This window comes from Schistocerca americana, chromosome 7 (genome assembly GCF_021461395.2).
Source record: "Schistocerca americana isolate TAMUIC-IGC-003095 chromosome 7, iqSchAmer2.1, whole genome shotgun sequence".
In the NCBI taxonomy this organism is placed as follows: Eukaryota; Metazoa; Arthropoda; class Insecta; order Orthoptera; family Acrididae; genus Schistocerca; species Schistocerca americana.
In genome coordinates this window covers 233,365,322-233,437,410 of record NC_060125.1, presented here as the reverse complement: position 1 = coordinate 233,437,410, position 72,089 = coordinate 233,365,322, and the positions used below count along the sequence as shown (strand labels likewise).

Below are 72,089 nucleotides of genomic sequence, written 5' to 3'. Positions count from 1 at the left end.
CAGATGACACTTTTGACATGAGCAGAGAATTTTTTTTGGGTTTTGAAATTATTGGAGGAAGCTACGACGATTTTGAGAGTTGATTGAGGTGTTATGATATTATTACGATGACTATGTGTGTTATGCTGTTGCGGTATGTTTATGACCAATAAGCTGATGCTATATGAGTTATTTGAGTATGCTACGTATATGTTATGATGAAATATTGAAGAAGTGTCGTCGAATAAGGTAAGGAATAATGAGTAGTTGTTAGGGACTCTGACTTGTGAAAAAGGATGTTGGAAACCAAGAATCGTACTTTAAGAGTTATGAAATGTATGTAAATGCGTGAATGTATTACTATGCCGACGAAAATTTTTTGGACACTGTTATATCAATAGGATTTTGTTTCTACAGATTTGTAACGCAAATTCTAGACCTGTGAAATTTTTTATATGAGACTGTCACTGTATTGCAAACTGGTGTTGTAAATATTTCGGTAAGAAAGCCAAGTGACCTCGACGTAATGCATCTTGAGCGGCCAGCTGTGTCAGACGCTTGGAGAAAAAGCCATTAGTGTATGCCTTTTCAGAGGCACAGGTAGAAAAAAAAAAGGGGGAGGCCATTATCCTCGCTATTGACATTCCTTTGCGAAAGCATCGCAAATACGACACGCTCAAACTTGAAAACGTATGATTACACTGTGGAGCTCTTAATTTATGATATTTACTAAAACGCCTAATGAAACGATGAGAAACATTTCACGGCTATTGTCTTGCTAGTTGAAAGAAATGCCATATGGCTTGCTTTATGTATTTATTTACTCATTTTGTTTAATATCTAGTTTCTAGCTGCACTGCAGCATTGGTTAAAATAGAATTTTATAGATGTACTAATATAAATATTTTATGCCTACAGATCCAGTAAATAATCACTTTATGATGTACAAACATTTCACAGGAATTGCATACAGAATTTTCTTTTCAAGTACTTGGTAATTTTTTTGTAGAATTAGTTTTTTTGGTGCACCACTTTAATTACATAGACATGAAGATGTGGACATATATTTCTCTTATCTGCATTGTTATCTTTAGTGTATAATTTTTTTCTGCTTGAGCTATGTCATGTTTAGATATAAGTTATTGCATTTGGTGCCGCTGTTTGCCAGGCATAGTGTTACTGAATTTGACTTTGTGTTACTCTGCTAAGCCAGTTTACTACAGATTTATTTTTCTTGTTTGCTGCTCATTGCCTTATATTAGTTGTAATATTGCTGCTTACTTTGCCAATTTATATATTTTTTTTTTTTTGTCATTGCTGTTTGTGTTAATTTGTTATGTGCTGTTGCATTGCCTCGTCCCTTGGTATATATATCTGAGGTCAGTAGATTTAAGTTAGCTTAAGAGGGGGTAGACGATGTAAGAAAATAACTATGATGAATCGGGAGAAATGCATTGAGAAGCTGTAAGAAAATGGTTTGGCCAAAAAGGTAGTGCACAGTGGAGAAAAACTATTTTTGAAATTTTTTTTGGCTGGAGCAAATGTTGAAATAAGAGGGACGATATATGGAATGAAGTTTTGGGTTGGACTGCAGTACCAAATGTTAAACTGAAAACTAACCCTGTCCTTTCCATTGTGTTATCCCCCTATGTGTTTGGGTACTCTTGTATATTTGTGTTTTTCCTGTCTTTATATGTTTAGCTAATAAGAGTTATGTTGTAGAATTTTTCTAATAATATGTTATTTTCTTTGTAAAGATGTTTAGACATTATTTATTCTGTTCTGTTTTAATGCTCATGTGTGAAGTTGATGTTTCGAAAGTTATTCTGATCGTTTATGTATGTACTCATGTCATAATTCCTGTAACACTGATGTATATGTTATTTCGATTCTTTTGTAAAGCTTGTACTACAAATGTTATCTGTATTGTTATGTTCTTTAATGATGTATTTAGTACCTTTGTAATTGTATTCTTATGTTACAAAATTGTAATTGACACCAGTTCATCATATTATTAACTTGTAAGTTCCATTTCAGTGCACACGTTTCTGTTGGTCATAGTATATGGACAATATGTGAGAAGTAGGGACTGTTAGTGTTTGCACGTGTGTTAATAATTCAGCAAGGGACTGGATAACAGCATTGCTGGTTCTAAGGACAATTCCAAAAACTTTGTGAGTGCACAAGTGGTGGTTATGGACTTGCTATATTATCCGCAAGACTCTTCAATGGTGATTGTGCACCTGCACAGTCACAACAGATGGCTGCTGGCCATCTCTACAAGGACTTCAGTGGGTCTGCATCTTTGATGACCCACCAATACCATTATTTCTACAAGGACTACAGTGGGTCTACACCTTTGCTGACTCACCAGTACCATTATTTCTACAAGGACTGCAGTGGGTCTGCACCTCTGGTGGCCCACCAATACCATAATCTCTACCAGGACTACAGTGGGCCTGCTCTGTGATGACCTACCTACCAATATTCTTCAAGAGTCAGCACTGTCTTTCCGTTGGAAGGACAACACTACTTCTTCAAGACAGCATGGAAATCCACTACTTCCGGGTGCATTTTCTTTTACCGCTCAGCCTTCGAGAAAAACACTGCAATTTTACTGTGATGAATGATCAGGACTGTCTTTATGGACTGTGAGAAACTTTTAGCTTTTGACTAACATTGTATCAATAAGTGTGTGCATTTGATATCTTTCTTACTGTAATTATGAAAAATTTCATCAAATCATTATTGACCACTGTCCAAAACAATTTGTAAAATTTTTTGTGGGGAGCATGGGGTCTATGTAAATAGGCTGTTTATGTTTTCTTATTGGCAACATTACGTTGCTCTGTATGAAAATCACTGTCTGTGCTGTGTGCAGTCTGTGGCTAGTTTGCATTGTTGTCTGCCATTGTAGTGTTGGGCAGCTGGATGTGTACAGCACGTAGCGTTGTGCAGTTGGAGGTGAGCCGCCAGCAGTGGTGGATGTGGGGAGAGAGATGGCGGAGTTTTGAAATTTGTAAGACTGGATGTCATGAACTGCTATATACATTATGACTTTTGAACACTATTGAGGTAAATACATTGTTTGTTCTCTATCAAAATCTTTCATTTGCTAACTATGCCTATCAGTAGTTAGTGCCTTCAGTACTCTGAATCTTTTATTTAGCTGGCAGTATTGGCGCTCACTGTATTGCAGTAGTTCGAATAACGAAGATTTTTGTGAGGTAAGTGATTTGTGAAAGGTATAGGTTAATGTTAGTCAGGGCCATTCTTTTGTAGGGATTATTGAAAGTCAGATTGCGTTGCGCTAAAAAGTATTGTGTGTCAGTTTAAACACAGTCATGTATAATTTTTGTAAGGGGCGGTTTCAGTCTGTTCCTAAAGACTGGAAAGTAGCACAGGTCACACCAATATTCAAGAAAGGAAATATGAGTAACCCATTGAATTACAGACCCGTATCACCTGGCCTCAATTTGCAGTAGGATTTTGGAGCATATATTGTACTCAAACATTATGAATCACCTTGAAGAAAATGACTTACTGATATATAACCAACACGGATTCAGAAAACATCATTCTTTTGCAACACAGCTAGCTCTTTATTCCCATGAAGTAATGAGTGCTGTCGACAAGGGGCCTCAGATCGATTCCATATTCCCAGATTTCCAGAAGGCTTTTTGATACCGTTCCTCACAAGTGACTATTGATCAAATTGCATGCATATGGAGCATCGTCTCAGTTGTGTGACTGGATTCACGATTTCCTCGCAGAGAGGTCACAGTTCATAGTGATAGACGGTAAATCATTGAGTAGAACAGAAGTGATATCTGACATTCTGCAAGATAGTGTCATAGGCCCTCTGCTGTACCTGATTTCTATAAATGATCTAGGTGATAATCTGAGCAGCCCCCTTAGATTGTTTGCAGATGACGCTGTAAATTACCGTCTAGTAAAATCACCAGACGATCAATTCCAATTACAAAATGATCTAGAGAGAATTTCTGTATGGTGCGAAAAGTGGTAATTAGCATTAAAGAAAGAAAAGTGCGGGGTCATCAACATGGGTACTAAAAAACATTCGATAAATTTTGGGTATATGATAAATTGCACAAATCTAAGTGCTGTCAATTCGACTAAATACCTAGGAATTACAATTACAAGCAACTTAAATTGGAAAGACCATATAGATAATATTGTGGGCAAGGAGAAACAAAGACTGCACTTTGTTGGCACAACACTTAGAAGATGCGACAAACCCACTAAAGAGAGAGCCTACATTACACTTGTCTGTCGTCTGCAGGAATATTGCTGCACAATGTGGGACCCTGGCCAGGTAGGATTGACGGAGGACATCGAAAAAATTCAAAGAAGGGCTGCTCGTTTCGTGTTATAGCGCAATTGGCATGGCAGTCACTGAAACAAAGGCGATTTTCTTTGCGGCGAGATCTATTTACGAAATTTCAATCACCAGAAAATGGCAAATGCAAGAAAAATTTGTCTTGTATGACCAGGAATTGTAAAGAATACAGTATCTGAAGTTAGTATAAGTAATGTTATGGGCTGTACTGGTTCAAAGCCATCAAGGCAGGTTTCAGTTCCGGTAAATTATAATGAACTACTATTGAGCCCATTCAATAATTCAACTCTTGTAGAAGATGGGTCAGAATGTTGCAGAAATCCTTAAAACCAGGTGAGAAATGAAATCAGAACTAACTTAATTACAGAAGTACGTGGTGCTACAGGAAAACTGGGGATTTTGAATGCTGGTGATGTCAATACTAGTGCCGGCAGTTGTTTGGATCGGATTTGTGGTTGTTGTGAACACGTTGCCATGTAGTGATCATGCAGCACTAGAGCAGAGCAGATTAAGCTATTACTGCGAGAGCATTTTATAAGCAGGGTGATAAGTCACTGCTGCGCAAAGGGTGTTTCAATGGGACTGCCAACTGGGATGTTATGGACACGTCTCATCTCCCCATGTGAACACAATGTGGGTGCGTAATTCTGAAGAAACTGTTTCAGATTTAAAAAAAGAAGTCTTTAGCTGACTGTAGAACAGTATGTATCCCAGAGTACATCGCAGCTGCCGGCCGGGGTGGCCGAGCGGTTCTAGGCGCTACAGTCTAGAACCACGCGACCACTACGCCTTCTGGTTCGAATCCTGCCTCAGGCATGGATGTGTGTGATGTCGTTAGGCTAGTTAGGTTTAAGTAGTTCTAAGTTCTAGGGGACTGATGACCTCAGCAGTTAAGTCCTATAGTGCTCCTAGCCATTTGAACCATTTTGAACTATCGCAGCTCTTCGAGTTTCCATTGACAGGAGTCCTTGCCACTCTGTTTGATAAACTGTATCTGTGCTAGGAATTTGGTGACAAAGTGTACAAAGGATACTGCACGAATCAAAGTTTAACCCCTATAAATTACAGACTGTGCAGCAATTAATCCACGAGACCTAGTGTTCTACAGGGAGTTCAGCAAATGAGTGTTGGCTAAAATCAACAAGGACAGCAGTTTTCTTAACAACATACAGATGTTGGACAAAGTACACTTCCACCTTAATGGATACGTTAACAAGCATAATTTCCATTACTAGGCAAAGGTAAAAAAATGGTTCAAATGGCTCTGAGCACTATGCGACTTAACTTCTCAGGTCATCAGTCGCCTAGAACTTAGAACTATTTAAACCTAACTAACCTAAGGACATCACACACATCCATGCCCAAGGCAGGATTCGAACCTGCGACCGTAGCGGTCGCCTGGTTCCAGACTGTAGTGCATAGAACCGCATGGCCACTCCGGCCAGCGCACAGGTAAAACCTTGAGATTTCTGTGAACATGTATCATCTTAGCATCGAAAAGATGTTTCCAGTAGGACTGAACACTGTCATATACTGCTCGACAATCAATGGAAGCCATTAGCCAACTGTTTCGAAGGCATGTCATTTGACTTAATGGTAACATGCCATGGCCCAGATCACTTGAACTCGGAGTATGCGATTTATTCCTGTGGAGGCATCGTAGAAACAATGTGAACTACACACATCCTGCAGCTATCATTGAAACGAAACACAACAATGAAGACGAAATCGCTTCCATTCTCCCAACTTCCTACACCGAGCATTACAATATGAACGCCAAAAGGGAGCGATTTCGACCGCGTTGGGTGCTTTGATTGCGTGGAGACATAGTTGTTTCATCAAAAATGCCAGCTTGCATTGTTTACGGGTGGCCTAATCGATCCGATCGTAAACTAAAGTTCAAAGAAATCACATTTCATTCGTAAGTGGAGCAATCGAAGCAAAATTTTCTTTTGTGTACACGAATTACTGTTGCACTGTTAACTTCTACTGCAAAGGTTTAGATTTGCCTTTCTTAGTGCCCGTTTTTTCTTTACTTTCCAACGTTTTTCAGTACCTCCCAAATCGGAGACGCCATATCAAAGGTCTCGGCCCCGCACAATACATGGCTACGAAACGGCGGCGGTTGGTGGGGCAGCATCTGATGCCCTAAATTCCAATTGCCGACAATTATTATTCATTGTTCGCGTTTTCTCCCCCTTTAAAAAAGATTCTGACCAGAACAGCGGGAGGCAGCGGCCATGTGTGCGTGAGTTTTGTGTGTATGATTGTATGAATTTGTATGTGTGCTGTGCATCCTTTCTCAAGCAGCCTTTGGCTAAAAATTTGTGTGAACACACTTTTCGTCATCCCTGCCTTGTGCTCGCCATGTGAGCAGCAATCTATCCGTTTCACAGCACTTATTTTCCCATAAAGTTTGTTGTAAATAATCCAATGCACTTCAACAGCAACCGATAGCTGATTGGTCAGCGTGGGGCCCGGGTTCGATTCCCGGGTGGGTCGGGGATTTTCTCCGCTCAGGGACTGGGTGTTGTGTTGCCTTTATCCCCATATCATCCCGATCCGGCGCGCAAATTGTCCAATGTGGCGTCGAATGTAATAAGACCTACACCAAGGCGGCCGGACCTGCCCCGTCAGGGGCCTCCCGGACAACTACGCCATAAGCTCATTTCCATTTCCAATGATGGACACAATTACAACACCAGAAGAAAAAAATGACATTCATTACGCTGCATTTTGGTTGTCTGTAGCATAAACAGCGGTTCACAATGCTGCAACAAAACGTTTTTGATCACGTACCCATTGATATAAGATGCCTGACACACAGCAAAACAAAATTTGAAACTAAACTGAAAACGTTTCTGTTTGGTAACTCCTCCCATTCTATGGAATATTATCTGTTACTGTAAAGTGTAAATGTTGATGTGTAGGAATATTGACTAACATCTGTCAGTCACTAATTACGAAAAGTGAAAACTAATATATGATCAGTGTGAAGGCATATTAAAAAAAATTGATGTCAATGTATAATGACTCGTTCCATATCTTTACAATTTATCATGCAAATGATACACCAAACATGAAACTAACAATTGTTATATCACAAAGCATGATATAATCTTATATATCCAGTACTTTGAAAGGCTGAAAATGAAATTCAGAAATAAAATCAAGATGATGATCAAAGTACACGTACATTCCAATTGCGCTATGTTTGGCTTACTGCTGAAAAATTGGCCGAGTTTCTGGCGAGAAATATTCTGGAAATAGAAGCAGATAGGCTACTGTTGGAGAGCTAGGCCTAATCTTACGCTAGTTAGGCAATCATTACTGAAAAAATTACTTACATACATGTTAAAGCAAAATATCCATTTTAAGGGGTCTTAAGTGTTTGAGACCATTCCCTCAGTCACATTTGAAGCATTCCACAATGTTGTAAATGTTAAAAAAATTATATCTTTTTTTACCCTGTAAGTTGGTACTATTGGCCACACACTGAATGATGCATCATAGGTGACATTTCGAAGTGAGAAGATGGGTAATGAGAGTATTGCACTGACAGTCTAATAAAATGAGCACCCATTTCTGCATAGAGGCCTACCGCTATGCTGCTCTGAATTATATTTCAATGATCATTCACTTTGTTAACATGCACGAGATACGATAGTATGCCATCCTTCGTTCCTCTTTGCACACGTTTCACGTTTACAGGTTAGCAAAGAACACGTAGGTACGGTTTTTTTGCAAACATGAACACTAAAAATGTTGTGCTTACGAGATGAAAGCTGAAAACGTAACAGTTGTGCCACTTAGCCTCGATTTTGTTGCCTACTGTAACAGCAGCGTACCAAGCGGGCAGTAAATTAAACTGGTGGTTTTGGTGCCACCATGAAAGTGAAAGCGAATAGCAGTTGTTTATTTTGCTTTGTACAATGGTTTTTACAAATGGGAGTGTAGCGCAATAAATTGCAGCAAAAACAAGAAGATACCATATACCTCTTTTTTTAGGTTTCCTAAGGACCCTGAAAGGTATATACCATCATGTTACTAAACTGCATCGTCAGGATTCTCTAGCAAATTACACTTCCCACTCAAACCTCCCTCATTACAAGGACCCAAGAAAGAAAAAACCATAATACATACGACAATGAAAAATGCACCACATTGTAGAGCATCTCAAAGAATTTCAGTTCCCACGTCAGAAGTGCCAAGTATCGTCGCATGGTCACATGAAGTGAAAATGGCGACTCCACAGCAGCGCGCGCAAGCAAAAGCGTGGTTTGCGAAATGAAAATTGCCGGTTACTGTGCAAATAAATTATCGTGTGCGTATGAATGTGATCCACCTGATGTGAAAACAATTGACGAATGGTACAGGAAGTTTCTGGCAGCAGGAAATGTTCTCAAACATTCTGGTGGTTGCTACGGTCGCAGGTTCGAATCCTGCCTCGGGCATGGATGTGTGTGATGTCCTTAGGTTAGTTAGGTTTAAGTAGTTCTAAGTTCTAGGGGACTGATGACCACAGATGTTAAGTCCCATAGTGCTCAGAGCCATTTGAGCCATTCTGGTGGTGCACATTACGGAGTTTCAGAAGAGACAGTGGAGGACATCAGACAAACGTTTCTCAGAAGGCCACGTAAGTCAATTCGTCAAGCATATAGGCAAGTTGATGTGCCTCGATCAACATTGCATTGCGTAGTTCACCAGCATCTTCGTATGTGTGTGTACAAAGTGCACATTCGGCAACAACTGACGCCGAACGACAGGCCACGCCGACAACAATTACTGAGGATATGCTGCAGCGTATTGATATGAATGCCAGCTTCCTGGAAAGATGTTTATTCTCTGATGAAGCGACCTTTCATCTATCAGGAACGGTTAATAGGCATAATGTCTCGATTTGGGGTTCGCAAAATCCGCACTTTGTCATTGAACATGTTCATGATAGTCCTAAACTAAATGTCTGGTGTGGGCTAATGCACAACAGGGTGGTTGGACCGTTCTTCTTTTCGGAACAGACAATAAATGGGTCAGTGTGTCTGAATATGTTGGAGCAGTTTGTGTACCCTCAAATACAAGGCTTGCAACCCAACATCATTTTTCAACAAGATGGAGCTTCATTGTATTGGTCAACGGTTGTTCGAAAAGACCTGGATACGGAATTTCCCAATCATTGGATCGGACGCTTAGGACCCATTTCCTGGCTACCACGTTCACTCGACATTACGCCATGTGATTTCTTCATATGGGGATTTGTGAAGGACCACATGTATGTGACCAAAGTGGACAATATTCTTACAATCCGACAGCATATCACTAATATTTCTGCAACGATAACAGAGGAACTGTTACAAAGAACTTGGCAAGAAATTGAATGTAGACTCGATATTCTCCATGCTACAAATGGTTCACATATAGAGGTATATTGATGATAAATAAATACATTCCTTGAGACACTCTACAATGTGATGCATTTTTCATTGTAGGATCAAGTGAAGAAGGACAAACAAATTTTGAAGACTATAGGATCCCAATATTTTTTAAAAAAAATGCCCTTGGCTTAAGCCAAGATGGAAATACAAAACTAAGCTGTTTGCTCTAAATTTATTATATTGCAGCACTCAGGCATACCGGTTTTGTCAGAATGTTTCATGTTTTCATCAGTGTGTATATTAGAGAGGTATGTGGAAGGCATACAAATAAATGTGGGATAAGTGACAATGTGTTCACCTTTTGAAGCACAAGGTACTGATAAACTAGTGCATATGTCATTGAATGAGAAGTCTCTAACTGCAGATTTAATGTATGACAGCACTTCTGACAGTGTTTTTGGCTTTGACCACTTGGGGCTTACACGCACAGTATATTTCTCCCACTATTTGCTTGTCCCGCTTAGAATAAAATAAACATGAAGGTCGTACTTGTGGCAATAGGCGACAATGACCAAAAGACAGTAGTCCTATGGGATGACAAATGGGGTGTCGATCCCTTTGGGTTGTAGAGTCTATGGTTCTTATGTGAGAATCTATGATATCTTTGATATCGTTGATATCAAAGTGGTAAGCTGCAGTTCTATCGAACGTCATAAGTGGTTCTTCACCAATGTATTATAACTTGCTACTGGATTCATGAGTTTTACCCCTACTTGCGCTTATTTTAGAATCATTTTTAGAAACATCTATGTCTTCTGATATTACGCATACTCTTGGAGGCAAAAAAAAATTCAAATACTTCATAAATCACGTAGTAAAGGGATGCAAAACAAACACTGCGCTTACGATGCATCTGAAGTTCTCCTTTCTCGCCGCTTGGAGCGCTAATATCGCTCTAGCTGTCAAACTGTAACCACTTCTATTGCAGTGAGTGCCGCAACTGTTACGTTAGACTGTGGTTCCAGCATCATTTGTTGTCAATACAAATAGAACAGTAGTGGTAACGAACGGATTGCACATCGCTTCCTCCTATACTTGGTTATTCGAAATATATCAACAAAAAGCATGTTGTATTAGTGAGGCCAAATATGTTGTATTATTTCATTTTTATTGGTCCTTTTAATCATTTGCTGTACAAGGTATACAATATGATATTAGACAACTCACTTTTATTTACAATACGCTTTTTTAAATCACACAAGAATATTTACTCTGATTTAGGCAGAGAACCTACAATCGACGGCAAAATTAATGAACTTGGTGATAAACTCACTGCCCTCTATGACAAACATGCACCTGTGCGCACAATCCGTGTAAGAAAATCTCCTGCTCCATGGCTGACAGCTGAATTACGTCAAATGATGACTAATAGGGATGCTGCCCACAGGCGTTTCAAGGTAGATCCGAAACCCGAGCGTTTCGAAGAATACAGAAAGCTACGGAACAGAGTGAAACAATGCATTCGCAACGCGAAAATCAGGCACGCTCGCTCCCTTGTATGCAGCGATCTGACGCCCACGACTCTATGGAAGAATCTCCGTAGCTTGGAGGTCGGAAAGGCAAAATCGGAAACTACTTTTCATGTGTCAGCTAACGAATTAAATGAATTCTTCTCTGCACCTCTGAATACCAGCATGGCTGATAATTACCGTCCACAAGAATCCCCAAACAGGAAAACTAACAACGATAGCTTCCATCTAAAACATGTAACAACAAATACGGCAAGAAAAGCAATAATGAGAATCTCTTCTGATGCAATAGGCAACGACAGTATCGGTATAACGATGATTAAGAATGTTGCCGATATCTTAGTACCTGTCTTAACTGACATATTTAATTTTTCCCTCGTGAACGGAATATACCCCACTGCATGGAAAAGAAGCATAATTCGACCCATCCCTAAGATCGAAAACCCGCAACTGCCTAGTGATTACCGACCAATTAGCATACTGCCTGCTGTTTCCAAAGCACTCGAATATATTGTTCATGACCAAATCACTGAACACTTGCATGAATTCAGCCTATATGACAAATTTCAATCGGGTTTCTGTAAACATCACAGCACAAACACTGCTCTAATTAAAGTAACAGATGACCTGAAATGTGACATCGACAATCGAAAGGCAACAATATTGACGCTACTGGACTTCAGCAAAGCTTTTGACACTGTTAACTTTGACATATTGCTCAGAAAAATGCAACAGCTTAATTTCTCTGATAGTGCAATGAGATGGTTTGAAAGCTACTTAAAAGACAGACAGCAATGTGTTGTCTGCGTAAATGAAAAATCTTCCTGAAAACATGTTTCCTCGGGAGTGCCACACGGATCAGTCTTAGGACCACTTTTGTTTTCTTTATATGTCAACGATATTTCGTCGGTTCTGTCCTCCTGTAAATATCATTTCTATGCCGACGACCTCCAGCTCTACCTAAGCGTCAGACCTGAAGACGTAAACACTGCAATCGCTCAGATGAATGATGATATGTCTTCAGTAGTGACATGGGCGAAAAGCCTGGGGCTTAAACTAAATGCAAAAAAGACGCAAGTAATCTTAATAGCCCATCAGAAATTAATAAGTTCAGATTTCCGCGAACGGCTACCTCCTATTCTGCTCGACGGTACTCCAATACCATATCAGAAAACAGTGAAGAACTTGGGTGTAACTTCGGATGAGCATCTCAACTGGGTGTAGAATACAGTCACAGTGTGCCGAAAGACGTCTGCTTGTCTCTATGCTCTCAAAAAGATTCGGAACATATTTCCACAGGACTTGAAACGCCAGCTCGTGCAAGCACTCGTTCTACCGAACCTCCACTATTGTGATGTGATTCAGCAAGGCACGAATAGTGAAAACAAAAGACGCCTAGAGCTAACCATGAATGCCTGTGTGCGTTACACCTGCAACATTCGCCGATATGATCATGTTAGTGCTTCATACTCCGAGCTAGGGTGGCTGCGGCCGGACAAATTGCGTGACTACCACACTCTATGTCTACTTCACAGACTCCTCGTCGCGCAAGCACCCCAGTACCTTGCTTCAGAGATTAAAAACCTGTCATGCCATCATAATCGAAACACGAGGTCACTCTTATTTGGTATCCTAACTGTGCCCACTCACAAAACAAAAACTTTTGCAAACTCCTTCTCAGTTGCCGCTGTCCGCCTCTGGAACAAACTGCCCCTTACCTTGCGCAAAATTCAATCTCCTGCTGCTTTTAAGAAGAAGTTGAAGCATTTCCTACTATCATCCTCATAAAGTTCTCCACAAAATTAATGTACCAGGCCAATCCTCTCATCTGTCAAATAGCAAAGCTAGCGTCTCCTATCTTGCTCCTGAGATGCCTTCCTCTTCATCTATCTCTATTAGCCTGGCAATCTTATTTTCCTTTATATTTCCTTAATTATGTTTCATCATGTCTATTCTTCTCCTCCCTTCACCATGAGTCTCCCTCATACTCCCTGCTGCCAGCACTCCTATCTAAAATTTTTCTCTTCAATAATGTCTAATTATAACAGTACTTATGATCTACGAATATAAACTCTATATGTATGTATTTTTCCAGGTGTACCTTTCTAATTGTTTATTTCACTTTTTGTACTAGATGTAGTTTAACATGCCTACTAAAACGAATGAATGTAAAATAAGTAGAATGCCTGGTTAGATGTAAGAGAGGGCCTGATGGCCCTAATCTTGCCAGGTTAAATAAATCAATAAATAAATAAAAAATAAATAATATTATTACAACAGAAAATTCAGCTGACTAGAGCAAATAACCATTCAAGAACAGAAAAACGTTAGAAATTAACTTCTTGACACAATGCTATTTATGTAAGCACTGTAATTTTTAGTATTAAAGCAGTTGTTGTGCGCACATGACAGAAATAGGGAACAAGAAGCAATTGTAAACAGTAGTCTGCTAATGTTTTGGGCTTCTTAAAAGAAATATGATGAATGATGTAAAGGTTATTTAACCATTGACCAATATAATGCTTTTCTAAATGAATTGATCTGCCTATTCGAAGCAGCCTTTCCTAAAAGGACTGCCAAATTCAATCGTGAATACTATTCTAGTAAAAAGTGTTTAACTTTGGGCATTAAAAGCTGCTGCAGAAGGGATAAGAATCTCTATACCTCACTCAAATCTACTGTCCACGTCTGGTAGCTGAGTGGTCAGCTTGACAGGATGTCATACCTAACGGCCCAGGTTCGATTCCCGGATGGGTCGAAGATTTTCTCCGCTCAGGGACTGGGTGTTGTGTTGTCCTTATCATCATCATTTCATCCCCATTGACACGCAAGCCACCGAAGTGGAATCAACTTGAAAGACTTGCAATAGCTGAACGGTCTACCTGATGGGAGGCCCTAGCCACATGGCATTTCCATTACTTAAATCCAGTTATAGTCTAGAAAAGAAAAACCCATTACAAACTATACTGCTCTGTCCTTAAAAAAGTTCTAAGAAGGGCAAAGAATATTTCTATAAAATCACATATTAATGTCTCTATTAATAAAATAGAAACCATATTGGACATAATAAATAGGGAAACAGGTAAAATCCCTGCTGCTGAAAACACCACATAAATTGAAACAAATGATATGATTCAGGAAAATTTTGAAATAATTACTGACCCTTTTGGGTCAGCAGCCTAAACTGCAAAAGCATGTTCTGTTAATGAAGCCATGTTATCCCTCCAAAAAGCTATTAAAAGAAGAAACAAGCAGATTAAAGTGTCCCCTGTCACAGTACATGAAATTGAGAATGTAATTAGAGAGATGAAAAGCAAGAATTGCACTGGCATTGATGGTATGTCTTCAAGATTATTGAAGGAATGTTATAAGTGAATAATCAAAATACTGTGCCACATATTCAATGAATTCATTCAGCATGGGATTGTTCCTGAGAGACTAAAGTATGCCATTGTCAAACCTCTCTCTAAGAAAGGTGATAAAACTGATATTACAACTATTAGCCTATCCCCTTTTAACAACTTTATCTAAAATTCTTGAGAGATTGGTTCACGGAAGACTTATTGACCACCTCATTCATTATAAGGTATTAAACAGTAGCCAGTTTGATTTCAACAGGGTGTATCAAAAGAACACCTATAATTTTTTTTTCAAATTTTAGTTTAGTTTCAGACATGAAATCGGATAATTTCCTTTTCATTTCAGTTTCTGTATAAACTCCTTCCCAAATTTCATGTGTTAACTGTAAGGAAAGTACTTGCAAAGCTGATGAACGGCACTCTCTTCTATTTACATGCAGTTTGGATTCTTTTTCTACACAAGCTTTTACTTTTATAATCTGACTTTGATGTTCTGACAGTCACAGATTTTTAACAAGTACATCTGTAGCTACATGGACACTGGTAGATGATGAATGTGTGGTTATTCTTGTTGCACAGCTGACTAGTGATGACATGCCAAAACCACGTAGGAACATCAGAAATGTGTTACTGGTTTCATCTGTTTTAGCTATATGGATAAGTATAAGATTGAACAAGCATCATACACTAAATTCTTGGGAGTATGGTTTGGTGAACACTTAAGATGGGAAAAGCATGTAATATCATTGAACAAAAAACGTGTTATAAACTTAGAATGCTTAAAAGCTCATGTAATATTAAAACAGTGTTATCTGTTTATTTCTCATTCATGCACAGTTTATTAAGATACGGTGTACAGTTTTGCGGAACAACAGTCTAACAAAACATTCATTTAGACTAGAAAAGAAGGCAGTTAGAATAATAAAAGGTATAGGATATAGAGACTCTTGTAGGCATGCTTTTAAAGAATTAAAAATCATGACACTACCATCCTTATACATATATGAAAGCATATGTTTCTTAAAAGAACATGAGGAATTTCCTACATTAAACAGAGAATTTCACAACTAAGAAACGAGGAATAGCAATGATTTCCACAGAGAAATTCATAAAAAGCTATGTATCACAAAAGTGTACTATACCAACTCAAAATCCTCTACGGTGCTCTCCCCAAAGAACTAAAAATAATACCAAAACTGCACATATTTAAAAGAGAATTAAAAACATGTTATTGAGCAATAGTTTTTACAGTATTGAAAAGTTTATGAATCATTGACAATAAAAGCGGAGTTAATATTTCCCTGACGTAATAAAAATGTGTAATTGCTCACATTTAAATACTTGCTGTTTCTATAAAGTGTGAAACAGTGTTAATGTAAGAATGGAAATAATCTTTGATGTGAGAATCACTAGCTTTTTTTTGTATGTTGTTATACTACTTCTATATTTTTATGTTAATGTCCTTATAGTTCTATTAAAATTGTAATGTCTAAGTGACAAGTAAATTCAATTATAAATTTTCATGTACATGTATTTTAAATTGTAATGTTTATTGACAAGTCCTATGTCATTTTGATGATGTACTACAAGGACGCTAATAAACTGAATTGAATTGAAATTTATGTTACAGTCTACACACAAAAGGATACTGTGTTTCAGATTCAATGCTAGTTTAAGGCTTTCTATAAGTTTTGAAAAGAATAACTAATTTGCCACTGGGAGAACGGTATACACATAACATAGAACGAACTTAAGTTTCTTGGGCGTATCTATAGCAGCTATCTCTATTGCTGACAGTTTAAAGTCTTTGTCTCCCCTTAACAAGATTATCTCATTTCTGATTTAAATCCAATGCCATTGTTACCATTGTTAACATAAATATATGATTCTCCTCCTTGCATTGTGTTTCTGCAGCAAGAACATGCTTGGACATACGAGAGTAAATTAATGTATAGGATTTCAATTTCTTTGCACCAGTGCTCTGTGATGCAGATAACTGAGCTGAGCTGTCTAAGAATTGTAACTCGACTTCCAACTGTTGCGCTTTCTTTTGACACACTGAATATTTTGGTGGAGTTATGTTGGACCTTTAATGTTACTTATCTTGGTGGCTTCATTTCCATCATACCTTCAGTTAAAAAGTCCTTCAGATGGGAAGGACGTAGTCTTTCCCTTCTACTTGCTGCTCTATAGATGGTTGTTTCCATGTCTGCTGCTGCTCCTACTATTGCTGGATTACTTTTGTTACTGTTATCTGTGATGCTGCGGTTGACGGAGGTGCTGTTGTTGGCATTTCTGCAACGATTATTGTGTGTACTGCTGCTTTTAGTGTTACTGTAGTTAGTTGTGTTTGTTCACCTGTGATGAGGTAGCTTCTCCGTTATGAGCTGCTACAATAATAGGCACGATGTTGTTATTTGTCCACATCGTTTCACCATCTCATTTATTCTAGAACCTATGAACTTTTTTCCATGAACATTGAATTGCATACCATGCCTGGTGAAGTGTTTTCTTTCAAGGAATTGCACATCTAGGAAGTATGTGTTCCTGCATGCTTCGGATATCGTACGAAATTACCTGTTGGCATTAACATTTTCCTGGTTTGCACAGGACGTTTCTGTTTTGTCATATCTGTGCACTATTCCAGTCACTAGGACACTTCCGTTGTTCACTGAGCCCAGAGCTTTCCTTAAGTCACGGCGGCACTTTTTAGTTCATTGCAGTAGACATAGTTTGCACCACCAATTATGACCAAAACCCGAGTTTCTTGTGTAGCGTTATCACCTTTCGTGCATAGGGGTCCCAGGTATTACATAACTGGTAGCTCTAAGTTTATGCTCGTTTTGCAGTATTTTTGCGATATCGCAACCATGACTGTGTGAATAAACAACTAACTTGGATTTCATAGGATACATATTTCTACCATTACTGCCTTTTGCGGCTATGTTATTGCTATATTGTCGTATATCGCCAGCGTCTGTTAGATGGTAATCAATATAATTAAAGTTTGCCTTTTCACCGTCTAGAAATTGTTCGGTAGTTTTTTAGGCCTAGGCCTGCTCTACACACTTTCCATTTCATAGTTTTTGTTTTCACGAGCATCCCTCAATACCTGCTTTAAATTCTCCAGAAATTCTACGTATTTTCTAGCTGCATTTATGTCACAGCAAAGCTCCTGTAACACATTTAGTTCGATTCCGGCACTGCACATTTCCGTTGCTGCATGAGTACCATTACACAGTTTACCACAGTCGCTCAAGATTGTCCCAAAATTTAATTTCAGTAAACAACTTGTGTGGTACCATTAATGTGTTAATGAACATTCTCTACTACCTTTTTCCACTTTAATGTCACATGAACAACACTTTGTAATACAACAGTTTGTAATAATATACACGCAGTCATTTTACCATGATTATCAAGATCTACCTTTATTTTAATTAACATGGACAACACTTTGTAATACAACAGTTTGTAATAATATACACGCCGTCATTTTACCATGATTATCAAGATCTACCTTTGTTTTAATTTTTCTGTACTTATTGATGTGTATTTTGTCTTATAACTATATCTCCTCGTACTAGGTTTTTTTTTATGTGTTCGTTCTGTATAATTTTTAATAATGTGACACGTCCTAAATCCATGTGAATGTCTCGCTGTGTTGGATTTATGGGATCTAAATAAATAAGTGCCATCGCACACACCAGAACATATCATGAGTTATGTAAATAAACGCACGTCTTTACGTAGGTTTTGTGGCTTCCAAGGAGGTTATAATTTCCTTGGTGGCTTGGCTCGTTTCAAAGACATATTTTGATCACAGTTGGTTGTAGTGTCTTTGGTTCTGTGTGTCTACCGTCTGCAATTCTGTTTTGTTGTTTTCGTTTGTGTGCCGAAGATGGATGCATATTGATGCACTGTGTTTATTTTACAGAAGTTCGAATCAGACAGTTAGTCCTTCTAACTTTTTGTAACAGTTTTAAAGTAGCAATTACCTGAAAGTTGCTATTATTACATAGATAAATTTTACAGGCTTCTTTTTTTATATCCGTGTTTAGTAATGTCAAACCCTTTCGTAATAACTTGGAAGGCGGTTTCGCTCATACTTTTAGGATAAATTATACTTGTAATATTCATAGATGTACTTTGTTGCTTTGAAACATCGCCCCTCGAAAGCCTTATCTTAACAGTTATTCCTGTTGTGGTCATTATGTGACATAACCAATTTTTGTTTTAATATTGATAGATAGAAGATGGATTTCCAGAACCGACCCGGTGGGAAGACCGGAGGAGGTGGTCAAGCATCGTGGTCAGAAAGTAATCGTGACCGTCGTGAAAGGCTTCGTCAGTTGGCCCTTGAGACCATTGATCTCAATAAGGATCCTTATTTTATGAAAAATCATCTTGGTTAGTAGAAGTTTTTATATCATTTCTGATTTAAATATCGTGTCTTCTTAATTAATTTTAAGGGCCATCTTTTTGTGTATGTTGATGTGTGGGCTTTGTGTAATAACGTACAGAAGTCTACGCTCCATGTCAATTGATCTAATCTTTAGAAATGGCCCCAGTGTTCAGATTTGCTACTTAAGTTTGCTAACAGACCAAGAAACATTTACACATATATAATCCAGAAATTTTAATGCCTTGTGCTCGTAATTTAAATGATGCAAAAAGACTGCAGTGAGGTCATCTCATGTCAGGTAGCCTACATTTAGTTAAGCTCCTAACCCAACCATCTTAATTGTGGATGAAATTTTTACCGAATGTACATACAGGACTTGCATGGGCCCTTAAAAAATTACAGTCCATAAGCTGTATGGTTGGGTCGCTAGTGATCTTTATGTGGAACCTACTTGTTTGACATCGTGACTTAAGTGAGTAACTCATCAACTTCATTTTATCATTGCTCATGATCTAAGGGACCTGTCATGCTGATACTTAGTGATTCTCTTGAACTTTTTCAGTTCAGTAGTGTAGTTGTATAACAGAAGCCCAAGTTGTGGTACATTTATCATAATGTGCTATCACGGTGGCTCATAAATCTTGTCAAAACAATTTTGTAGTATACTTTATCAGCTGGTATCTACTGAAAGAATAACTTACAAAAGCAGATTATTTAGTCATCTGTAGCATGTCAGAAAACTTTAGATGTAGCACCTTGATTGCTCAAATAATAACTGAGTTAGGCTATCAAAGTTAAAGGTCTACTCAAGAATTTTACTAGTGAAAAAATTTGGCTCACTTTCAAGAGGCCATATCTCCAAAGGGGTTGCTCAAATCGTTTTTCTTGGCACTATTTAAAAAAAGTTCACATTGTTTGATCAGAAAAAGATTTTTGTTTTTGAAACATTGTGTTTAAGAACAAACAAACTTCTGTTTTTATTAGGTTAAAAACATATACATTTGCACAAACTTGCGTTGGTCCATGATGGCTTTGCAACTACTGCAGTCTTACTGTTTATGGCACACAAATCATAGTGTTTCAGTTTGCATTGATTCAGTTAGCCTACTGAAATGTGTTGATAATAGCAATTGCAGTTGAGTCTGGCCACTTGTATTGTCAGGCCAGTCTTGTTGCTGATGGAACTGTAATGACGGAAATATTGTGTTGGTTTGGAATCCAACAAATATCGTGTCTGGCTGGCCAGTAGAATGAATGTGCAGTTCCATTGGAATGCGTGAACCTGACTAATACATTATTTTCATCATTTGAAACTTTGGAGACATTACCAGTCCACAATTTTCCATTTTAAATAGAGTCAATGTATTGGCTTAGTTGTAATGCTGCCATATTTCTGTAAGAAACTGTTCTTCGACTTTGGTCTACATCTGCCACAAAACAATTTATCTTTTTGATACCAGTTCTGTGCAGCCATTTAGGAACCTTTCCCCCTGCTCAGTTTTTAATGCTTCAGTTTCTCCTTTCCAAAGAAACATGAACTGGATTGCAGTGATGTTGCTGTCAAAATCTGCTCCTGAGTTGGTCTTTGAAGGCTTTACTGTTCCTCCAACTCCATCACATGAAGATTTTCCATGGTGTATAGCACATAATAATAATAATAATCCAATCAGCTAAGATTCCAAAGTAATTTTGATGGTGGCAAAGTTTCAGGAAATTTTTAGGTTTTTGTATTGTGCTGCTGACCCATCTTTAAGTAGGAAATGTGCATGATTATTTTTTTCCCCCTAGGTGATGCTAGATCTATTAACTTCACTAAAAAAGTGTGTCTGTCACTTACAATGTAGTGTTGATGCTCAAGTTATTTCTAAAGTACACAACAAATGGGTGTCAAGTTGCTTTGGATGTTAGTGCAGTGAAAACATTGAGCTGCATCTTGGACGATGAATGAACAATTTTCAGCAAAATCCATTAATATGACCAGTCCTGTTGGCTTGAGGCTTTCCTTTATGCACTGTGGGCTTACATTGGCACTTTGCAATACAATGGTGAGTGGAAAGCTTGAAAATTTTGGATATCAGCATCTTCAATAAAATCTTCAGTGATCATCTGCTTGGTTTCCAATGTATATCCATTGGTGTGCATGCACTGTTTGAACTCAGTGGTATCATCTAGATTGCTATCTTCAAAACTGTTGCAGAAGTTCTTTTTGTGGACAAGTTTTGCACCATTGATTATTCAGTTTGTGGATTCCAAATTGTGCACTTTTTTTAAATTGGGCATCAATTTTAGATTTTAGTGTATATTGTAAATATAAGCAGTGGGTTCGTGCAGCATCTGCAGTGATGCACCATTTTGGCCTCAATTCACAGTATTTGGAAAATCCAATTTCAGGTCCATGCTGAAGTCAGTATTCAGCAAACATTTCTTTCACATTACTCAGCAGATGGTATTTTTTTATCACAATTTTCTTTCCATCTATTCTAATCGAAACAAAGTCCCTTCACCTGGGCAGATTTGGCCAAATTCTGTATTTTGGAAAAATGTTGCTACTCTTTCTTGTATAGCATTGAAGTCCTCTTGCCACAGTTGTCATTTGGCAGTGTCAGCAATACACCATTTTCTGCCTTTAACTTTTCTAGCTTTTTTGATCATCCTTTCTGAAACACCAGATTCTGACGTTACCTCTTTTTATTACCCAGCTTTGAGGTACTATTGTCAGAATCTGCAATTTTTTAGGCTGCCTTAATTGTAATTTCTCTTTCAGTTCTTTTATAAGCTGCTTATAGTCTTCACTTTCAGGACATGCCTAACTTGTAGAGGTATTTGAAAACCTTTTGGATCAAAGCCTCCAGCAACAGCAATGTTATTCACAGTTGCTTCTTAAGATTCACTTACTTTTCATTTTACCATGCCTTTGGAAGCCCTTGGTGATATTCTTTGATACTTTAAAAGGGAGACCCCAAAACATTAGGCTTATATTGAGTAATTCTGCTAGATATACTAACTCTGGTTCATCTGCTGACTGGGTTGAAGTTGGCACCAGAATGTTTACAACAGAATTCCAGTAGAAATTTGGGAAATACGGAAGTGTCCGATCCCACCCGTCTGCTTTGACCCATGACGTCACAAATATGGTGGAAACAAAAACAAACACACACACTTTCCACAAGAAGCCTAATGACACTAACGGGACAAGCGCGGGAAATGGGGTGTTTTGGGTGGGGGGCAAACTAAATATAAACAAATTTAGACGCCTTGCGTAGCTACAACGTGTAAGTGAAGACAGCCATGCATGAATACCCACCCACCTCCCCAGGGGTCGTAACCCCTGCAACCCATAGAAGATAAAGATGCTTCAGTAGCTGATTAGTGTTTTTTGTCTTAAAAAAAAAAAAATCTCACAGGATAGAACGAACAGATCAGAAAGATAAATATAATAGACTAAAACAGAAATTCGAGGAAACAGATAATTAAAATAAGTAATAAGTGTTTTTAAATTTAAAAAAAAAATCTCACGAGATAGAACGAACAGATCAGAAAAGTAAATAAAATAAGATAAAACAGAACTGGAGACAGCCACACTCAAACCAAACTACGCGCCGTCATGACGTCACACACGACAACACCCTTACGTCACGCGTCAAAGCCGACGCGTTGGATCGGACGCTTCTGTCGACCCGAAATTTGTACTTGTTCAAAAGTATTGCTTTGTGATGAAAGCATATTTGGGAATTTTCAGTAAGACATATTTCCTGTGTTTGGCTTAGTAACTCTTGTTGTACTACTGAAAATTCTTTTATTTGTGTGAAGTGTTGTTGATGCGTATATGTTTTCATGTAGCATGCAGAATTATCTGCAAGATCAATGAATGTACATGTCATTGAAGCATCTTTGATGTCTCACCAAAGGGATAGCCAGACAAGACCAGTTATATTTGTATGTGGGACTTTTTCCCAGGTTCACAAGCTGTTTGTAGGTTGCTTAATAAAAGTTCTCAAGCCTTGTATGGGTTTGTCAAACAGATTCCCAAGCCTTTGAGGAATTTAGAAGAGTTTCTGAAGCCTCACACTTGGGTACTTTACGGTGCTCATGCTGACATACTGACATTGATGAAAAAACAGCATTAGTACAGTGATTATTTAAAGTGTTCATCAACTTTAGTAATAACTGGTGCTGACACTGTATTGCTGACATTAGCTGGCACTGGTAGATTTATAATAATGTGTTTGTCAGGCTTTGGGCATGTATCTTTTCAAAATGGCCAGTGAAACAGTCTCAAAGGGCCACAACAGTGCATGAAATTTGTAAGTACGCCGTTCTCCTCAAATGAGATTTCACCAACATTACCAGTTTACCAGCCATTATTAAACTTGTGTGCAACATGTCTTCTCAGCAAAAAATAATTCAATTTGATTCCAGTTTTCCGCGGAGAATGTGTGTAAATCCTAGGGTATCAGCATTTGGTTTTCTTTTCCGCACTGTAGACTAGCTCATGCAACCAATCATTTTACAGTGCCTCCAATTCCACCATGTGCGGACATGCAGTGACGTGTTGCAAAACAGTTCCACTCATTATTTATGCCAAAATCTTTGAGGTGGCAACAGATTGGTGAAAATCTTGAAATTCTTGTACTGGGCTACAGACACATTGCTGAAGTATATCATTTTCTGCAGATTTGTTGCTTTTGTTTCAGTAAAACCACCAATTTTGTCAAAAAGACATCAATCGCCACCCCCCCTGCGGGTTCGGGGGTAAGAATAGGCCCGCAGTATTCCTGCCTGTCGTAAGAGGCGACTGAAAGGAGTCTCAAACATTTCGGCCTTAATGTGATGGTCCCCTAAGGGGTTTGACCACTACCTTTCAAAATTTTCTGTTAGTGCGTACCATTTGGGGAAGGACGCCTTACGTGGTGTATTATATATCCATCTTGCCCTAAGATCTGGCACACCCAATATTGTCATGGAGTTGGCCTTACACCGTGCTTCCAGCCACATCAGCTGCTGTGTGTTCCGGGCAGCATACATGCCCTCTATTATGAACTTCCATCTTTGCCCTCCTGGCACATATGGATATTCGACACCCGACATCCAGCACGGTAGCCAGTCCGTTGTGGTGGGTTGTCATGTACCCTCTTGGTGGTAGCCCCATGACTACACAGGGATCGCACTGCTGATGCCTGAGCTGCTACCTCCCCACGTATGCCGAGGAGTAGATGCCTACCCCTCTGGGGCATCGGGACTCCCAGCAAGGGCCATCCTGCCAGGTGGTCTTTGCTGTGGCTGGGTGGTGCCCGTGGGGAGAGCCCCTGGTCGGAGTGGGTGGCATCAGGGCGGATGACCCGCAGTGAAGCGTGGTACATCATCTCTCGCTGGTGGGCCTCCACCAGCAGTCTCTAAGTGATCGAGGTCTAACCTCAACGGCAAGCAATTCAATCCAAGATCATTTCCCTCCCTGGCCACTCCGTGGGAGGAACGCATGGCTAAAGACAGCAGTGGAGATTATTCACCCCAGTACTTTGTCTGTACGCGGGTCGATGGTGAATCTTTTATGCAAACCAAGCCTCAGTTTTTTGTGGAGCATTTAGAGGACAAGTTCGGGGAGGTGGAGGGCTTGTCCAAAATGCGCTCTGGGTCGGTTCTCATCAAAACAGCATCCTCTGCCCAGTCACAGAGGTTGCTCACTTATGACAAGTTGGGGGATGTTTCCGTCACCATCACTCCCCATAACAGTTTAAACATGGTCCAGGGTATTATATTCCACAGCGATCTTCTTCTGCAGTCCGACGATGAACTACATGCCAACCTAGAACGACGAGGTGTTCACTTCGTCCGGCACGTCCATCGGGGTCCGAGGGATAATCAGGTAGCCACCGGTGCCTTCATCTTGGCCTTTGAGGGTGATGTCTTACCCGAAAGGGTTAAGGTGATGGTTTACCGTTGTGATGTGAAGCCATATATCCCTCCTCCGATGCGGTGTTTTATGTGCTGGAAGTTCGGGCACATATCATCTCGCTGTACTTCCAGTATCACGTGTCGGGATTGTGGACGTCCTCCGCATCCTGATACTCCATGTGCCCCGCCTCCTATCTGTGTTAACTGCGGAGAACACCATTCCCCCTGCTCGCCGGACTGTAGGATATTCCAGAAAGAAAGGAAGATCATGGAATATAAGACCCTGGACCGCCTGACCTACCCCGAGGCTAGACGGAAATACGAGCAGCTCCATCCTGTGGCAATGACGTCAACCTACGCCGCTGCTGCAACGACCGTTCTCCCATCATCACGAATCGGCTCTAAGATCGGTCAGCATCCACCGGCCCCCTTGCTTGTGGGGGGCACTTCACAACCTGTTGTTCCTGCTCCATCTACTTCAGGAGCAACACCCCCCCAACATCAGTTCCCCCTTCCCAGCCGGAGAAGCGTAAGACTTCTTTGGCTACTCTCGCAAGGAAGGGGTCCCTTGGGGACCTCCCTTCGCAAGTTCCGACCAGCGGCACAGCAGACACCCGCAAGTGGCTCAAACAACCACCAGTCCCTGGTCGTAGGGCCTCACGGTCGTCGTCCGTCCCTGAGACTGACCCTGTGAAGCCCTCCAAACCTGAACCACCGAAGGCACAATGCGAGAAACAGAAGCAGAAGAAAGTCCCCAAGAATACCGACATTGCGGTGGCACCCGTCCCACCGCTTCCTACAAGCTCTGCGTCTGAGGACGAGGTGGAGATTTTGGCGTCCGCTGAGGACCTTGATCTCGCCGGTCCCTCAGACGCCACGTATAGCGCTAGCACCGGTGCTCAATTGGAGGCAGCAGGTGACCCAGCGGCATAATCTGCCTTCCAAGTCCCGTCACGCCTCTCTCAGACATGGCCAATAACATCCTCCAGTGGAACTGCGGCGGTTTCTTTCACCATCTAGCTGAGCTCCGACACCTTATCAGCCTTCATCCTTTTCTCTGCATTGCTCTGCAGGAAACTTGGTTTCCAGCAATTCGAACCCCCGCCCTCCATGGCTGTCGGGGTTATTATAAGAACCGAGCAGCGTATGCAATGGTGTCTGGTGGCGTCTGCACCTATGTCCTTAACTCTCTTCACAGCGAGTCTGTCCCTCTACAAACGGCTTTAGAGGCTGTCGCTGTTAGGGTGTAGACGCCACAGGCTATTACCGTCTGCAGTCTTTACCTTCCACTGGATGGTGATGTCGAGCAGCATGAGCTGGCTGCGCTGCTGGCCCAATTGCCGCCACCTTTCTTGGTACTGGGCGATTTCAATGCCCACAACCCTTTATGGGGTGGGACTGTCTCCGATGAGTGCGGTCGTGCCGTGGAGCATTTGTTGGCTCAGCTCGACCTTAGCCTCTTGAACACCAGTGCTCACACGCATTTCAGTGTGGCCCATGGCTCGTTCTCGGCCATCGATCTCTCTCTTTGCAGCCCCGGACTTGTCCCATCCCTCCAGTGGAGAGTGCATCCTAACCTGTGTGGTAGTGACCATTTTCCCATCTATTTGTCACTGCCCCAGTGTCATTCTTCTGGGCGCCTGCCCTGCTGGGCCCTCCACAGGGCTGACTGGCCGGCTTTTACTTCCGCTGCAACCATCGAGTCTCCCCCACAGGGTGACATTGACGAGGTGGTCCGTGTCTTAACCACGTCAATCATTTCGGCGGCAGAGGCTGCCATCCCCCGCTCCCTCGGAGGAAGGCTGTACCCTGGTGGTCGCCGGAGATTGCTGAGGCTATTCGCGACCGTAGGCGGGCCCTCCAGCGTCATAGGCGGCACCCGTCTCTAGAGACCCTCATCACCTGTAAGAGGCTCCGTGCCTTGGCCCGTCGTCTTATTGCACGGCATAAGCAGGAGTGCTGGGAGAGGTATGTCTCATCCTTGGGCTCCCGTGTCTCCCCCTCACTCGTGTGGTCCCGGATCCGGCGGATTTATGGATACCAGACCCCTATGGGTGTCCCTGGGATCTCCTTGGACGGCACTGTCTGCACGGACACTGCTGCCATTGCTGAACGCCTTGCTGCGCACTTTGCTAAGAGCTCTGTGACTGCAACTTATCCCCCCGCCTTTCGCTCTCTAAAGGAGCGAGCCGAGCAGACGCCGTTATCATTCCACACGCGTCGTTCTGAAAAATACAATGCTCCTTTAGCGAGAGGGAATTCCTCGCTGCCCTCGCCGATTGCCCTGATACAGCACCAGGACCAGACTGCATCCACGCGCAGATGCTGAAGCATCTCTCCAGGGACTGCCAGAGACACATCCTCATCATTTTTAACCGCATTTGGAGCGAGGGCGTGTTCCTGTCGCAATGGCGAGAGGGTCTTATTGTCCCCATCTTGAAGCCCGGTGCGCACCCACTGGCGGTGGACAGCTATCGTCCCATTACCCTCACCAACGTTTTGTGCAAATTGCTCGAACATATGGTGGGGCGGCGTTTGTGTTGGGTCCTTGAGTCGCGCGGTCTCCTCGCTCCATCGCAGGGTGGCTTCCGTCGGGGACGGTCTGCAGCGGACAATATGGTGCGGCTGGAATCTGCTATCCATACGGCCTTTGCCCGACGTCAGCATCTCGTTGCTGTATTTTTTGACCTGCGGAAGGCGTATGACACCACATGGAGGCATCACATCCTTGGTACGTTGCATGAGTGGGGTCTTCGTGGTCGGCTCCCGGCTTTTCTTCAAACCTTTCTATTGCGCCGCTCTTTCCAGGTGCAAGTCGGTGCCACCTCTAGTTCCTCTTATACACAGGAAAATGGGGTCGCGCAGGGCTCGGTGTTGAGCGTCTCCTTATTTCTAGTGGCCATTAATGGTCTGGCTGCAGCCGTGGGGTCGTCGGTGTCTCCTTCTTTGTATGCCGACGACTTCTGCATCTCCTTTAGCTCCACGACTACGGGAGTCGCTGAACGCAGGCTGCAAGTAGCCGTTTGCAAGGCAGCATCATGGGCTCTGACTCATGGTTTTCAGTTCTCTGCAGCCAAGACTCGAGTTATGCACTTCTGCAGGTGTCGGACAGTCCACCCTCATCCTGAACTTTACCTCAACGGCCACCTGCTTGAAGAGGTGGACACATGCCGCTTCTTAGGACTCGTCTTTGATGCCCGGCTCACATGGGTTCCTCATATTACTCAGCTGAAGCAAAAGTGCTGGCGGCACCTCAATGCCCTCCGCTGCCTGAGCCACACATCTTGGGGTGCGGATCGCTGCACGCTGTTGCGATTGTACAGGGGCCTTGTGCAGTCCAGGCTTGATTATGGGAGTCTGGCCTATGGGTCTGCATCACCCTCCGTGTTGACGTTGTTAGACCTCATACTCCAGTATGGGGTTCGGCTTGCAACTGGCGCTTTTCGTACGAGCCCCGTGGATAGTCTACTGCGGATTCGCCGCCATCGACTGCTCGCCGACTATGCTGTCCACGTGCATTGCTCGCCTGGCCATCCCAATCATCGCCTGCTCTTCCCTGCCACGGTCCTCCATCTGCCCGAAAGGCGACCTAGGTCTGGGCTTTCCATAGCTGTCCGTGTCCAGTCCCTGCTGTCGGACCGGGGTCATTCCCTCTTCTGCCTCCCTTCCGGGTCCGTGCACCTACACCTCCCTGGTGTTTGCCCCGGCCGTCCGTCTGTCTGGAATTGGCACAGGGACCCAAGGACTCGGTTCCGCCTGTGGCCCTCCGTCGCCGTTTTCTTGCGCTCCTCGCCTCATTTTCGGCCTGTGAGACTGTCTACACTGATGGTTCCCTGGTTGATGGTCGCACTGCCTACGGTTTTGCTCACGCTGCCCATGTTGAACAGCGCTCCTTGCCGGCTGGCTGCAGTATTTTTACTGCAGAGCTGGTGGCCATACTGCGCTCTTGAGCATATGCGTTCCTGTTCAGATACGTCCATCGTCATCTGCAGTGACTCCCTGAGCAGCCTCCAGGCCATCGATCGCTGCTATACCTCTTCTCCTCTGGTGTCCTCTATTCAGGAGTCTGTTTCCGCCATTACCCGTTCTGGTCGTTCGGTGGTCTTTGTTTGGACGCCAGGTCACGTTGGCATACCGGGGAACGAACGTGTTGACAGGCTGGCCAAAGGGGCGATCGACGCCCCAGCTTTGGAGGTCGGCCTCACGGCTCGCGATCAGCAGTTGGTGTTGCGCCGTAAGGTGCTTGGGATGTGGACTGCTGAGTGGCGTGGCATGACATCCCCGAATAAACTGCTGGCTGTTAAGGAGACGACCGATGTGTGGCGCTCCTCCCTGCGGGCTTCTCGCAGGGACTCTTGTCATCCTGTGTCGGCTCCGCATCGGCCATACCTACCTGACGCACGGCCATCTTTTGCGTCAGGAGGATCCCCCCCTGTGTCGGTGTGGGTCCCAGTTGACAGTCGCCCACATTTTGTTGGAGTGTCCCCTACTGCACACCCTCCGGCAGTCTTTTAATCTCCCGGGCACTTTGCCTTTGGTTTTATGCGACGATGCCTCCATGGCTGACGACGTTTTAAATTTTATCCGTGGTAGTCCGTTTTATGGTTCCCTTTAGGGAGGTCCTGCCCCTTTCCCTTTCTGTGTCTGTTGTCCTCGAGTCTCTTATATTTGGTTGCAGGTTTTAGTGTGTAGTCGGATGGTTGACTCTTTCCCTTTTTTTTGTTCTTGTGGCCAGTGAACCAGTCTCCGGCCATCTTCTTTTCTTCTGTTTCCTTTTGTCTGGTGTTCATCTGTACTCTTCGTGTCTGTAGTGTTCGTTGCCGCATTTGTGTTCTTTTAGGGCCTGGGGGGGAGTATCCTTCCCCTTGGCGTTTTACCTGCTTCGTGAATTTATGTCTTGCCTGTTTTTGGAATGGGGGACTGATGACCTTCGCTGTTTAGTCCCCCTTAAACATCCCAACAACCACCACCACCACCACCACCACCATCAATCGCCACTGTATCATGACAGAGGATGTCACTAATTACATAAAACCTTCTAAATTGTATTTGCCGTTTTTGACAGAATAGACAACTTTTGGATCTGCATCTACATAGGTACTCCGCAAACCACTGTACAGTGTGTAGCGGAAGGTACCTATATCTCTACTTGTCATTTCCTTTCCTGTTCCACTCACAAATAGAGAAAGGGAAAAACGACTGTCTATATGCGTCCTTATGTGCCCTAATTTCTTGTATCTCATCTTCGTGGACCTTATTTGCAGTGTATGTTGGTGGCAGTAGAATTGTTCACCAATGAGCTTCAAATGCCGGTCCTCTAAATTTTCTTAATAGCATTTCTCGAAAAGAATGTCACTTTCCCATGTTCTTGAAGCGTCCCCGTAACACTTATGTGTTGTTTGAACCTACCGTTAACAAATTTAACAGCCCACCTCCAAATTGCTTCAATGTCTTCCTTCAATCCAACCTTGTATAGATTCCAAACACTTGAGCAGTACTCAAGAATAGATTGCACCAACACCCTCCATTGCAGGTGGACCATTCTTTCCTACAATTCTCCCAATAAACCGAAGTCAAACTTTCACCTTCCTTACCAAAATTCTCATATGCTCGTTCCACCTCATATTGCTTTGCAACATTTGTTGTTGTTGTTGTTGTTGTGGTTGTGGTGGTGGTGGTGGTGGTGGTCTTTAGTCCAGTTTGATACAGCTCTCCATGCTACTCTATCCTGTGCAAGCTTCTTCATCTCCAAGTAACTACTGCAACCTACATCCTTCTGAATCTGCTTAGTATATTCATCTCTTAGTCTCCCTCTGCGATTTTTACCCTCGACACTTCCCTCCAGTACTATATTGGTGATCCCTTGGCAATGTTATGCCCAGATATTTAAACAACTTTGCTGTGTCAAGGAGGACACTACTAATACTGCACGTGAACATTATATGTTTCATCTTCCTACTCATCTGCATTAACTTACATTTTTCCACACTTAGGGCTAGCTGCCATTCATCACACCAACTGGAAGTTTTGTCCAAGTTGTCTTGTATCTTTCTACAGTCACACAACTTTGGCACCTTACCATACACCATGACATCATCAGCAAACAACCGCAGATTGCTGCCCATCTTGTCCGCCAAATCATTTAAGTACATAGAGAACAACAGCGGTCCTATCACTCTTCCCTGGGACACTCCTGACGATAGCCTTGTCTCTGATAAACACTTGCTGTCGAGGTCAGCATACTGGGTCCTATTATTTAAGAAGCCTTCAAGCTACTAACATAGCTTTGAACTTATTCCTGGGGCACCATGTCAAAATGCTTTCCAGAAATCTAGAAATATGGAATCTGCCTGTTGCCCTTCTTCCATAGTTCTAAGCATATCATGTGAGGAAAGGGCAAGCTGAGTTTGCACAACCAGTGCTTTCTAAAACCATGCTGATTCGCAGACATAAGCCTCTTGGTCCGTAGAAAGTTTATTATATTCGAGCTGAGAATATGTTCAAGGATTCTGCAGCACACAGAAGCTAGGGAGATTGGTCTGTAATTTTGCAGGTCTGTTCTTTTACCCTTCTTATAATACACTGGAGTCCTCTGCACTTATTTCCAGTCGCTTGAGACTTTGTGCTGGGTGAGACATTCACGATAAATACAAGTTCAGTAAGGGGCCAATGTCATGGAGTGCTCTTTGTAAAATCAAACTGGGATTTCATCCGGACCAGGGGATTTATTTGCTTTCAAGTCTTTCAGTTGTTTCTCTATACCAGGTATGCTTATTAGTATGTCGTGCATACGGTTCTCTGTCTGATGGTCAAATGATGGTATGTTCGTACAATTCTCCTGTGTGAACAATTTCTTGAACGTCAAATTTAAAACTTCATCTTTCATTTTGCTATCTTCAACTGCCACACCAGACTGGTCGACAAGAGACTGAAAGAAAACCTTAGACCCGCTTAGCAATTTTACATGTGACCAGAATTTTCTTGGGCTCTCTGGCAGATTTTTTGTTAATGTGTGATGGTGGTAGTTGTTGGATGCTTCACACACAGATCTTTTCACAGACACAAGAATCTGTACTAACTTCACTTGCCATCATTTATTTGTTTCCTTTTGAAACAGTGCACAGTAGCTTGAGTGTTTTCCACTGAAAACCTTGAACTTCTTCCAGAACAACAAAGCAGTAATCACTGCAAAATCAAACAATGCAATTGCTTTACCAGGCTCTAGGTTTTACTCCACATTTTTGAGATATTGTGTTTTGTTTTTGAAACAATGTGGTAAGTGGTCAGCTCAGCAATTTTTAATCCTATTTTGTGATAAAATCATACACTAGCAGTTTAAAGGAATACTCAATCTGTTTAGATCCACCATTTATACTGCATAGTTTCTTTGGGGTCAGTGTTCTTGTACATTGTCAGCTAGGTGTGACTCCAGTGCATTTCGTCCAGGACAACTTTCACATTGATGCAGCATGCCAGATTTTGATTCAGTACAGTCAAACTGTCAAACCCATCAACAATTTATAGCCTTTGTCAGTGCTTCTTGGCCATGTTTGTTTCACTGAACAGTGGACTTTTCTTTCAAATTGCTTAACAATAGTCGTTTCTTGTTCTGAACCTTTACTAGATCAGTTCTGACAGAAACAGAAATCCTCATGCTAGGACAGAGCCCGCTGAACTCATCATCCTTAAAAACTTCAAGCACTTTCTTCATCAGAAAGAAGTAAGCCCAGCTTTTTCCATACTGCTCATAGCACACTTTTTCCCTATTGAACTCCCAGGTGGCAATGTGAGAATCTAAATTTTCTCAGCATGAATAGAAATGTGCATATTTCTTTGCAGTCTGAAACCAGCTGAATGTAATCAGAGTAATTAATGCACTCCTGTTTGCTTGAAACTGCTGGCAGCTGCAATTCAACAGGTCAGGAGCCACAGCCAGTCACTTGGCTACTTATTAAGATTTGTGCTTGACTAACTTAGCATTTGATGCAACCTTTTAAATTATGTTTACTGATCATCTGAATTTTAAGAAAGGAAGCCCCAGGAGCACAGAAACTGCTATTAAACTTATCATATCAACAGCCGATAAGCATTGAGAAAACGGCCAGCGAAATCCTCATTTATATGGCCCTATGCATGTGACAGCACTGGCCGAGGAGACTACAATGCCTGGGGAGCTGTTTGCTGCACCGCACACTGTGAAAAGAAGGCAGCCAGGCAGGTAATGTCACCACCGTCCAAGCTAGGCCAAAAACGTGTCAACACACCAGCGCTTTTGTGCATGATACGCCCCATTGATCTACATATAATAATGGAGAGCCTCCAAACAAACTGCTGAGGGGAGCACTATCCGAGGGGCCACGTCATCCGTGTCTAAAAGCAGAACACCATCTACAACAGAGAATCGATGCTGAAAGATGTAATGGTTATGGAGGGGGGTCAAACGCACAGGGAGGAGGTGCACTCGGACAACACTACAGCCTTCGCGATCCGTCAGCTAGTTACAGGAAAACCATCAGCCATCTACTGTGCAGTGACATCAGTGTGGAAACAAAGCAATTCCTCCTGATCGAATCCTGGATGCAGATCGACTGGCAGGCAGCAACACATACAACAGCTGCATGATTGGGGCTGTCCCAGGCAAAAATTTTTGGTAATAGGTGACTTTGCATAGAAAAATCTGAAGTTCTGGGACTGACATATGGCATGGAAGCATACAATAGCAGAAACATGTTGATGCAGTGGTTTGAGACCCTCACAAGAAACTTCAAGCCCAAGATAAACAATTGAAGATTGAAAAAATAGTTTTGTAAGTTACACTTCAACCTGGCTACTTGGAGAACAGAAAATAAGAGTATGGAGAGATTATGTGAATGTTTCTCAATGGAGGCACGGTAAACTGCAATGTCATCCAAATAGTTTGCACAACCTTGCACAGTCAGTGTAAGATGTTCCAAAAAGCTAAAAAATAGTGGGAGCAACCGCAAGTATTGGTACAGTCGAGAAGGTGTATTGACACCTAACATACATAGTGACTCTGTATATGGGGCTAGACCATTCACTTGATGCACTAGGCCAAACAATGCCAGATTCCGTGAGGTGCCCTAATTCATGTTTGACTTGTTCTGTGAGTGCCACTGGAACTGAATGGGCATGAGCCTGAACAGAAGGTTTCAAGGTAATGTGAACTTGAAAATTGTTGGCACACCCCAATCCAGGAGAGAACAAAGGGGAAAACTTGGAACATACTGCATCTAACTGTGTACACAGGACGTGCTTGGACACTAAATTCATTTCATCTGAAGTGATAAAACCAAACAACTTAAAAGTGCTTGTTCCAAAAAGATTCTTGATATGTGCATTATCTACAACAAGAAACGTAAGTAACCAGACTCTTGACTTGTAGGTAATTGGGGCAGAATACTGGTCGAGAATACGAATACTCTGTTTATTGTGATTCACTAACTTTCGTGTCTCAGGGAGAAGTAGAGAGGAGCCCACGTTCATATAAGTTTGTGAGCTTGACAAGGATACCGCAGCTCATGTAGCCACTTGCATGTGCAGAACTTTACCAAAAACATTACATCATTGAAAAGCTTGTTTGGTGCAAGAGAAATAGCCGATACAGTGTTTACGTCCATATCTGCATCAGGATTGTTGCGCTGAATTTTTGCATTACGTACAGAAGCGATGTGACCTTTTTTGTTGCAGTTGTGACAGGTAGCTCAGCATTTTGGGCAGTCTGGGTGCTCTTGGTTAATGAAACACTAAGAGCAGGATGGGAGCATGGAATGCATACGTTGCCTTTTACTTTGTTGATGCAGCTGATGCTGGGAGTGAGGCCGACCGCCTTAACACTGTTATCATGTGTGGACCGCCATGACCGTGTCTTCCCCCTGCGAACTATCTGAAGTGTGGTGTGGGGGAGAGGGTTGGATTGCTGATACCACACACCATGACTCAGTATAGATATGTGCATCTTGTGACACCTTGAACGACTGTGCAATAGCTAAAACCTTGGAGAGGGATGGGTTTTCACACAAGAGGGCACATTCTCACACCTCATGATCTGGACCTAAATGAATGATAGCATCTCTCCTCACCATTTGATCAGCATAAGACACTGTATGCACATTGGACACAAAATGATGACTACGATGACTTGACCCGTGGAGTTCCGCCACCCATGTTCGATAGGATCAGTGTAGTTGCTTCCTACAGCAGTAAAACTCAACCCAGGATGCAATAACATGGGAGCACTTACATCAGTATTTGGAAAGAAGTTCACATACTTGGTCAAATGTTAAATACCACAAATCCTGCAAAGGGGCGAGTTGACATAGGACTTGATACTCTCTTGGTGATATCCATGAAAGGAACAAGGCACAACACACAACAACATCAGGAATTCCAAAAGTCTTGTCGCAGACATTTCTCTTATATGTCCCATTCCTCAGTGGATTCATTGTATGCAGAAAAGGGAAGCAGATAAGCCATGGGGGCTGTGGATGGCAAAACACTAGGTGACACAGACTGAGGACCATGCTAAGCCAATGATTGAAGTACCTGAGCTTTATTGTCCAGCACCTGTGACTGGTGGTGCAATGCCATGGCAAATAATTGTTGCTGCTCAACCTACTGATATAAAATGTTCTCTGTAACATCGTCAGCCATCGTGAGAATAAATGGAGGACCAACCAGAATAGAAATTTGCATGGAGAACAGGACCACACTCACTGCCAATCATGTTGTAGTTTGATGTAAGTACAACACGACCAGTAGACTGAACACAACTTTATTCCACTGAAGCATTAACAACTTGACCATAGTATTTAAGTAACATTCAGCAGGAACCATAGACGTACACAAAGAGCTGTAGCAATACACATAGAGAACTGAGGCTAGCCTTAAATAGACTGGGGCCCATGGTAGGCTTTGATGGTGATATCTCTCTCTCTCTCTCTCTCTCTCTCTCTCTCTCTCTCTCAAACACACACACACACACACACACACACACACACACACACACACATAGTCTGAGGTGCCCTCTGCAGATGACATAGCACTGCCACATGAGCTGCCTTGTGAAAGTACTTTTACACATCACTGTACTTTCCAACGTGTAGCAACCTTTTGCAAGAATTATACATCAGTTACTTAGATCAGCAGTATTACATCCATACAAAATTAAAGTTCAAATCAATTTTTAAAGTTAATGACTTTTTTACCTATGTGGTATGACTCTAAAAAGTTGATAACTCACAGACTAAACTTAGTGGTTCACAAATATTCATAGATTTTTTGTTACATGTGTGAGGGACATCTCACACTTGGAAAATAAAATAACCAGATATAAATATAATTATGCATCTGAAGAAACAGTTAATACTTAGCGCATTGTTGCCATAGCTTGTAATTAATGATTGTAGGTTTACTTTCATTCTAAAAACAACAAAACATGACTACCAACACGTGAATGTTTCTATGATATTTTTGTGAACCTCATAGCACATGCTCACCAAGCTATATTCCCAAATTTCTTGTACTGGAAGAAACTGATAGTAAAACAGTAGAATGTAGAATTTGAGTGTCAATTTGATGTGAGAGAAGACTAAGTGTAGTAAAAATTTAATGTTTCATATTTATCCACATTATGGAATGCCGTAGTTCTCATTTACACAAGAAATTTTACTGGATAACTATAGGCTTTCACAGAAAAAAAACCACACTTGTGGAAATTTGACATTTTGTAGAGAAAAAAGGGGGTTCTTTCAAATATTAATTATCAGAAATATCGATCAGGCATACATTTTGAGACATGAGGTTTTAAAGACCACATACGCTGGCAACAAATTCGTTTTCGGGCAGCTCACCCTTGCCTGTCCCAAACACTTACAAATTTTATAAACACACTGTCAGGCAGTAAGGTCACAAAAGGGGAATTTTCTAAACCAACAGAGATCAAGCAACTTAATCTTGGCAAAAATTTTGAAGCAACAAAATGTATTGACAGCTTTGACTTAAAGTTTGAGCCTTTTGCGAGAAATGCTCATACTAGCTGAGTTGTTAACCAAGATTTGTGATGTGCCATCACAATTTTATTTCTGTTTCTTCTCTACTTGCCAAATTTCACAGAAGTCCTCCTGCATATGTAATGGGAATAGCATTCTTGAAATGAAAGATTTATGGAGAAACAGTCAGGCTGGAGCACCTGGAAATGACAGTAACTGTGTGTGTGTGTGTGTGTGTGTGTGTGTGTGTGTGTGTGTGTGTGTGGAGGGGGGGGGGGTTGTTTTACACTTGTGTGAATGTTTGTTTTGTTTTGTCTGTCAGTAGCTTATAATATTAGGGGCAGTCAAAATTTCCAACTACATAAACTATTTCTGATATTTGATTTTTCTTGATCTCTCATGATCAAGCTATTATGCCACCAGTACAGTCAGCTTTGTTAACATCATTAATTTAAACTTGCCAATGGGGGTAATGAATGAAAAATGACTTTTGTAAACATTACACTAAAACTAATTGCATTGACAGTTAGCTCCAAACTTAATCCTTACAACCGCAGTAGTTTTATAGGTAGAGGGCCTGATGAATGCAGCAATGTAATTGTTTGTTTTATGCTGTTGAAATTCACAAAATTGTTAGGTAAAATTTACACAAACATCGATTTGAGATTTTGTAAGTACTTGACTAAGCCAGTGATGTAATAAAGCCAGTCAGTGAAGACCAGAAAATGTGAAATATGGGAAATAATTTGTGAAGTCACAAATATTTTTACATTGTTTCGAAGAAGTGCCATGAGCAGCATACTAAAACTCCTGACAAGTGGAGGTTGAGTGTGGGTGTGAGAGTGTGCTTGAAGGTCACTTTTGTACATTTCTCTTTAATAATTCGAAAACCATGGCATGTAGCAAAAACTGTACACATGTACAAAATTTAACTATATTACATTTCCTGCAAAGAGATTCTGTTCATTTTTTTCTGTATGACTAACACTTTGCGTGTAGTGAGTGAGAGAATATGACAGTCTTGCATTATTTATTAAGCCCAGCTATAACATTGCAGGTTGCATAAAATGACAGCAGTAGGAGCAGCTGAATCACACTGTATAAAGAGGATGGTGGATTTGTTGGTATGTATAGCAGTGCCTTGGGAATCAGGAAGGAACAGTGCAAATGTTCAGCCCTGTACCATTTGCTGTTGAAAGTGCTCGACATTATGTGAGTTGCGTGCGTGTGACTTCACTTCAGGGTGATTTTTTCCACCTGTGTAAATTCTAGGGATTGACTGATGAGAGGTTGCGGAACAAAAAAGTTCTAATGAACTCATACCTGGAAATGCATGGTTTCCAAGCTAGAGACCAATTGTTCAATCATACTTTGTTACAGAGACTGAATTGTACCCGTATTCAGATTGAAAGCTTGTCAACACGGTGTTTACTTATAGAAAGGAAACAGCAATGGATGGTGGGCAGCAAGGTTGTATCAGGAGACCAATCCCCACTGGCAACAACCACAGCATTCAATGTTTGCAACAGTGTCTCACCGTTTGTCTGAGGTCATTTCAGGAAGTAGGAAATCCTGAAGGACGTACCTGAAATTTTCGGACTGCCGTGTCAGTCCAGGCAGTTGGCTCGCCAGTACATGGTAAGCCAGAAGACCATGTAGAACAATTGTTACTACCCTTATCACTTACAGCATATGCAGTGCTTACTAGCGAAAGACTTTCCACATTGGGAGCAGTTTTGTCATTGGTTTCTTCACCAGGTAACCACAATTCCGGGATCTGTGTCACCCATCCTATTCACAGATGAGGCCGCCTATACGCAGAACGGAGTCTTCAACTTTCACAACACTCATCTGTGGGATAGTATGCAGAACCCCCATGGTATGGTGGCAACGAATCATTAGCATCGGTGCATCTTGAATGGGATAATTGGCGATGATATTTTGGGGCCAGTCTTCCTTCCACATCGCCTAACTGGCCGAAATTATCAGTGTTTCTTGCAGATGACTTTGACCACCTGCTGGAAGAAGTGCCCTTGGTGATTCGAAGGGTTATGTGGCTGCTACATGATGGTACTCCGGCCGACTTCGCCGTTAATATCCAGATGCATCTCAATCGTGTTTTCCCTGGTCGATGGACTGGACAAGGAAGTCCAGTTGCATGGCTTGCCTGTTCACCGGATCTCAACCTGAGCATTTCTAGTTATGGGGCCATCTCAAAAGTATCGTGTATGCAGAGTCCGTTTCAGATGTGGAGACACTGGAACTGTGTATTCATGCTGCCTTTTGACACTGTTTGGTTGCAGCCTGGCTGATGTGAACGTATGAGTCAGAACATGCTACCGAGTGTACACGCATGTGTTGAGGATCATGGAAATCATTTTCAATGCATGCTGTAACTGTGGGTGTGTAATACAGTGCATATTAGACCACAGTCTCTGTAACAGTGAATGATTGAGTAAATTGTCTCCAGAAGGGAAACCATGCATTTCTGGACACAAGTTCATTAGACCTATTTTGTTCCATATCCTCTCATCAGTGAATCCCTAGAGTTTGTACAGATGGAAAAAAGTCACCATGTATAAAGGACAAGAAAGAGGAACAACAAGGTGTAGTATAGTTTTTGACCCCATAACAGCTGTCAGGGAGTGAAATTTATTCCTGAAAGTCTGCTGTGTGTGGCAAACACAGTATGTCATGTGCATGCATGTTTGTACGGAATAAATGATTTTGAGAAGATCGGATATCCTTGAAAGACAGCAATTGTGTCATTACTCCTCCGTCATTGCTGCATTAGATGCTGCCATCAGAAATTACTCAAGGTGAATGGAGGAAGACATTCAGCTCATGTTGGGCACCACGCCATCATGACAGAGCATCTGGAGTTCCAAAAAATCTGTGCACAGTGGTTTCCCCACAGTGTGATGGATGAGCAGAAGTTGAACGGAATGTTGCCATCACTGCATCACCTGGTACAATATCACAATGAAGACTATTGTTACCTGTCTCATATTGTCATGCGAGATGAAATACGATGTCGTTGTTTTGAGCTGGAGAGCGATCATCAGGGCCAAGATTGGAAACACAGGGATTCATCCCTACCGCAAAAATCCAAAGCTGCGCACGCCAGCTCCAGGAAAGTCACGATGACATTTTTCTTTGACTGCAAGGGCCCACTGCTCATTGACTTTCTGGAACATCGGTGCCACAGTTTGTTTTTGGACGAGGCCGCAGCTGATTCCTGCCTTTATCGCATTGTCCACAAGAACTAACCCATTGTCTATGATAAAATTTACTATTTTGTGAGGCAACCATAATAATTGTTTTTCTTTTATTCGATTCCAGGGTCATATGAGTGTAAACTTTGCCTCACACTGCATAACAATGAAGGAAGCTATTTGGCACACACACAGGGAAAGAAGCATCAGGCAAATTTGGCTCGTCGTGCTGCTAAAGAAGCAAAGGAGTCACCACAACAGGTCTGTACTTGCAGCTCAAATTGCCGACAGTTCTCTGTTTAAGTGTTTGTCATAGATTTCTGTACTCACAAGCATTCACTTCATTTCAGGAGATTTAATTCATTTCATACATATCCCTTATGGCAGGAAAAGCCATCTACTCCACCAGTTCTGGTCCTTCAGAGAGGTGCTGCTCCCATGTCACCCTCGTGAGAGAAGCACCGGTAGTTGTGTTCAAAAGTTGTAGGTGGAAAAATCAGTGGCAGTGTAGGTTTTGGCATTCTCAGACAGCCTAAATGTTAAGGCTACTGCTCGCAAAAAGCAGGAAATGCAGCTTTGAGTCCGTACCTGGCTTGCATGTTAAATTGTCACAATACAATTAGAAACACAATTGCTGTTTTCTATAAAATATATTGGTAGACACTTTTGTACATACACTGATGAGCCACAACATGATGACCACTTGGTGAATAGTGTGTTAGCCCACTTTTAGAACATAATAAAGCAGCAGTTCTGCATAGCGTGGGTTCAACAAGTTTTTGGTAGTTTTTCAGAGGTATGTGGCACCAGATGTCTACTAACATGTGGCTTGTGGGATCGGAGCTGTTGCCTGATAGCATCCCAGATGTGTTCAGTCAGATTCAGTTCAGGTGAATCTGGTGGCCAAGACATCGATGTGATTTCTCTATTGTGATCCTCAAACAAATGTAGTGCGATTCTGGCCTTGTGATATAAGCAGTTATCTGGCTGGAATATCCATTACAATCAGGGAGGACCTCAAGCGTAAAGGGGTGCAAGTGGTCCTCAGCAGTGTTCATGTAGTCCACAGTTGTCATTGTGCCTTTGGTTACTGCCCTATCATAGCATAATACTGTCCCCAGCAGCCTTTGTCCGTGGCACGGTGCATGTTGTGAGACACTGTTTGCCTGGAAGATGGTATATCTGACCTTTGAGCTAGTGTAGCAAGAAACATGATTCAGTCAACACTGTGACATGTTTCCATGGATTCACAGTCCAGTTTCTGTGACCCCACACTCATTGCATTCGTAATTACTGATGTTAGGCCAGCATGGTAACAGTGATCATCTATTGTGGTGTCCCATGTTCAGTAATGTTTGCTGAATGGTGTCCTCCAACACACTTGTGCCTACACCAGCATTGTACTCTGTTGTCACATCTACCACAAATCACCACCTCATGCTTCAAAGAGTGTCGAGCTTCCAACCTCCACATCCTATAACGTAGTGTGGATGTCCGACACCTACTCTGTTCTTTTACTGTCCTTCGAGCACTATACATAGATCACCACAACAGTAGCATACAAACAGCAAACCAGCTTTGCTATTTCTGAGGTGCTCATTTCCAGGTGCCAGGCCGTAATGCTCTGCTATTGTCAAAGTTGCTTATGCCATGGATTTCCCTATTTGCACCTTGAACTATAACTGGTATGATTCCCCTTCCATTTCTGCTCCACTTGTTTACTTTCCTTTCTGTATTGTGTGCCTAAAATGCCACCAGGCAGAATTCAATCCCACAGAGCACTAGGGGTTTTTACCCATCAGGGTGTTTGATATATTTAGCTATTCTTGCGTATTCATATATTTTTTTTTACATTAAGAAGTGTCCAATGAGTTATTTCTCACCACTGCTATCGAACAAATATAGGATCTATTTTTTTAATTCTTTCATGTTGCAAAAAGTAAAATTAATTGCTTGTCATGAAAGTCCCTGTAGCTATTACTTTCATTTTATTCATGAGTGTTCTTGTCATGTGATTTACAAAGCAAAAGATTTAGAGTAATGTTTCTTCTGTTTAAAGATATCATTCAATGATATTGACATATCATAATGCTGATGATGTATTAAACATTAAATAGTTCCATATGCAGCTTGTTGTCCTGTGCGTTTAATTGTAGCAGAAAGAGAATTCCAACTTTTCATTATATCTAAGTCTCATAATTCCTTTGTTGTCCCCCCCCCCCCCCATACACACACACACACACACACACACACACACACACACACACACACACACACACACGCGCTGAAGGCCAGAGTACTGAACAGCCAGCATGTTGTTTACATTAATACCAGGCTTGTTCCGACGTCCCACCTCAGGTACACAATGTCCAAACTCTTTGTAACGTGATCTCGCATTTGACTAAGTAATTACGTTAGAAGCATACTAAAGGGGAAGTGACATGATAGAATACCTTTGGTAGTGGTGATCCCCATTGTAGTAGTAGTCTATTACAGGTGTGGTTGGTTCTCCACAAAAGAGAAGTTCTGGGAGACCCGTTTGGGATTGGGTCAGTGCTGAGATGACTGATAATGCCCTCACAAAAATATTATAGATATTTGTTGCTATGTGTTCAGTTACCAGCAGTTATGTTAATAAGCTTGAAATGTTTTGTACTAAGCAGCACTCGGAAATATTCTAATGTTTACAGACAATTTATTTTATATGTTTTTGAGAACTGTGTCATTCTATTTTAGGATATTGAAATCTGGGCTCTGGCCTTCAAATCCTGTGAAGAAAATCAAAGGAAGGCTGTCCTTAAGGTCCCCTTGTCGGTTAATAATTTTTATCCTCAAGTCGTATTCGAGTGAAAGAGTGTTTGTTGGTGGCAGGATGACCTCTGGCTCTGCTTGTGGAGGTAATTGGAGGTGAGGTGCTGCTAGGTAGGGCTTTCTCCCAGTCCTCTGCCCAAGTGAGCATTTGTGGAAATAATTAAGCTTCAGTGTAGAATTAGCTTGTCTGATTCTGCTGTGCCGCCGCCTCCTGGAGGGATTAGCCTTGACAACTGGCGTGCATACATTAATACAAAATCCTCTGCATTTAGCTTTGTGCTACATTCTGTGGCTATAGACAAGCCCTGAAACACTACTCTCAGTGCCTGTTTGGAATTCATCAAATCAGAATGAAATTTTATGTTCTCGGCATTACTTTGAGAACATTTTTCCACACAAGCAGCATATCATATGGTTTGAGGTTTGTTAACAGCTCTCCTGATAGATGAAGAAAGGTGTCATATACCTTATGTCTATATGGCCATGTCTGACAGGGCAATGATTGTCAGTTGAATCTCAGTAACTTCATTGACCAGTCACAATTGCCCTTTTATTTGTGCAGATACTATCAGTTGCAGCAAAAAAAATTACAATTAGCCTTCTCCAGTTTTTCCGAATGTTGTGTTAAGCCCCCAACATGGGAGAGCATAATGACAGACTGTGTTGGCAATGGAAGAAGCTGTGGGTGAGGGTGTGCTCTGTCCTGCAGTTCTGAACCAGCGGGACAGCTCTCTTCACCCTCCCAAACTTTGACATTGTCACACATTCTCTAAAAACTAATTAGTTTATATCCATGGAAAATAGTAACTGTAAAATAGCTTGTAAGGAAGACTTTCTTTGTTTCAGTAAATGCATGGATTTATATTCCTTCGAGAATGTGAACGAAAATGTCACTGAGTTTTTTTTATTTATTTGCTATAATATGTAATGTTAGCTGTCTAGTGGCTATGACAAACCATGGTAATTACTACATGAAAAAGAAAAGTATGCTGCAGTTTCATAATACAGTCTCTCTCTTTTTTTGGCATACTGTGTTATAATAAGGCTTCAAGATATAAATTTTAATTAGCTTACATGAAATTAAGTTAAACCTACATGCAATTTGTAATTACACTTTTTATCCCTGATGTGTCCTGGTATCAGCAGACTGAGATGCCTACATTCAGAGCATGCTTGCAGTGGAGTTGCTCATGTCAGCTTTCACCCCAGTGGGCTGGAGGAGAAAGGAGGGGAGGGGGGTGGGGGTGGAATGGCAGGAGACTCCCACTTTTTATACTTCTTTGGTTGTTACACATAAATGCTATAGGGATGTTATCAAGGTTACTAGCCCTGAATTAGCTCTTTTTGACATGGACCTTAGACTGCTTTGCTAATAATCTGGATGCTGTCATGATGAATAATTGTGAAACCAGTGAAGAAGACAATAAAAAGCTGCCACTTATGTTGAAGCCATTAGCAGCAGTGTAAAAAATAGTGTGATTGTGACTGGTCAGTTAAGCCATTGTAATTTTACAGTACATTTTGTGTTACCATGTTCTTTTTCCAATGCACTACCCTTATATATCTACATCTGTACTCCAAAAGCCACCTAAGGGTGTGTGGTGGAGGGTCCCTTGTGTACCACTGTCACTTTCCCCTTTCCTTGTTCCAGTTGTGAATGGTTTGCAGGTAGAACGATTGCTGGTAAGCCTCCATGTGAGCTCAGATCTCTTTAATTTTGCTTTCATAATCTTTTTGCAAGATATTCTTTCAGGAATATACGTGCTCAGAACTTTAACTGTAAAGCAGACCTTAATGCAGAAAACTTCTCTTGCAGTGTGTACCACTGGATTTGGCTGAGGATCTGTGTAGCACTTGCACGCTTACTAAATGAACCTGTAATGAAATGTGTTGCTCTTCTTTGGATCTTCTCTATTTCCTCTATCAGTCTTATCTGGTATGGATCCCAGACTGATGGGAATTATTCAAGTATTGATCAAACAAAGATTTTGTAAGCTACCTCTCTTGTAGGTGGGCAAAATTTCCTGCACATTCCTCCAGTGAATCTCTGTCTGGCAACTGCCTTACCTACAATTAGTTTTATGTAGTTATTCCACTTTAGATGGCATCATAAGCATATGGACGTGACTGCTTCCATTGGTAGGTCTGCAATCGTATAATCATACAATAATGGTATCATAAGCATGTGGACATGACTGCTTCCATTGACAGGTCTGCAATCGTGTAATCATATAATAATGGGTCTTTCTGCCTATCTATGTGCATTCCTACCATATCATTGATAACATCAGAACCCTCATTTTCCTTCTCTTGTTGAAAGTAATATCACTTTCGTTGCCTGCTCTAATATTCCTTTTGACTTTCTTCATCCTTCTTGTCACCAGAGCTGGAACTGGTACCCAGTCCTTCTCTAATTACTATTTGGTTGCTGGAATTGTGTCTAATATCATAACAAGATACATTTAAAATTACACTAAGGATATGATAGCTAAGTTAGCTGTTTTATACTTATGTTATCCTATGATGCAAATCCCCTTCTATTTTCACATCCAAGGAGATGTCCACTGCAAGCCAGGCCATATAGCTTTACACCCATTTACACCATATAACACTGCAGGGAGGCTCAAGATGCCAATGCCATATCAGCTGAAAAGGACCAGGGAGTGTACTCTGTAATGAGTGGTAATTTGAAGATCCTCACAGAAGCAAATACAACCCACTGCAAGGATGCTTATTCCTTCATAACACCAACTTCTGTCAGTATGCCACCGTAACAGAAAAGCCAGTTGTAACTAAAATAACATTGAGTAGAAAGAGTGTCAGTTGAGCTCTTTTATCACGCTGAGAAGCTGGGTGTTTCTAAAATGACAATTCATTGTCAACAAATGATCTGCACTGTCTCCTCAACATGATCTGCTACAACAATTTTTATTTCTAGTTACCTGTTTAGAGTTTTTAGCAATGACTTTTTCTCACTATTTAATTTTTCATATTTTTACAAAACAATCAACATTCAGTATGCCACGGTATGGCATTGTGAAGTGATCAGGTGACTGTGGGTAAAAATATAACAAATAAAACAACGTAATTAGTCAGTCACTTAATGTCTAAAGGTCATTTTTTTCCAATATCTTATGATTTAACTGGTGATAGTTCTTTCTGTCACAGAGCTTATAATAATGAGCAAGCATCTTTGATTTTTGTTCAAACTGAGTTTCATGAATTACTTATGAAGTGTATAGTATTCATTTTTTATCTGTCTGAAAATGTCAGAATAGTGCTTCAGAAATTGCCTTTCATGAATGAAAATTGTGTTGGAACAGTGTTACACATCTGTTTCCCTTTCTGCAGGTGGCAAAAATTTTTAGGTTCCAAAAAGAAGAGAAATAAAATAGGAATTAAATTCTCATATAGTCTGAAAATAAATTGTAGCAAGATGTACACTGGGACATAACTGGCCTATTTATCAGAAAAAATGGGATTTAAGTCTGTTTTTCATATCACCATTTAGGTTTTTCATTGTTGTGGTCTATACAGTAAAGACCACACAGGTTTTTCATGGTTTCCTTAAATCTCTGTAGCCGAATGATATGAAAAACAGCATAGTAAAGAGAGTTTTACATCTTTATCAGTATTGAAGTGATTCTAGCATTACTGATTTTTCTACTTTTATACAATGCAGTTATTTGGCAGGTAATATTCCTCTTCAGGCAGTAAACAGGGGCAAGTGTAGTCATCAGTCCCGTGTCTGATACCAATTAGAATGGCTAGGAGTGACATCCACTACAGTGGATGGTGGAAATGAGTTGTTAGTATCAGGAAGATGGTAATACATCACTCTGCACAGGATAGCAATGTAATGGTGTGTGGATGCCAGGTTGTTCTCTGACATATCAACATGAAAACCAGTGTTGAAGAGGTGTGACAGTCGGCACTGTTATGCGGCTTTTCGTGGTTGATACTGTAGTATACAGAGAAGTTGCAGCATTAGAAAATTGTAGCGAAATGCAGGAAGATCTGCAGCAGATAGGCACTTGGTGCAGGGAGTGGCATCTGACCCTTAACATAGACAAATGCAACGTATTGCGAATACATAGAAAGAAGGATCCTTTATTGCATTATTATATGATAGTGGAATAAACACTGGTAGCAGTTACTTCTGTAAAATATCTGGGAGTATGCGTTCGGAACGATTTGAAGTGGAATGATCATATAAAATTAATTGTTGGTAAGCCAGGTACCAGGTTGAGATTCATTGGGAGAGTCCTTAGAAAATGTAGTCCATCAACAAAGGAGGTGGCTTACAAAACACTCGTTCGACCTATACTTGAGTATTGCTCATCAGTGTGGGATCCTTACCAGGTCGGGTTGCGGAGGAGATAGAGAAGATCCAAAGAAGAGCGGGGCGTTTCGTCACAGGGTTATTTGGTAAGCGTGATAGTGTTACGGAGATGTTTAGCAAACTCCAGTGGCAGACTCCGCAAGAGAGGCGCTCTGCATCGCAGTGTAGCTTGCTGTCCAGGTTTCGAGAAGGTGTGTCTCTGGATGAGGTATCAAATGTATTGCTTCCCCCTACTTATACCTCACGAGGAGATCATGAATGCAAAATTAGAGAGATTCGATCGCGCACGGAGGCTTTCCGGCAGTCGTTCTTCCCGTGAACCATACGCGACTGGAACCGGAAAGGGAGGCAATGACAGTGGCATGTAAAGTGCCCTCCGCCCCGCACCATTGGGTGGCTTGTGGAATATAAATGTAGATGTAGAGTGATGATGACAGCTACCCCACAGGGATGCTGACTGCAGCAGGGACAACAAGCAGTTTGCCCACACTGCAGATTAAAGACTATCCAGCATGGACAAGATGGCTTATAGTAGCATCAGGGTCTGCCCACATGGACAGAGGTATACAGCAACATGTTTGCCTGCCCAAGTGATGGTGGCTGCCTGGCCCTGGGCCCAAACCGTCTCACGGGATAGGAGGTCAGCAGCAGCCGTAGTAGGTCCCCAAGTGGCCTGACAGTTGGAGGGAGGGCACCAACTTCACTGCATCAGACTTGGCAAAAGCAGCAGCGCCGCTGATAGCTGCGGCAGAGTCCGTAGGTTGTGATTTGTTGATCAAGGTCTTCCCTCAGAACTGGTGACTGGCAGACTATGATACATTTGACTAAGATTGATGAGTGTATATACTAACTTCGTGTGTTCTTGCTTTGCTACAGCATCGGTGTCTGTCAAGTAAGTCATGACATACCACAGCTCAGATGTGAAGCAACTAGGTCACCCAGGACACTGTGGCTCTGCCTTTCTGCTGCATTGGTGCACCTCTGGTGCTTCCGCTCAGTTGCAGCTTTTGGTGATCAGCCCAACGCTTTGGAGACACTACTCGCCATGTCACCAGGTAGCTCCTGTTGGAACTGTGTCTGACCAGCTCTGACCTGACACGTTTCCATGGCCTCTTGCATTAGCTGCTGCAGTGATGTTTACTCAGTTATGCCAAAAAGTAGCAGTGGCAGTACATAACCTACTAGTCAGTTGCAGCTGCATTTTTGTGGTGTATTATATACTAATCTTTGACTAATTAGTTGCAGCAAATATAGTACCGAATAACCTAGATACATTAAATGTACTACCCCTAAGTTTTGGATTTACTGCCAGATACCTTATTTTAATTACTTTGGTTGTTATTTGCCTTATGGCTATGAATAAAGTAAACAAGCATAACATGTTATATAGAACAATGAACAAGCGCACAAAAGCTAAAACAAAAAGAAAGAAAGAAAGAAATTGTTATGAAATTGTTGCTCTCCTAACATTGCTGTGTGAAAGTGGGTGATAGGATTTAAATAAGAAACAAGAAAAATAAATTGCAATGCTGAAATGAGATTTTTAGTAGCTACTAAAGGATATAAAGTACCAACAGAATCAGAAATAAGGTCATTAGAGGAAAAAAAAAGTGGGTGGTGTACAAGAAAAGTGCTAAGAAAACTGAAGATGGAAGAAACACCTGCAGAGAATGGATCCAGAGTGATTAGCAAGTTTTAAAATTGAAAGTCAGAGTGAGAAAGATGTCATACCAGGCAAAAGAAAAGAGGGGGCCCATAACAGGCAATACATGGCATAGTAGGGGAAACAAAGATATGAAGAAGATGATGATATACTTTTCTGTGTCCCCCTGCGGGTTCGGGGGTTAGAATAGGCCCGCGGTATTCCTGCCTGTCGTAAGAGGCGACTAAAAGGAGTCTCAAACGTTTCGGCCTTATGTGTTGGTCCCCTGTCGGGTTTGACCTCCATATCTCAAAATTTTTCCGAAGAGCGAGCCGATTGGGGAAGGGCGCCTTACTTGGTGCATTGTGTCCATGTTGTGTTGAGAACTTTCGCCATCTTATTCGTCGTTGCATTGCAGTCCTGCCCGCTCTCCATCGCTTGGGCATGGATGCGCTCCTGCGTGCTCTTTCTGCCAAGCACTGTGCAGGGCCATTTTCTGCACTGGCGACGCCCATGGACCACATGTCACCTAACATCCAGCACGGTAGCCAGTCCGTTGTGGTGGGGCCGCCATGTACCCTCTTGGTTGTAGCCCCCTGACAACGCAGGGATCGCTCTACTGATGCCTGCGCCGTTAACTCCCCACGTATGCCAAGGAGTAGATGCCCATCTCCCTGAGGCATCAGGACTCCCGGCAATGGCCATCCTGCCAGGTGGCTATTGCTGTGGCTGGGTGGCGCCCGTGGGGAGGGCCCTTCGTCGGAGTAGGTGGCATCAGGGCGGATGACCCGCAATGAAGCGTGGTACATCATCTATCGCTGGTGGGCCTCCACCAGCAGTCTCTAAGCGATCGAGGTCTAACCTCAACGGGAAGAAATTTGATCAGAGATCGTTTCCCTCCCTAGCTACTCCATGGGAGGAACGTCTTGCTAAAGAAGGCAGTGGAGACTATTCACCCCGGTACCTTGTGTGTACGCGGGTTGATGGAGAATCGTTCGTGTCGACCAAGCCCCAGTTTTTTGTGGAGCATTTAGAGGACAAGTTCGGGGAGGTGGAGGGCTTGTCCAAGATGCGCTCTGGCTCTGTGCTCATCAAAACAGCATCCTCTGCCCAGTCACGGAGGTTGCTCAATTGTGACAAGTTGGGGGATGTTTCAGTTACCATCACGCCGCATAAGAGTCTCAACATGGTCCAGGGTATTATATTCCACAGGAATCTTCTTCTGCAGTCCGACGATGAATTACGCGCCAACCTCGAACGACGAGGTGTTCACTTCGTCCGGCGCGTCCATCGGGGTCCGAGGGATAATCAGGTAGCCACCGGTGCCTTCACCTTGGCCTTTGAGGGTGATGTCTTACCCGAAAAGGTTAAGGTGATGGTTTACCATTGTGATGTGAAACCATATATCCCTCCTGCGATGCGGTGTTTTAAATGCTGGAAGTTCGGGCACATGTCATCTCGCAGTACTTCCAGCATCACGTGTCGGGATTGCGGACGTCCTTCGGATCCTGATACTCCATGTGCTCCGCCTCCCATCTGTGTTAACTGTGGAGAACACCATTCCCCCTGCTCACCGGACTGTCGGATCTTCCAGAAGGAAAGGAAGATAATGGAATATAAGACCCTGGACCGCCTGACCTACACAGAGGCAAGGCGGAAATATGAGCGGCTACATCCTGTGCCCATGACATCCACCTGTGCCGCTGCTGCAACAGCGGTCCGATCCTCTCCCGTGTCGTCACGTACTGTTGCCTCTCAGCTATGTCAAAATGACCCGGCCCCCTTGGTTGTGGGGGGCACTTCGCCCTCTGTTGCTCCATCTACTCCAGGAGCGACACCACCCCAACCTTCGGGGACATTCGTCCCCCCTTCCCAGTCGGAGAAGCGTAGGGCTTCTTCGGCTACTCTAGCCAGGAAGGGGTCCCTTGGGGCCCTCCCTTCCCAGGCTTTGCCCAGTGTCAAAGCGGATACCCGCAAAGTTTTGAAGCAACAACCAGTCGCTGGTCATAGGGCTTCACGGTCGTTGTCCGTCCCTGAGACTGACCCAGTGGGGCCCTCCCAGCCAGACCCTCCCAAGGCACAGTGTGCGAAGCAGTTGAAGAAAAAGGCTCCCAAGCATCCTGACATTGCGGTGGCACCTGTCCCACCGCAACCTTCAAACTCTGCGTCTGAGGACGAGGTGGAGATCCTGGCGTCCGCTGAGGACCTCGATCTCGCCAGTCCCTCCGACGCCACGGAAAGCACTGGCACAGGTGCGCACTTGGAGGCAGCAGGTGACCCAGCGGCGTAATCTGCCTTCCCCGTCCCGTCACGCCTTTCCCAGCAATGGCCAATACCATCCTCCAGTGGAACTGCAGCGGTTTCTTCCACCATTTCGCTGAGCTCCGCCAACTTATCAGCCATCGCCCTTTCTTCTGCATTGCTCTCCAGGAAACTTGGTTTCCAGCGATGCGAACCCCCGCCCTCCGTGGCTATCGGGGTTATTATAAGAACCGAGCAGCTTATGAAAGGGTGTCTGGTGGCGTCTGCATATATGTCCTTCACACTATGCACAGCGAGTCTGTCCCTCTCCAGACGCCTTTAGAGGCTGTCGCTGTACGCGTGTGGACGCCACAGGCTGTTACCGTCTGCAGTCTTTACATTCCGCCGGATGGTGATGTCTCGCAGCATGTCCTGGCTGCATTGGTCGCCCAATTGCCGCCACCTTTCTTGCTGTTGGGCGACTTCAACGCCCATAACCCTCTGTGGGCTGGGTCAGTGGCCACAGGTCGAGGCGCCATCGTTGAGCATTTATTGTCGCAGCTCGATCTCTCGCTGTTAAATGATGGTGCCTTCACACACTTCAGTGTGGCGCATGGCACCTACTCCGCCATTGACCTTTCCATCTGTAGCCATAGCCTCTTACTGTCTGTCCAATGGAGTGTGCATGACGACCTGTGTGGTAGTGACCACTTTCCACTTTTTTTGTCACTACCACAGCGTCACTCTTCTGGGCGCCCTAGCAGATGGGCTATAAATAAGGCTGACTGGGATTTGTTCTCCTCCACTGCCGCTTTTGAGCCTCTCTCTACTGATGACATTGATGCGGTGGTTCAATCGGTCACCACCGGCATCTTTACTGCCGCCGCATCTGCCATTCCTCGCTCTTCTGGGTCCCCTCGGCGGAAGGCTGTGCCTTGGTGGTCGCCTGAGATCGCTGAAGCGATTAAAGAACGCCGGCAGGCGCTCCAGCGTCACAAGCAACATCCCTCCTTAGCCCACCTTATCGCCTTCAAAAGGCTGCGTGCGCGGGCCCGCCTCCTTATACGCCAAGGCAAGAAGGAGTGCTGGGAGCGGTATGTGTCCACCATTGGCCTCCATGTCACTCCCTCGCAGATCTGGGCCAAGATTTGACGCGTCTACGGCTATCGGACCCCTGCCAGCGTCCCTGCGCTCTCACTGAATGGAGCCGTGTGTACTGACTCCGACGTCATTGCAAATCGCTTAGCAGAGCATTTTGCTATGAGTTCCGCTTCTGCGGATTACCCCCAGGCCTTCCGCTCCATTAAAGAGCGGCTGGAACGTCGGAGCCTTTCGTTTCGCACCAACCAAACGGAATCTTACAATGCTCCATTCAGTGAGTGGGAATTTCGCAGTGCCCTAGCTGCTTGCCCTGATACCGCTCCTGGGCCAGATGGCATCCACTGTCAGATGCTGAAACACCTTTCAGTGGACTGCCAGCGGCGCCTTCTCGATCTTTACAACCGTCTTTGGGTCGAGGGGGAGTTTCCGTCGCAATGGCGGGAAGGCATTGTCATCCCCGTTTTGAAACCTGCACAGACCCCTCTGGAGGTGGACAGATACCGTCCCATTAGCCTCACCAACGTTCTTTGTAAGTTGCTTGAACGGATGGTGAGCCGGCGCTTGCATTGGGTACTGGAGTCTCGGGGCCTTCTGGCTCCGTCTCAGGGTGGGTTCCGTAAAGGCCGCTCCGCCACCGACAATCTGGTGAGCCTGGAGTCGGCCATCCGTACTGTTTTTGCCCGCCGTCAGCACCTGGTCGCTGTCTTTTTTGACATGCGGAAGGCGTACGATACGACATGGCGTCATCACATTCTTTCTACGCTTCATGGATGGGGTCTTCGGGGTCCTCTGCCGATTTTTATCCGCAATTTTCTGTCGTGTCGTACCTTCCGCGTGCAAGTCGCGGCCTCATATAGTTCCTCCCACGTCCAGGAGAACGGTGTGCCACAGGGCTCTGTTTTAAGTGTCTGTCTGTTTTTAATAGCCATTAACAGGCTTGCTGCGGCCGTGGGAAATTCTGTCTCCGCTTCCCTGTATGCTGACGACTTCTGCCTTTACTACAGCTCTACTGGCATTGCAGCTGTTGAACGTCAGCTACAGGGCGCTATCCGTAAGGCGCAGTCTTGGGCTGTAGCGCATGGGTTTCAGTTTTCGGCAGCCAAGACCCGCGTTATGCATTTCTGCCAGCGCCGAACAGTCCATCCTGAGCCGCGGCTTTATCTTGCCGACGAGCTCCTTGCTGTGGTGGAGACCCACAGGTTTTTGGGGGTGGTTTTCGATGCCCGGTTGACTTGGCTGCCTCATATCCGGCAGCTGAAACAGACGTGTTGGCGGCATCTAAACGCTCTGAGATGCTTGAGCCACACCCGCTGGGGCGCCGACCGCTCTACCCTGTTGCAGCTCTACCAGGCATTAATCCAGTCCCGTCTGGATTATGGGAGCCTGGCTTATGGCTCAGCATCCCCATCTGCGTTACGGGTGCTGGACCCAATTCTCCACAGCGGGATACGCCTTGCCAATGGTGCTTTCCGCACCAGCCCTGTGGACAGCGTACTAGTGGAGGCCGGTGTACCTCCACTGCGGGTACGACGCCAACAATTACTGGCTGCTTATGCTGCCCATGTTTTTAGTTTGCCCGGGCATCCAAATTACCGTGTCCTGTTCCCGCAGTCGGTTGTCCATCTGCCGGACCGTCGGCCCCGGTCGGGTTGTCCGATCGCCGTACGCGTCAAGGAGCTTCTCTGCGGGCTTTGGTTTTTCCCTGTTCCGCCTCCTTTCCAGGCGCCTCTGCGTACACCCCCGTGGTGTGTTCCTCGCCCTTGCCTTCGGCTCGACTTGGCACAGGGCTCGAAGGACTCGGTCCCTCCAGAGGCCTTCCACCGCCGCTTTTATTCCATCCTTGCCACGCATCAGGGCTCTGGAATTGTTTACACCGACGGTTCGATGGTTGCTGGTCGTGTCGGGTATGCGCTAACTCTAGGGGACCATTCCGAACAACGGTCCTTGGCGGCTGGCTGCAGCGTTTACACTGCTGAGCTAGTCGCCATCTTTCGAGCCCTAGAGTATATCCGCTCCTGCTCAGGTGAGTCCTTCGTGATCTGTAGCGATTCCCTGAGCGGTTTACGAGCTCTCGACCAGTGTTTTCCTCGTTCTCGTCTGGTGATGGCTATCCATGAGTCCCTGCATACTCTTGCGCGTTGCGGCCGCTCTGTGGTCTTTGTGTGGACCCCCGGTCATGTCGGTATCCCGGGCAATGAACATGTTGACCGCCTGGCGAAAGAGGCCACGTGTAAACCATCTCTGGATGTTGGCCTCCCAGAGACTGATTTGCGGGCAGTCCTCCGCCGAAAAGTTTTTGCGCTTTGGGACGCTGAATGGCGCGATCGGATTACACCCAATAAACTCCGTGCCATTAAGGAGACGACGACTGTGTGGCGGTCATCCATGCGAGCCAACCGCAGGGACTCCGTCGTCCTTTGTCGGCTCCGCATTGGCCACTCTCGGCTAACACACAGTTATTTACTGCGCCGGGAGGACCCTCCTGTATGTCGCTGCGGGGTGGCTTTGACGGTGGCCCACATTCTGTTGGCCTGCCCCCTTTTAGCTGTGGTCAGGCAGACATTTGCGCTGCCTGATACGCTCCCTGCCCTTTTAACAGACGAATCCACTATGGCTGACTTAGTTTTACGTTTTATTCGGGCAGGGGGATTTTATCATTTATTCTGAGTGTTTCTGTTTTATTTTATTGTTTTGTGTTGATTCTGGCATTTGGCCTATGATTTTCAACTGATTTTTTTTTAATGTGTTTCTAAGTGGTTGGCTTTTCCTTTTTTATTTCTATGGTCGGCCAACCACCGTCACACTCTGTGTGGTTTTAGTTCGTTTTGTCTTGTCTTTGTCTCAGTTTCTCTTGTTCTGTATCGTCTGTGATCTCTTCTGTTCCTCGTTTTTATTCTCTGTGGGTGTTCTTTGTCTTTGGAAAAAGGGACCGATGACCATAGCAGTCTGGTCCCTTTAACCCCCAAACCAACCAACCTTTTCTGTGTCGGTTTCTTAAACCAGTGATAAAGAGTGACAGTCCTGCTAAACTGTCATTCTGCTCCACTTCCTCTTTCCTATCCCTCCTTTATCTGCTAATGAAACTGAGAGACACCATTCATATTTTGCATTAGTGTTAGCTCCATTATATTTATTCTATTCAGCAGTAAAACACAGAGATCTGTATATTCTAATGTAAAATACTAGTTGCATTTTTGTAGGTTTCGCCTTCTTTATGGTAATGTATACACTGTTACAAAGGTTTTGTTTGTTTTGCATTGCAAGTTGTCATGCAGTTTGATCTTAAAATTGAAGTTATAAAATGAGTAGTGTATGTTGTAAGCTCATGTTGTTTCATGCTATTATTTGAAACTTATAACGCTTACTGTATCCAGAGCGAGTCAGGTGCCCTGACCAATCGGCTTTATGCAACCTGCAATGCCTTCAAAAACATGCTCTAGATTTTCATATTCTCTCACTGGTATGTGAAAACTGTTAGTCCTATCGAAGAATTGGATAGGACCTTTTTGTAGGAAATTTAATGTAGTTAAATTTTGTTCTGGGATGCGTTTTCGCAGAAGGCCACTGTTGAGTTATTCGAGAAAAATGTGTGTGGGGTTATTTATTTTTTTTTTTTTTAATTCAAAAACCATAGCCTCTAGCAAAAACTACAATAAATATCCTACAAAAAGGTCCTGTTCACTTTTTCTGTAGGACTAACAGTTTGGGTGTAGCTAGTGAAAGAATTTCTTATTCATGGTATTTGAAGATGGTGCATGTTGCATAAAACCCAGCACTAGAGCAGCTGAATCAATGTGTATAACAAAAATCACATTCTATACATAACTGTGCTTGTCATATGATTTTATTATTATTTACAAGAATGATATGTCAACATCCATTTGTGCTCTCGAGAATGAGCACTTGCTTGAAACCAGCAAGTAGTACTTAATAAAATACTCTCTTTAAACTTACACCATGTCAAAATAATGATCATTCTCTCTTTTATTCAAAGCTTGGCAATATGGTGCTTAGAAGTTCTCAGTTGCCAAATTATAATGCCTGTAACCAGTGTGCCTCTCTCTTTGTGTATGATTAGTGTCTCTCTATTCTTACTTTTCTGCTTTTCTGCTTAGCTTTGATTTTTCAGGTTTTGAGAAAGATATGGGTAGCAGGAAAAGTGAAACAGAAATTAATAGTATTTGTACACAATGTTCTAGCCTGCACCTGAAAAACCAAGAGTTGAACCCAAGAAGTTTGTGAAGATTGGTCGTCCTGGTTACCGTGTGACAAAGCAACGGGATCCCGAAACAGGGCAGCAGAGTTTACTGTTTCAAATAGATTATCCTGAAATTGCAGAAGGTGTTCTTCCTCGGCATCGTTTCATGTCTGCATATGAACAGAAGGTTGAACCTCCAGACAGAAAGTGGCAATATCTTCTATTTGCAGCTGAACCGTATGAAACAATAGCATTTAAGGTATGATATTTTACGTTCATGTGCATTTTAGTATTTAATTTTCATAATCTGTGTATATGCTGAAGGTTGCAGATGACAAAGTAATTCCACACTGCATGGTTGGACAAAATTTCACAGTGCATTGTCATATAATGGAACTTCATTAGGTTATACCAACACAAAGCCATGTTTCATTGTAAAATATAAAATAACCGTAGTGTCTTCTATTAGGAAACCTTTCACAAAGGAGACAAAAGAAACAGTACTTAATGTTTTCTTATTAAAAGAGAGAATCACAGATTACTTTTGAAAAGGAACATACTTTCCATAATAGTCTCAAACATTTTTTTTTTTTTTTTTTTTTAATGCGACATATAACAAGAAATATCTAGACAACATTTATCATGGGTAGAATAGTCACAGTGACATATTCAACTGCGGAGAAGATATAAGTGCCAGAAGCCGCAACAATCATCCTAGGAGACCACAATAGGTGTGTTGTGATTTTTGTGTACTTCCAATGTTAGTAGCAATTATGTGCTGCAAGTCAGATGGTACATGTCAGATTTTAAATCCCACTGCTGTACATATGCATTACTACCTGGAAACTGACAAATTATTGACAAGAATTAAACTTAAAATACAACAAATTTTGTATCTCTTGCTTTCGTCAATTCACTTAGGGGAAAATATATCTAAAAACACAGATGATATGACTTACCGAACGAAAGTGCTGGCGGGTCGATAGACACACAAACAAACATAAACATACACACGAAATTCAAGCTTTCGCAAAAAACTGTTGCCTCATCAGGAAAGAGGGAAGGAGAGGGAAAGACGAAAGGATGTGGGTTTTAAGGGAGAGGGTAAGGAGTCATTCCAATCCCGGGAGCGGAAAGACTTACCTTAGGGGGAAAAAAGGACAGGTATACACTCGCGCGCGCACACACACACACACACACACACACACACACACACACACACATATCCATCCGCACATACACAGACACAAGCAGACATTTGTAAAGGCAAAGAGTTTGGGCAGTGATGTCAGTGAGGCGGAAGTAAAGAGGCAAAGATGTTGTTGAAAGACAGGTGAGGTATGAGCGGCGGCAACTTGAAATTAGCGGAGGTTGAGGCCTGGCGGATAACTAGAAGAGAGGATATACTGAAGGGCAAGTTCCCATCTCCGGAGTTCTGACAGGTTGGTGTTAGTGGGAAGTATCCAGATAACCCAGACGGTGTAACACTGTGCCAAGATGTGCTGGCCGTGCACCAAGGCATGTTTAGCCACAGGATGATCCTCATTACCAACAAACACTGTCTGCCTGTGTCCATTCACATGAATGGACAGTTTGTTGCTGGTCATTCCCACATAGAAAGCTTCACAGTGTAGGCAGGTCAGTTGGTCAATCACGTGGGTGCTTTCACACGTGGCTCTGACTTTGATTGTGTACACCTTCCGGGTTACAGGACTGGAGTAGGTGGTGGTGGGAGGGTGCATGGGACAGGTTTTACACTGGGGGTGGTTACAAGGGTAGGAGCCAGAGGGTAGGGAAGGTGGTTTGGGGATTTCATAGGGATGAACTAAGACGTTACGAAGGTTAGGTAGGTGGCGGAAAGACACTCTTGGTGGAGTGGGGAGGATTTCATGAAGAATGGATCTCATTTCAGGGCAGGATTTGAGGAAGTCGTATCCCTGCTGGAGAGCCACATTCAGAGTCTGATCCAGTCCCGGAAAGTATCCTGTCACAAGTGGGGCACTTTTGTGGTTCTTCTGTGGGAGGTTCTGGGTTTGAGGGGATGAGGAAGTGGCTCTGGTTATTTGCTTCTGTACCAGGTCGGGAGGGTAGTTGCGGGATGCGAAAGCTGTTTTCAGGTTGTTGGTGTAGTGGTTCAGGGATTCCAGACTGGAGCAGATTCATTTGCCACGAAGACCTACACTGTAGGGAAGGGACCGTTTGATGTGGAATGGGTGGCAGCTGTCATAATGGAGGTACTGTTGCTTGTTCGTGGGTTTGATGTGGACGGACGTGTGAAGCTGGCCATTGGACAGATGGAGGTCAACGTCAAGGAAAGTGGCATGGGATTTGGAGTAGGACCAGGTGAATCTGATGGAACCAAAGGAGTTGAGGTTGGAGAGGAAATTCTGGAGTTCTTCTTCACTGTGAGTCCAGATCATGAAGATGTCATCAATAAATCTGTACCAAACTTTGGGTTAGCAGGCCTGGGTAACCAAGAAGGCTTCCTCTAAGCGACCCATGAATAGATTGGCATACGAGGGGGCCATCCTGGTACCCATGGCTGTTCCCTTTAATTGTTGGTATGTCTGGCCTTCAAAAGTGAAGAAGTTGTGGGTCAGGATGAAGCTGGCTAAGGTAATGAGGAGAAAGGTTTTAGGTAGGGTGGCAGGTGATCGGCATGAAAGGAAGTGCTCCATCGCAGCGAGGCCCTGGACGTGCGGAATATTTGTGTATGAGGAAGTGGCATCAATGGTTACAAGGATGGTTTCCGGGAGTAACAGACTGGGTAAGGATTCCAGGCATTCGAGAAAGTGGTTGGTGTCTTTGATGAAGGATGGGAGACTGCATGTAATGGGTTGAAGGTGTTGACCCTCCCACCACCTACTCCAGTCCTGTAACCCGGAAGGTGTACACGATCAAAGGCAGAGCCACGTGTGAAAGCACCCACGTGATTTACCAACTGACCTGCCTACACTGTGAAGCTTTCTATGTGGGAATGACCAGCAACAAACTGTCCATTCGCATGAATGGATACAGGCAGACAGTGTTTGTTGGTAATGAGGATCACCCTGTGGCTAAACATGCCTTGGTGCACGGCCAGCACATCTTGGCACAGTGTTACACCGTCCGGGTTATCTGGATACTTCCCACAGTGTTTTTTTTTTTTTTTTTTTTTTTTTATATATATATATATATATATATATATATATATATATATATATATATATATATATATGGGGTGGGGGGGGGGGGGGGGGGGTAGGGATCAGAAATAAGCTTCGTGTACTAGCTTTAAACGTGCCAGCAAGCAGCATAACATCATCTCCAAATTTGCCATTTTCGTGTGCTGAGTGACTCGACTCACGAGTCACTGCTGCTGTCTGTTTAACCGAGTTTGTACCCGACAACAATCACACACATCCCACATAGAGAGGAGAACAAGTACATGAGTATAATTGCAGACTTGTGGCATTGCTGCTACAGATACAACCACAGGACTAGATAATTATTGCATACCAATACAGTGACTGACTGGTTAGCAGCAAATGTTGTTTTGTTTATGCACACATTTATATAGATGTGTGTGTGTGCGTGTGTGCGTGTGCGTGTGTGTGTGTGCATGTGAGCTTTAAGTTTATTGTATTATATGATGTCTATTCAGTGACTGTCTACACTTGCAAGGCATTATCAAGTCTGTGGTGACAGTGCAAAAATCATGACATGAGGATGAAGTGCATTCTCTAAATGGGGATTAATTATGAAAATAAATTTACAACAGTCTTCAAAAAAGTTAGAGCTACTTGCCACGACCAAAAGGATACAGAAATGTTGTGCTTTTTGATTTCAGGAACACAACGTTTGACAAGTCACATACATATTCTTATGGTGGAGATGGAATAAACAAGAATACAACCACACTGTTTGCATTAGAAAACATTTGTATGTTTTTGATCTGAAGTGTACACTTAGACATAACTTCTCTTGTAATAAACATATTTGCAATTGTATACACTGCATCACTTAAATTTTGTCTTACACCCTCCACACTCTAACAAAGCACAGCTTCATTGAGTGCCATTTAATCACGACAGTCGGTCATTTCGCCTTGTCTCTGCTACTTTACAACAGCAAGATAGTGTACTCGACTTCCGTACTAAGTCACAATTAGCCTTCACTCCTGCACATTTCAGTAAGAGAGAACGAGTGTGTCTAGTATTTTATAAAAAAAAATATAATATTGCTACAATCATCACACTTTCTCTTGTCTTTTACAGGTCCCAAGCCGTGAAGTGGAAAAGACAGAGGGAAAATTCTGGACACACTGGAATAAAGATACAAAACAGTTCTTTTTGCAGTTTGCATTTAAAAATGAGCAAAAGCCAGTGGCTAAAGTCCCAGTGCCTGCTGTGCCAGGCCCACCGCCCCCAGTGTCTGGAGTGGGTGTGGGGATGCTTGCTGTGCACCCACCTCCCAACTTAGTGCCACCTCCAGTCCCACCTCCTCCACCAGTCGTTCAGCCGCCGCCGCCACCTCGAAATCTCGTGCCTCCGCCGGGGATGCCCCCCGCTCCTCCTGTTTTCAATCCAGTACCTCCACCTCCCCCTAAATCTGTATCTATAATTCCTCCTCCCCCTCCTAAGATTGCTTAAACTTGACATAAACTTGGTCATCTCAAAAAGACTTTGAGAATAATTTGATTGTTAACAGGACACAGAACTTGCACACACTTATTGTTGCCTTACAGTGTATATACACAGTCAAAAAAACTGAATGTATCTCAGTGACAGAAAGTGAGATTTAATATTCTTCACATTTTCAAAATAATAAAGATTTTTTAAATACAATTAACATTTCTTATTCACTGTATTTCATTAGTTCCAATATGTTTTAAAAAAATGTTCTTCTACTTTTATAGACTATTATTATTCTTTACTTGCAGGCTTATCTATATGGTGGAATTTTGTATGTCTATGTTAAACGGCAATGTAAATATGGGAGTAGGCTGAAAAGTAATGCACACTTGCTTTGTAGAACGTGACCTAAATGACCTTGAGAAATGTGCCACGTAGCATGTGAACAGTAACTTATCCATATATACATATGCACAATTCGAATGAATTGTGTTCATCCAGTGTATTTTGAATTGCGGAAGTATGGAGATGTGTGTTAAAAAGCAAACTGTTTGAATGTTTAACTGATGAAAAATTGACTCCTAGTGAGGTTCATCATTGTTTGAAGGCTGTTTATGGTGACAATACTGTTGATAGGTCTACTGTAAATCAGTGGGTAGTAAAAATCTGTATTGCAGGCCTGGGAAAACCATAAATGTTTACGAAACTTGCAGTGGATGTCCATCACTTCTACAGACAATAAAAATTGTAAACTCATCAACGATTTGATTCAAAATGACTAGCAAATCACTCAAAAGTGTAGTGAAAACCATACGGGAATATTCAAGGAACATGTCAGTTTCATTATTGAACAATTAGGATATTGTAAAATTTGTGCACAATGGGTACCATGCTGTCTCTCACACGAAAAAAAACAGCATTGATTGGAAAACAGTGAGCAACTTTTTCAGTGTTACTGTGACAAAGGAGATGGCCTCCTTTCGAGTATTGTGATAGGGGAGGAGTCATGGGTACATCATTATGACCAAGAAGAGAAAAGACAGGCTCACAGAGTTTATGTAACTGATTGTCTGGTATGAGAGGCAATGGTAAATTCTTCTCAGTACATAGAGACTCTAAAAAGTCGAGTTTGTCTTGCTAGAGGTAGCTTGGCACCAATAATCTTGCAACTTGATAATGCTCAGATCCACACATCTCACATGCTACTGATGAGTCTCTGTGAAACCTGAAGATTGAACCGATTCCACACTCTCCAATCCCCCCCCAAAAAAGAAGAAAAAAACACATCTCGTGATTTTTATTTTTTTCCTCCAAGAGAGAGCTCTAGGGTAATCATCATTATATATCAGATGATGAGATGAAGGCAGCTGTCAAGTCTTGCATTCAAGAAAAGTCTGAAGAATTTTTCAGTGATGGAATGAAAAAAACTTGTTACATTTTGGGAGAAATATATTAGTCCCAACAATGAATATGTTGAAAAATAAATATATGATTTTGAAGCTTAAAAATTAAACGTTAATAAACTTTCTGCCTGATCTTCCTAATTGCTTTTTACGTGTTTTACAAGCATGTGTGCTTTACTTTTCAGCACACGCTCATAATTTAGGAGCTGGGGAGACAACTCGCCTGATAGAAGCATTGAATGAAAACTTTGCTAGGTTTTGAATGAATCCTTTAACAATGTAGAGTATGTACACGTACACACACACCCCTCTGTGGTGCTACATCATTCTGGCTTGAACACTCAATTACAGTTCGACAGCTTGTTTCTCCTGGGGTGGGTTGAGGGGAAAAAAAGTTGTGGGAGGAAGGGTTGGGGAGGAGAAACTTAAGGCTTGGAGAGAGGCAGCAGATGTGTGGGATAGGTATGCAAGAGGAAGAGGCAACAGGTGGGTCATTCCATGTTAAGTGTCCCAGTTTAGAAGATGCATCCAGCTCAGTCGTCATCAACTGTAATGAAATTTGTACAGTATGTACCTGATGGTCCTACATGAACTTGTGCAAAGTTTCAGGCTCACCTGTAACTTGAATGAGGTACTAAGAGCCACTTCTGTGAAGACCACTGTTATCGAGACCGAAAAGTCGCGAAGAAATCTTCAAGTTTGACCTTCCACTGTTCCTAATGTAAAAGAGCTATACTCTTGCTTCTGGGTATAGTGGTACAACTTTTTGTGCTCTTCACACAAATGATGGAAGTATAGTCCAGAAAGCAATGCATTTGGCATAATTTCAGTTCAAAGTGGGCAACAAATCATGTCATGAGAAATTTGTCCCATGCTTTAATGAGGCATAAGTAGCGGAGAAAGTGTGCTAAAGGACCTGGGTCTTTTGCCAAACTATTGTCCGTCTGGGTGTTTAGTATATCACAAATTTGGACTTTGCTTATTTATTTAATTACTGTGCTACCATCCTGTAAATTTCCTAAAAAACATGAATGTATCAAAATATAACTGCATTCAAAGTCGTGTGTCTCAAAATGGACACCTACCACACTACATTCATTAACGCCATTCAACAGAGCACATTTCATTCTACTAGAAAAACATATTTTCATTTTGGTGTCTCTTTGCGTAAGGTGCAAAAATTGCACCTTAAATTTGAAATTTTGTTGATTATGTCTGCAGTGTTTAATTATTCATTTTGCTTAATATTTGGTGATTTTAAACCTGTTTTTGACTGGTTCATTGCTAAATTTAACTGTACTAGAGACTGATACATAATTTTTGTGAAGATGAATGCTTATTAACTTTATTTCTTTTCTTTATTTAGGACTTGACAATTTGATTTTAGTACCCGAAGCATATCAAGTTGTTGTTAAAATGGAAAAATAAGATCAAGTTAATGATGCAGTTTTTGAAAGACTGATTCCCCATGCCATTTAATGACATACAGTGCCTTAAAAGGACTAAAAGCTGCAAAGGAACTTTCCTTAGAACAACAAGATTTATTTACTAGATGGAGTGGTTTACACTCTACTGAAAATGTTCAGCTACACTTCCATCATGAAGCTTTACTCCTACAAAGATTTGAATTTATGCAAAGATCATGCTGCAACCCATTTGGTAAGAGATACCTTACTGCACGAAAAAGCTTGCGCTCAATCAACATAGAAACTGCTGACCTACTAAAAAGGATAACTGTGTCTGATATTAAACCATGTACAAAAATGTGGCCTTCCTGTAGAAAAGAATTTGATACACTGAAATATTCACAAATGGAAGTTAACATCTCAGTCAGATGAAGATGGTGAGACAAATGATGTTCACAATTTGAATATAAGCTTAACAGCTGTTGGAATATCACCACTAAAATTTCAACAAATTGGTGCAAGGGATACAAAAGGATATGCAAAGCCCAAAATACATCAAGTTGAAGGTTCAGTTATTAAGAAAATTGCAGAAGTGGGAGGACTTGATCCCAGTGAACTGGAGCAGCCATCCACAAGCAAGCATGCTTGACTTGTTCAGATTACAGTCAGCTGATCCAAGAATTGAAAGACAAATTACATATATCAAATCAATGAGAAAAATCAAATTTTGACCTTAGTTCCTCAAAGCTGGTCTATCAAAAAGACTATGGAAGAATTTAGTATTTCAGAAAGAATGGTAAGGAAGACTAGAAAGTTAAAAGATTAACAGGGAATATTGATAAAGCCCAAAGATAAATGTAGAAAAAAGCTTTCTGAGGCTGTGAAGGCAAGAGTCAATGAACATTTTTGTGATGAAGAGTTTAGTTGGATTTGTCCAGGAAAAGAGGACTATTTTACTGTTTGGATTGATGGAGAAAGGGTTCAAAAACAAAAATTACTGAGCAACTTAAAAGAAATGTTTGTTGCGTGTTGCAATGAAAATGGACCGTAAATTGGATTTTCCCAATTTTGTGAATTAAGGCCAAAATGGTCTTTGACAGTATGCCCAGCTGGTTCACATTCAGTTTGTGACTGCACAATATGGGAAAATTTAAAACTAATGTTGGCACATAGCCCAATAAAAGAAGATTACAAAATATTACTGAACAAAATTGTCTGTAATTTGGAAACAAAGGATTGCATGCTTCATCACTATGAGGTATGTCCAGAAACAGAAGCTCTAAAGGAATATTTGGGAAGTGCTTTTGTAGATATTGATTCTGAGGATAAAATTCAGTTCAAACAATGGACTCACACTGACGGAGATACACTTGAAACCAGAGAAATGACGTTGAAGAATTCATTGAACTATTAAGTTACAAAACTTTTGGCCCTTTCTACTCGCCACTACACTGCAAAGCATCAGAGCAAGCATTTGCAGTTCACTAAAGATGGTCTCAAACCAGGAGAATTGATTACATGAATGGATTTTGCTGAAAATTACTTCTTTATTGTTCAAGACGCAGTTCAAGGATTCCATTGGGAAAATAGTCAAGCTACAATACATCCATTTGTAATTTACTGAAAAGATAATGAAGACCTAAAACGCATCAGCTGCTGCATAATCAGTGGTTGCCTCTGTCATGACACAGTTGTAGTGCATGTGTTTTTAACATACTTCATCAAGTCCCTGAAGTGCATTTTTAAAGAAATTAAGCATATTCATTATTTTAGTGATGGTTCTGCTGCACAGTACAAAAATTTCAAGAGCTTCCTAAATCTTTGCCATCATAAAAAGATTTTCGCATTACTGCAGAATGGAATTTTTTTGGAACAAACTATAGGAAATCCCATGTGATGGAATTGGGGGCACAGTTCAGTGTTGAGCAGCATAGCCTTCAGCGCCCAATTGACATCCAAATCTTTAACACCAAGTGATCTGTTTGAATATTGGCAAAAAATGTGCATGGCATTGAATTGATCTCTATTAGAAAAGAAATTATTGAAGATGCAAAAATTGATCAAGAAAAACGTTTTGAGGGCAGATGTACAGTGTCTGGTGCAAGAGACCATTACCATTCTGTGCCAATTGATGAAAAGTGAGGGGAAGCCGCTTGAACCGTGGCATGGCACCTAAGACTGCATGGCAACAGATAATTGCAGTCATACCAGTTCTAGCTGCTTCAATGATGGGGTGGCAATAAAGTTTGCCGGAAGCAATAGTTTTGGACATCAGCAACAAATTTAAAGCATTTAACAACTGAAGGAATCTGCTTTTATGGCTTGGGAACCTGTTGGATACCCACATTCAGGCTTGGGAATCTGCTAGATACCCACTTTCAGGCTTGGGAACATGCAGTAACGAAATGCACCCGTGGCTGACCTAGCATGGCAGGATATCAACTGATGCTACTCTCGTCACCCTTTGGTCTCTACTTTCCATGACCTGCTCCATGCCCTTGAGCATGCCACCTGTTCAGTCATCATTCTGTGGGTCTCAAGTCATGTGGGCATCCCAGGGAATGAACTGACTGACCGTTTGGCTAGGGAAGCAGAAAGTTACCCCACATTTCCTTTCATGATTCCAACTGTGGATGTGCAGATCTGTGTCGAATCTCTCTTTGCCCAAAAGTGGAACGCCATCTGGAGCATTACTACTCATAGGAATAAACTCCACACAATCAAGGAGTCTACTGCAGTTTAGTGCTCTTCCTGCCACTCCTCTCGGGAGGAGTCCACTGTTTTATGCCATTTATACATTGGTTACCCATTGTTTCCTCCTATGTAACGACTCATCCCCACAATGTAGTTGTGGAGCCAGACTGACAATATTTCACATATTGGTGGAATGTCCCTTTCTTTTGGCCCTTCATGTTAAGTATAGTCTTCCCGATTCCTTAAATTTAATATTAGCAGACGATCCACAGATGGCTGAACTGGTCCTCAGTTTCCTCCATGAAAGTGGTTTTTATTTCCAGATATAAGGTTCTACATTAGTCTTGGAGCAGGGGCAGGTTGGTTGTGGTCGGGACATCTTTTACAGTCTTCTCGGTCTGTGACCCCATGATCGCCCCCCTTTTTTTCCAGTTTTTAGTTTTGGTCTCGCCTTTTATGCCTTTACTGTGTGTGTCTAATGATCATTATTTTATAATTTGACTCCTCTGACTGGATCAATCCACTTTCCGCAGACCCTCTTTCTTCTGTGACTCACTTTGGAACTGTAGGACTGATGATATCACCCTTCTCAATTAAGCAGTCAATCAGGAATGAAGGATGCATTGCAAGAAAAAGTCCTGTTCAAGTAGTTCAGAAAAGTTGCTACTGGAGGGAAGGATCCAGATGGCATGGGTTGAACTTGAGAAGTTTGACATAAAGAAACTGAAGTTAGAAGAAATGCAGAGAGCATATCAGATGAAAATAGAAGAGAGGATTAAGAAGGAGACCGACACATCAAATGAACATACAGAAGTAATGTGGAAACCATGTAAGACTGCAATCCTCGAGGCAGCTGGAGAGGTTTTAAGACATGAATGTGCTTAAAGAAAAGAAGATTGGTTTGACAAAGAATGTATGAGATGAATTGAGGAACATAATATAGCACAAATGAAATTACTGCAGAGAACAACTCGAGCAAATCTGAATGAATATAATGAAAAGTGCGATATAGCAAAGAGGGTCTGCAGACAGAAGAAAAGAGCACTAGAAAAGAAAAAAACTGGAAGAAATTGAACAGCTAGGAGAAGAGAAGCAAAGTTGTGAAATGTACCGAAAGATTAAAGAAGGAAAGACCAGGTTCCAAGCCAGAACAAATATGTGTAGGAACAAAGAAGGGGATTTGATAGGGGAGAGTAATAAAATACTTGACAGGTGGGCAGAATACTTCCAAGAGTTACTGAACCCAGAAGTAGAAGGGTTAGAATGAGAAGAACAGGTGGAACTAACTTACTATGGACCAGAGGTTTTAACGCCAGAACCTACACTGGGGGAAGTGATGCAAGCCATTAAGACCTTAAAAAACAATAAGGCACCTGGAGAAGATCAGATCCTGGCCAAACTTCTCAAGTATGGTGGGGAAACGCTGTGGGAAACAATTCATGAAATAAAACTGAATATCTGGCAAGAGAAGAGCATGCCAAAGGAGTGGAAAACAGCTATAATGTGCCCCATACATAAAAAAGGAGATAACTTAAACTGCCAGAACTATCGAGGAATCTCCCTACTAAATACTACATATAAAGTTTTCTCCAAGATTCTAACCAGCAGGCTTACTCCATATGCGGAAGAGAGAGTTGGAGACTATCAGAGTGGCTTTAGAAGAAATAGGTCAACAACTGACCAGATATTCACATAGTGCATACTACTTGAAAAATGTTATGAACATCAAATTAACATACACCAGCTTTATATCGACTTTAAACAAGCCTATGATAGTATCTGAAGAGTGGCATTGAAGAATGTAATTTAGAGGCTGGAATACCTAAGAAGCTCATTAAACTTTCTATGATGACCCTCAGCGAAACCAACTGTAAAGTAAAAATACAGGGCGAAATCTTCAGAGAAGTGGAAGTGAAGAAGGGACTTAGACAGGGTGACAATATCTCCTCTTTGCTATTCAACCTTTGCCTAGAAAAAGTCATAAGTCAGTTAGAGTTAAATAAAGGAGGAACCTTCTTAAATCTTTCACTGCAGTACCTAGCCTATGCTGATGATGTGGCATTACTCGCACGAAACACTGCTGTGCTAGGTGAAGCCTATCAACAACTGGAGAAAGGTGCAAGGGAACTTGGCCTGACAGTCAACATCGAAAAGACCAAGTGTATGGCAATGACCATCCAACAAAACCACACAAATCTCAGGATAGCCCACAGGGAGTTTGAAAGGGTGAGAGACTTCAAGTACCTTGGGTCGACTATCACTGAGACAAATGACACTGGCAGTGAGGTGAAAGCCAGAATAGCAGCAGGTAACAGATGCTACTTTGCCGCATTACCCATGCTTAGGAGTTCGCTTCTATCACATAAATCCAAAATCCTCATTTACAAAACAATTATAAGACCAGTTGTTATGTATGGTGGCGAAAAGTGGACCATGACTGTAAATGAGGAAAGGATCCTTAGCATATGGGAGAGAAAGGTGCTACGTAAAATATATGGCCCAGTATATGAGCAAGAATGTTGGCGCATTCGTACCATTAAAATAAGAAGACTATGGTGGGCTGGGCACATGGTCAGAATGAAAGAAGACAGAGCATGTAAGAGGATTTTTGATGGCTAGGCTGGAGGCAGACAGTGGAGGGGACGCCCCAGAAAGAGGTGGGTGGATGGAGTTGAAGAAGACATGAAAAAGCTGTGTGTCAGAGGATGGAGACGGAAAGCCATGGATCGGATAGAATGGCAGGATATTGTGATGCAGGCCAAGGGCCGTAGATCCGAGTAGTAGTAGTAGTAGTAGTAGTAGTAGTAATAGTAATGGACATGTGTCCTGTTCTGAATGGTTACCAAGATAAAACATTTAATGTACATTTTACCGAATGTGTGAGGAAATTTCTCAACTACACTTGCTTTAATTGCTAGATCAGGACTTGCCACAAACACTTTCACACCTTGTGCCATTAGATTTTTGTATTATGTGGTTGGATAAAATGTGAGGTGTACAAACAAAACTTGAATACGTGAGATAAACTGCTTGATCACATCATGGAACATTTATTGTGAACTGTACAGTACCTGTAATGTGAAGTGTACAGCAATACTTAGAGATGAATATGTTAAAAATATGTATGTTTCAATTGACAGTTTGTAAAATATGCCTATGCCCATACAAAGTTTTTTGTTTCAAATGATAATTCCTGTCATATCCCTGAATATAGACCATTCCTCCTGGGACACTCAGGATAGTAACCTGACATTTATGTGTAGTATTTCATTGTTCCTAATCTTTTGTTTTTATGAAAGATGAATGTCAGTAGAAGACACATTTGTATACTAAAACAAAACAATTATAGCACAAGTTAGCAATGTGACTAAAATCTTGCAATATATGCAAATACATGCCTTATAATGACTATTTTTTGGTCCTGAATAAATTTTGTTATGGTACAATAAATTCTGCGATGTAATAAATTGGAGGTACAGAGGGGTAACAAGTGACCTAGGACCATCCAATTTGTTCAAGTTGTCTACTGCTTCTGTCATGTCGAGGGCACTGAAATAAGATTTGGTTGAGATCACTTATTGATGTTTGGTCGCATTGCCAGTGTCAGTGTCTCTGAAACTTCTAATTCAAAACAGTGACTTGGTAAGCAACCCTAGGTGAACTGCATCTGTAGAATAAATATTATAAGGTCTCATGCTTTGCTGAAAGCAAGGGGAAACTACAGCCGTAATTTTTCCCGAGGGCATGCAGCTTTACTGTATGATTACATGATGATGGCGTCCTCTTGGGTAAAATATTCCGGAGGTAAAATAGTCCCCCATTCGGATCTCCGGGCGGGGACTACTCAAGAGGATGTCGTTATCAGGAGAAAGAAAACTGGCGTTCTACGGATCGGAGCGTGGAATGTCAGATCCCTTAATCGGGCAGGTAGGTTAGAAAATTTAAAAAGGGAAATGGATAGGTTTAAGTTAGATATAGTGGGAATTAGTGAAGTTCGGTGGCAGGAGGAACAAGACTTTTGGTCAGGTGAATACAGGGTTATAAACACAAAATCAAATAGGGGTAATGCAGGAGTAGGTTTAATAATGAATAGGAAAATAGGAATGCGGGTAAGCTACTACAAACAGCATAGTGAATGCATTATTGTGGCCAAGATAGATACGAAGCCCACACCTACTACAGTAGTTCAAGTTTATATGCCAACTAGCTCTGCAGATGACGAAGAAATTGAAGAAATGTATGATGAAATAAAAGAAATTATTCAGATTGTGAAGGGAGACGAAAATTTAATAGTCATGGGTGACTGGAATTCGAGTGTAGGAAAAGGGAGAGAAGGAAACATAGTAGGTGAATATGGATTGGGGGACAGAAATGAAAGAGGAAGCCGCCTGGTAGAATTTTGCACAGAGCACAACATAATCATAACTAACACTTGGTTTAAGAATCATGAAAGAAGATTGTATACATGGAAGAACCCTGGAGATACTAAAAGGTATCAGATAGATTATATAATGGTAAGACAGAGATTTAGGAACCAGGTTTTAAATTGTAAGACATTTCCAGGGGCAGATGTGGGCTCTGACCACAATCTATTGGTTATGACCTGTAGATTAAAACTGAAGAAACTGCAAAAAGGTGGAAATTTAAGGAGATGGGACCTGGATAAACTAAAAGAACCAGAGGTTGTACAGAGATTCAGGGAGAGCATAAGGGAGCAATTGACAGGAATGGGGGAAATAAATACAGTAGAAGAAGAATGGGTAGCTTTGAGGGATGAAGTAGTGAAGGCAGCAGAGGATCAAGTAGGTAAAAAGACGAGGGCTAGTAGAAATCCTTGGGTAACAGAAGAAATATTGAATTTAATTGATGAAAGGAGAAAATATAAAAATGCAGTAAGTGAAACAGGCAAAAAGGAATACAAACGTCTCAAAAATGAGATCGACAGGAAGTGCAAAATGGCTAAGCAGGGATGGCTAGAGGACAAATGTAAGGATGTAGAGGCCTATCTCACTAGGGGTAAGATAGATACCGCCTACAGGAAAATTAAAGAGACCTTTGGAGATAAGAGAACGACTTGTATGAATATCAAGAGCTCAGATGGAAACCCAGTTCTAAGCAAAGAAGGGAAAGCAGAAAGGTGGAAGGAGTATATAGAGGGTCTATACAAGGGCGATGTACTTGAGGACAATATTATGGAAATGGAAGAGGATGTAGATGAAGATGAAATGGGAGATACGATACTGCGTGAAGAGTTTGACAGAGCACTGAAAGACCTGAGTCGAAACAAGGCCCCCGGAGTAGACAATATTCCATTGGAACTACTGACGGCCGTGGGAGAGCCAGTCCTGACAAAACTCTACCATCTGGTGAGCAAGATGTATGAAACAGGCGAAATACCCTCAGACTTCAAGAAGAATATAATAATTCCAGTCCCAAAGAAAGCAGGTGTTGACAGATGTGAAAATTACCGAACTATCAGCTTAATAAGTCACAGCTGCAAAATACTAACACGAATTCTT

General features: G+C 42.3%; 1 protein-coding gene across 1 annotated transcript; it reads left to right on the top strand.

Annotated features, from left to right (window-relative positions):
- Positions 1-18,424: 18,424 nt before the first annotated feature.
- On the top strand, positions 18,425-61,094 carry LOC124622134 (splicing factor 3A subunit 2). Its single transcript, XM_047147758.1, has 5 exons — positions 18,425-18,552; positions 18,849-19,009; positions 40,247-40,380; positions 56,456-56,713; positions 60,711-61,094. Exons 2-5 carry the CDS (start codon positions 18,856-18,858, stop codon positions 61,083-61,085), a joined length of 921 nt encoding a protein of 306 aa, XP_047003714.1. The 5' UTR covers positions 18,425-18,552; positions 18,849-18,855; the 3' UTR covers positions 61,086-61,094.
- The last annotated feature ends 10,995 nt before the right edge of the window (positions 61,095-72,089 follow it).

What these genes read in the sequence shown, in the direction of transcription:
- LOC124622134 (XM_047147758.1), top strand. Translation starts at nt 18,856, where the DNA reads ATGGATTTCCAGAACCGACCCGGTGGGAAGACCGGAGGAGGTGGTCAA. An exon ending in TTTTATGAAAAATCATCTTG is followed by an intron (nt 19,010 to 40,246) that starts GTTAGTAGAAGT and finishes ATTCGATTCCAG; the next exon opens with GGTCATATGAGTGTAAACTT. An exon ending in CAAAGGAGTCACCACAACAG is followed by an intron (nt 40,381 to 56,455) that starts GTCTGTACTTGC and finishes ACAATGTTCTAG; the next exon opens with CCTGCACCTGAAAAACCAAG.